Genomic DNA, 72,089 nt, shown 5'->3' with positions numbered 1-72,089 from the left:
TGAATTGCGGCGGTGGCAGCAGCAGCCTCAGTAACGGGTGGAGCAGCTCTGATGAGGGAGGTGATTAGAGCTTTTTACTGATGAGCCATGCTATTATAGATCTCACTACTGAGGATGACTTACAGTTTTGGTCTCCAGCGCTCATTTTGATCTCCAATTTCAGTCTGCCATAACACTGTATCAGTCATGGAGATGGGGGAAATCTGCCACGTTGAAAATGGCTGACTGAAAAAAAAAATATTGTAGCTGTTCAAATGTTTTACTGTAGTTGTTCTTGCATGATTATTTGAATATGGAGGTGCACACGTACATTTTCACTTTTGTTAGTGTAATGGATTACCCTACACACACACAGGTGTCACGAGGCACGTGCCCTTCCTAGATTTGTCCTGTTGTTTTAAAGCTCACATTACATCACATTTATTTATAAAAATATCTGTCAGCTGTATTTTGCAGAGGGGGCAAACTACCTAGACCAGGCAAAGAGCCCACGCCCCCATTCTCCCTAGTAAGTGTCACACCCTAGTCTGTTTCTCCTGTGTGCTTGTCTCCACCTCTCCACCCCCCTCCAGGTGTCGCCCAACTTCCCATTACCATCTGTGTATTTATACACGTGTTCTCTGTTTGTCTGTTGACAATTTGTTTTGTCAGGTCGTACCAGCGTTCTTTCCCACCCTCCTGTTTCTCTAGTTCTGTTTCCTAGTTCTTCCCAGTTCTGACCATTCTGCCTGCCCTGACCCGAGCCTGCCTGCCGTCCTGTACTTGCCTGACTCTGACCTGATCACGAACCTCTGCCTGCCCTCGACCTGCCCTTTGCCTGACCCATGTTTCTGATAAATCATCTGAGAACTGTGCCTCCCGTGTCTGCATCTGGGTCATATCCTGAGTCGTGATAGTAAGTGGTTCCTTCAAAAGGTGCATGGAGGAAAGAGATGCCTAGGCAGGACACAAGATACTCTAGTGTGTCCAGTACCGTTATATTAGCTGCCGATGATGGTGAAGGTATGCTTAGATAACCTATCCAGAAAAATATACATATGTCTTTTTGAGAATTAGGCATTATGATTATGGCTTCAGGTGTGTTTTTTTTATAACAAAGTGTGAGAGAAAGACAGAACATTGGGTGGAGAAGGAGAGAGGATAATGTGATTAATGTTAATGGAGTTCAGGTGGTCTGTCGGCCTACCCTGCTGGGATTTAATAACTATAGGGAGAATCTGTGAATTCATCTGAATATTTACAACTAATATTGGTGAACTATTATAGCTCACTATTTAACCCAATATAGTTTGAAGATGACCAGTACCGTATTAGTCCTCAGATATCTACACTACCGTTCAAAAGTTTGGGGTCACTTAGAAATGCCCTTGTTTTTGAAAGAAAGGCAATTTTTTTGTCCGTTAAAATAACAAAATTGATCAGAAATACAGTGTAGACATTGTTAATATTGTAAATGACTATTGTAGCTGGAAACGGCTAATTGTTAATGGAACATCTACATAGGCGTACAGAAGCCACATTGTCAGCAACCATCACTCCTGTGTTCTAATGGCACGTTGGGATTTTCCAAGTGTCATTTTAAAAGGATAATTGATCATTATAAAACCCTTTTTTAATTATGTTAACACAGCTGAGAACTGTAGTCCTGATTAAAGAAGCAATTAAACTGGCCTTCTTTAGACTAGTTGAGAATCTGGAGCATCACCATTTGTGGGTTCGATTACAGGCTCAAAATGTCAAGACTCAAAGAACGTTCTCCTGAAACTCGTCAGTCTATTCTTGTTTTGAGAAATGATGCTAGTCCATGTGAGAAATCTCGTACAAGGCTGTGTCCTATTCCCTTCACAGAACAGCGTAAACTGGCTCTAAACAGAATAGAAAGAGGAGTGGGAGGCCCTGGTGCACAACTGAACAAGAGGACAAGTACATTAGAGTGTCTAGTTTGAGAAATAGATGCCTCACAAGTCCTCAACTGGCAGCTTCATTAAATAGTACCCGCAAAACACCAGCCTCAACACCAACAGTGAAGACGCGACTCAGGGATGCTGGCCATCTAGGCAGAGAAGAAAAAAGGAAAACATTCTTAAAATTGTTAAAGCATCTACTCTTACACCCACTTCCTTTCACTTATTAATCACAACTAAACTAATAATTAATCAATAACATCCTCTGATCTGATAACAGGTAGCTTTTTACTTGCAAACGTGATATATCTAGAGTTAGACCTAGAGGAACTTACCTTGTAATTTACAGCACATCAGTAATGATATATGCGTGCTATAAAGAGTGAAGGGAGTCCACGGCAGTGTCCCTCAGCAGCGCTTTGCTGATGCCAGAGAGGATTAATCCTGGTGACGGTGTGTATGCCAGTTGAGGTAATGAGATGGTTATGCCTTGAGGCGGAGGATATGCCTGTGTGTCATTGCTGGTTAGGGGGGAAATACATTCAGCTGGGAATAGGAGAGGCGCATTAATTGACTCTAATATAAGTTCATCAGGACTAATTAGAGACTGGAGTACATGAGGAAAGAAGTTCATACATGTATTCATCAGAGTGATGGCAGCGTAGCCTAGTGGTTAGAGCGTTGGACTAGTAACCAGAAGGTTGCGAGTTCAAACCCCCGAGCTGACAAGGTACAAATCTGTCGGTCTGCCCCTGAACAGGCAGTTAACCCACTGTTCCCAGGCCGTCATTGAAAATAAGAATATGTTCTTAACTGACTTGCCTGGTTAAATAAAGGTAAAAAAATAAAAATGTGTAGACAAAACAACTCTCTGTAGAAAGACAACACTTGAGTTTCACTGTCTTGAATTGTGTTATGACCTAAAGCATCTTTTTAACTCTGTAAAGAATATCCCTTAAAGGTCTGTCGTGTAGACGTTGATGGGTCTGGTACATGGCTGGTGTTCTGCTGGGACCCTGTCTATCGAGAAAGGCACCATACAGTATAGACCTGTAGAGTAAAGTATATTCAGGATGTTCTTGGTCACTCAATGACAATGATTAAGAAGGCCATGAAACTAACCTCATCTCTCAGTGTGATTAATGTCCATGAAATGTAATTAAAGACTTTTAGTTAATTCCCCTGTCTTTGGTCGTTGGGACCTGTTTTTAATCATCTCTGGTGGATGGCTATGCATGTTGAAGGATATGGAGTCATCATAACTGAGATTATATATAGACCTGTTTCAATTAACTATTTATGTTTAGCAAAGCCTACGAGCCATGACCCAATGGCCCTCTGCTATTGTGATGGGGCTCCCATTGGCTGAGTTGTATCACGCAATTCAGCGAGTATGGGCACTGGATGTCAATTACCCGGAGTATTTGGCACTCAGGCGCTTCCCCCTGTTTTTGTCGGGCAATCTTGTGTTGGTCAGAACTGACAATGGTATCAGCGATGGCATGCATGAACAGGTAGGGAGCAGAGGGGGCTGATGACTTGAAAAATGTAGGAGGATGTGAGACCCACGGTATAGGCGCTGAACGCACAGAGATGTCAAAGTGTGTTTCAAAAATCGTCAAATAGTAATTACTTTAACCTAAACCATTTAATAAAGACATGTCTAGTACAATATTATGGGGAATGGGAGTGAGAGGGCTACACAGCAGTGACTGAATGAGGGTATGAGGCATGAGTTGAGGTGTTCAAAGGCTTGACTTCAGTGCAGGACAGGATTTGTCTGGGAAGACAAAAAACAATAACACACTACGCAGTTTGACCAAAGAGCTAAGAATGAGTTAGTCCAAGCAAGGAGAAAAATCATTTATGTGTAGTAATGTAATTGTGTTTGTGTATGTGATTGACTCTACATAGAGTAAAGGGAGAACATTGAAAGGGGTACTCACAGTGCTAACAGAGGAAACATTCAATGTGCCAGTGGATGAGTGGGCACATGAGACGTGGCTTCAGTTCATGTCAGGACGGAGTTGACAATGGTAGTGGAATGGAGTGCTCATCACCTCTTAATCAGGGAGCAGGGGGGGACTTAGCTGGAAATACAAATATCAGATACTTTCCATTGCAGCTGCGCCACCATAGGTTTGGACAAGTTTCTTTGTGAAGTTAAACACAGAGTTGGCATCTCGCCCACTATACACATCAAAATATCCCAAGAAACATTTGTGAATAACGCCCTGACCATCCACATACCTGATGATAGCAGACTGGTGACACCATAGGTCCCAGAGTGGGGGACAATATTTACCCCCTGGGATTTGGAGTCTTTCCTGACATGTTAACCTAACCAGGAAAACTCCGGACCCTATAAGGTATGACAGTGATTAATCAGTTATACTTCTCCTTAATGCAGCCGCTGTGTAAGATTTCAAAAAAGCTTTACGGAAAAAGCACACCGTGCAATAATCTAAGTACAGTGCTCAGGCACCAAAACAAGCCATACAGATACCCGCCATGTTGAGGAGTCAATAGAAGTCAGAAATAGCATTATAAATATTCACTTACCTTTGATGATCTTCATCGGAATGCACTCCCAGGAATCCCAGTTCCACAATAAATGTTTGTTTTGTTCAATAAAGTCCATTTATGTCCAAATACCTCCCTTTTGTTCACGCGTTTAGTTCACACATCCAAATTCACGAGGCGCAGGCACTTAGTCCAGACGAAAAGTCAAAAAGTTATATTACAGTTCGTAGAAACATGTCAAACGATGTATAGAATCAATCTTTAGGATGTTTTTAACATAAATCTTCAATAATGTTTCAACCGAACAATTCCTTTGTCTTTAGAAATGAAAAGGAATGCAGCTCGCTCTCACGGCCGCACGCATGATTTAGCTCATGGCATTCTGCCAGACCTCTTAGTCAAACAGCTCTTATTCGCTCCCCCTTCACAGTAGAAGCCTGTAACAAGATTCTAAAGACTGTTGACATCTAGTGGAAGCCTTAGGTAGTGCAATCGAAACAAATTTACACTGAAAACCTGCAAACCTCAGATTTCCTACTTCCTGGTTGGATTTTTTTCTCAGGTTCTTGCCTGCCATATGAGTTCTGTTATACTCGCATTCAAACAGTTTTAGAAACTTCAGAGTGTTTTCTATCCAAATATACTACTGATATGCAGATCTTAGCTTCTCGGCCTGAGTAGCAGGCAGTTTACTCTGGGCACCTTATTCATCCAAGCTACTCAATACTGCCCCCATCCATAAGAAGATAAGGACTATGATGGGACCAGTTTTTCCTCATCAGGTCACATAGTTTTAAAACACTGAACAAAAAATCCTGGCCCTGGAGATGATAACCCTGTCAAACTGCAGCAACCTTAAACTTGTTCATATTAAAATACACTGCTCAAAAAAATAAAGGGAACACTAAAATAACACATCCTAGATCTGAATGAATGAAATATTCTTATTATTAAATACTTATTAAATATTTTCTCTTTACATAGTTGAATGTGCTGACAACAAAATCACACAAAAAGTATCAATGGAAATCAAATTTATCAACCCATGGAGGTCTGGATTTGGAGTCACACTCAAAATTAAAGTGGAAAATCACACCACAGGCTGATCCAACTTTGCTGTAATGTCCTTAAAACAAGTCAAAATGAGGCTCAGTAGTGTGTGTGGCCTCCACGTGCCTGTATGACCTCCCTACAACGCCTGGGCATGCTCCTGATGAGGTGGCGGATGTTCTCCTGAGGGATCTCCTCCCAGACCTGGACTAAAGCATCCGCCAACTCCTGGACAGTCTGTGGTGCAACGTGGCGTTGGTGGATGGAGCGAGACATGATGATGTGCATATATATTATATATATATTATTATATATATTATGTCCCAGATGTGCTCAATTGGATTCAGGTCTGGGGAACGGGCGGGCCAGTCCATAGCATCAATGCCTTCCTCTTGCAGGAACTGCTGACACACTCCAGCCACATGAAGTCTAGCATTGTCTTGCATTAGGAGGAACCCAGGGCCAACCGCAGCAGCAGATGGTCTCACACGGGGTCTGAGGATCTCATCTCGTTACCTAATGACAGTCAGGCTACCTCTGGCGAGCACATGGAGGGCTGTGCGGCCCCCCAAAGAAATGCCACCCCACAGCATGACTGACCCACCTCCAAAAGGGTCATGCCGGAGGATGTTGCAGGCAGCAGAACTTTCTCCACGGCGTCTCCAGACTGTCACGTCTGTCACATGTGCTCAGTGTGAACCTGCTTTCATCTGTGAAGAGCACAGGGCGAATTTGCCAATCTTGGTGTTCTCTGGCAAATGCCAAACATCCTGCATGGTGTTGGGCTGTAAGCACATCCCCCACCTGTGGACGTCAGGCCCTGAGCCACTTGTGTGGTGTTGTAGACTCCGTCTCATGCTACCACTGGAGTGAAAGCACCGCCAGCATTCAAAAGTGACCAAAACATCAGCCAGGAAGCATAGGAACTGAGAAGTGGTCTGTGGTCACCACCTGCAGAAGCACTCCTTTATTGGGGGTGTCTTGCTAATTACCTATAATTTCCACCTGTTGTCTATTCCATTTGCACAACAGCATGTGACATTTATTGTCAATCAGTGTTGCTTCCTAAGTGGACAGTTTGATTTCACAGAAGTGTGATTGACTTGGAGTTACATTGTGTTGTTTCAGTGTTCCCTTTATTTTTTTGAGCAGTGTATATTTAGACTAGATTAGGAGGGGGGTTTCCTCTACTCAGACACAGAGACAACAACTGATAGACAATATAACTCACAGGGTTGAGCTTGCTTTATGCATTTTTGCATTTTACAGTTCTATGCAATTGTATGCCTTAACTCACATCACTATTATGTTGATTGATTAATTCCAGTTAATAATGTTGGATTTAAAACGTATAGGCAGACTAGCCAGCCCAATTTTGAATATAAACCAAATTTGATGACATTCACATTTTCTCCTGACACAAAAATTGACTATAAATTCATAACGTTACCAATTATTTCACCCTGACCAAATGGACAGCGCATATAGGCTCTATGCATCTTCTCTTATTAGTAGCCTTATCAGACTTTAAAATGGTCTAGTTTTCATCTCATACAGCATGTCAGATCTCTAATGTTTAGATGTAGCCTTGGCTGCTGCCACATTTATATCATGAGTTTTTGCTTGTGTCTGTCCTGAGTGTGTTTCATCTTTGCTAAATAAATACCGTGGGAAAGTGGAAAGCCTACTTGAGAGCACATGAAAAAATTTGCTGTGTCAACCTCTCTCTTTAGTCTAACTTTTAATGGATGATGCGATGGAAGCTATCAAATCATTCAGAATTGATTTCAACATCCCAGAAAACACAGTCGAAAGTTCGATATGTTGAGCAAGTAAGCATTGTTACACGCAATTACCTCTGCAAGCTCATTGTAGTTTCCCTTGATGGCAGAACTTTCCCTCTCATAGTGTCCTCTAGAAGCAAATTCTTGCATACCCAAAAACACAGTGCTGTTGATAAGCCGCTTGAGAACATCCCTGTTTCTTCTAACTTTCTCGTTGTGTCACACAGTGTGAATACGCAGACCGTTGTCATGATCGATGCAGCTTTTTCCCAGAAGCTTGAATCTGATGTGGGCATGTATATGTTGCCTGCTCAATGTTCTTCAGGTCACTGTACCCCACTTTCACCCAAGGCTCATACTTTCCAAAAATCAGACAAGGGCAGCAATACAGGCAGCTTGATGAAAGGCTCCTTGTTAAACATCTATACTTTTGCAGTTGGTATTACACCCTCACCTTTTCGTCCTTCTTCATGAAACTGTTCTCAGGCAGAGGTCGACCCTCACTTTTAATTCGCACCATGCATCACCAGAGAATGAAAGTGCTTCTTCAACAAAAAGTCCACATGATTTTCAGCAGCGTCGCCCATTCTGCGGAGAAAACTGCATACACACAACTTTATTTTTGTGTCCAGTTATTGCAATTAATTTAAATTTGCCTTGCTAACTTCAGTAGCACTTGCGCTGGTAGCGAGCTAGCTTATGAGGTTAGCAAGGCAAATTTAAATTAATTGCAATAACTGGACACAAAAATAAAGTACCAAAACAAAAAAAAAACTATTTATAATATACTTCCTCCTGCTCCTGTAAATTGAAAAAAATGAATTTTAATTGAAAAATATTTTTAAAAATGCTCAACTTATCACTTTTCACTCTTATTCTCTATCTAATGTCACAAAGCTTCTCAACACATAGAACACACACAATGCTCTGTGGAACAATCCCAATACAACTCACTGGGTTCATTCTCTGATCCTAATTCTATGATTGGATAGACAGCATGTCAGTTCAGATTGCAAAAGTTTTGATTGGTTGGAGGATGTCCTCTGGAAGTGAACATAATTACCATGTGTGTCTATGAAAGGGGGTGAGGCCAAGCCTCCTAGGTTTTGTATTGAAGTCAATGTAGCCAGAGAAGGACGAAAGCTAGCTGTTCTCTGGCTACACAATGGTGCTTCCCCAGACAGTGCTGATGAATTTCCTGTAGACCTTCATTGCAAAACAATGTATTTTAATCAATGATTTGGTGACATATTAATATATTTAATACAGGGGCCAATCTGATGGCTAGACATTTACCTCTGAACGTTATGTCTACAGTTCAGTCTACAAGTTCGCACTCCACGAGAGTCCTGTATGTGTATAAGTACCAAGAGTTTGGAGGGTCATCTATGCTGACATTAAATTGTTTTAAGAAGTTAATTCCTGTCACGCCCTGACCTTAGATCCTTTTTATTCTCTATGTTTGGTTAGGTCAGGGTGTGACTCGGCTGGGAAAGTCTATATTTTCGGCCGTGTGTGGTTACCAATCAGAGGCAGCTGTCTATCGTTGTCTATGTTTGAGGATCACATATACGTTGTAATTTTCCTTTTGGGTTTTGTGGGATCTTGTTTTCTCTTTAGTGTCAGTACCTGACAGAACTGTGCGCTTTCGATTTTCGCGTTTGTTATTTTTGTTTGAGTGTTTTAAAAAAAATAAGTATCATGAACACTTTCCACGCAGCACTTTGGTCCACTCTTCCTTCTACCAACGAGAGCCGTTACAATTCCATGGATCAGGAGTAGGAGCCCTTTAGGTATCAAAAATATATACAGTTGAAGTCGGAAGTTAACATAAACTTAAGTTATAGTTATTAAAACTCGTTTTTCAACCACTCCACAAATTTCTTGTTAACAGACTACAGTTTTTTTTTTCACCTTTATTTAACCAGGTAGGCTAGTTGAGAACAAGTTCTCATTTGCAACTGCGACCTGGCCAAGATAAAGCATAGCAGTGTGAACAGACAACACAGAGTTACACATGGAGTAAACAATTAGCAAGTCAATAACACAGTAGAAAAAATGGGCTTTCTATATACAATGTGTGCAAAAGGCATGAGGAGGTAGGCGAATAATACAATTTTGCAGATTAACACTGGAGTGATAAATGATCAGATGGGCATGTACAGGTAGAGATATTGGTGTGCAAAAGAGCAGAAAAGTAAATAAATAAAAACAGTATAAAAACAGTATGGGAATGAGGTAGGTGAAAATGGGTGAGCTATTTACCTATAGACTATGTACAGCTGCAGCGATCGGTTAGCTGCTCGGATAGCTGATGTTTGAAGTTGGTGAGGGAGATAAAAGTCTCCAACTTCAGCGATTTTTTTGCAATTCGTTCCAGTCACAGGCAGCAGAGTACTGGAACGAAAGGCGGCCAAATGAGGTGTTGGCTTTAGGGATGATCAGTGAGATACACCTGCTGGAGCGCGTGCTACGGATGGGTGTTGCCATCGTGACCAGTGAACTGAGATAAGGCGGAGCTTTACCTAGCATGGACTTGTAGATGACCTGGAGCCAGTGGGTCTGGCGACGAATATGTAGTGAGGGCCAGCCGACTAGAGCATACAAGTCGCAGTGGTGGGTGGTATAAGGTGCTTTAGTGACAAAACGGATGGCACTGTGATAGACTGCATCCAGTTTGCTGAGTAGAGTGTTGGAAGCCATTTTGTAGATGACATCGCCGAAGTCGAGGATCGGTAGGATAGTCAGTTTTACTAGGGTAAGCTTGGCAGCGTGAGTGAAGGAGGCTTTGTTGCGGAATAGAAAGCCGACTCTTGATTTGATTTTTGATTGGAGATGTTTGATGTGAGTCTGGAAGGAGAGTTTGCAGTCTAGCCAGACACCTAGGTACTTATAGATGTCCACATATTCAAGGTCGGAACCATCCAGGGTGGTGATGCTAGTCGGGCATGCGGGTGCAGGCAGCGATCGGTTGAAAAGCATGCATTTGGTTTTACTCGCGTTTAAGAGCAGTTGGAGGCCACGGAAGGAGTGCTGTATGGCATTGAAACTCGTTTGGAGGTTTGATAGCACAGTGTCCAATGACGGGCCGAAAGTATATAGAATGGTGTCGTCTGCGTAGAGGTGGATCAGGGAATCGCCCGCAGCAAGAGCAACATCATTGATATATACAGAGAAAAGAGTCGGCCCGAGAATTGAACCCTGTGGCACCCCCATAGAGACTGCCAGAGGACCGGACAGCATGCCCTCCGATTTGACACACTGAACTCTGTCTGCAAAGTAATTGGTGAACCAGGCAAGGCAGTCATCCGAAAAACCGAGGCTGTTGAGTCTGCCGATAAGAATATGGTGATTGACAGAGTCGAAAGCCTTGGCGAGGTCGATGAAGACGGCTGCACAGTACTGTCTTTTATCGATGGCGGTTATGATATCATTTAGTACCTTGAGTGTGGCTGAGGTGCACCCGTGACCGGCTCGGAAACCAGATTGCACAGCGGAGAAGGTACGGTGGGATTCGAGATGGTCAGTGACCTGTTTGTTGACTTGGCTTTCGAAGACCTTAGATAGGCAGGGCAGGATGGATATAGGTCTATAGCAGTTTGGGTCCAGGGTGTCTCCCCCTTTGAAGAGGGGGATGACTGCGGCAGCTTTCAATCCTTGGGGATCTCAGACGATATGAAAGAGAGGTTGAACAGGCTGGTAATAGGGGTTGCGACAATGGCGGCAGATAGTTTCAGAAATAGCGGGTCCAGATTGTCAAGCCCAGCTGATTTGTACGGGTCCAGGTTTTGCAGCTCTTTCAGAACATCTGCTATCTGGATTTGGGTAAAGGAGAACCTGGAGAGGCTTGGGTGAGGAACTATGGGGGGCGGAGCTGTTGGCCGAGGTTGGAGTAGCCAGGCGGAAGGCATGGCCAGCCGTTGAGAAGTGCTTATTGAAGTTTTCGATAATCATGGATTTATCGGTGGAGACCGTGTTTCCTAGCCTCAGTGCAGTGGGCAGCTGGGAGGAGGTGCTCTTGTTCTCCATGGACTTCACAGTGTCCCAGAACTTTTTGGAGTTGGAGCTACAGGATGCAAACTTCTGCCTGAAGAAGCTGGCCTTAGCTTTCCTGACTGACTGCGTGTATTGGTTCCTGACTTCCCTGAACCGTTGCATATCACGGGGGCTATTCGATGCTATTGCAGTCCGCCACAGGATGTTTTTGTGCTGGTCGAGGGCAGTCAGGTCTGGAGTGAACCAAGGGCTGTATCTGTTCTTGGTTCTGCATTTTTTGAACGGAGCATGCTTATCTAAAATGGTGATGAAGTTACTTTTAAAGAATGACCAGGCATCCTCAACTGACGGGATGAGGTCAATGTCCTTCCAGGATACACGGGCCAGGTCGATTAGAAAGGCCTGCTCACAGAAGTGTTTTAGGGGAGCGTTTGACAGTGATGAGGGTGGTCGTTTGACTGCGGCTCCGTGGCGGATACAGGCGATGAGGCAGTGATCGCTGAGATCCTGGTTGAAGACAGCGGAGGTATATTTGGAGGGCCAGTTGGTCAGGATGACGTCTATGAGGGTGCCCTTGTTTACAGAGTTAGGGTTGTACCTGGTGGGTTCCTTGATGATTTGAGTGAGATTGAGGGCATCTAGCTTAGATTGTAGGACTGCCGGGGTGTTAAGCATATCCCAGTTTAGGTCACCTAACAGAACAAACTCTGAAGCTAGATGGGGGCGATCAATTCACAAATGGTGTCCAGGGCACAGCTGGGAGCTGACGGGGTCGGTAGCAGGCGGCAACAGTGAGAGACTTGTTTCTGGAGAGAGTAATTTTCAAAATTAGTAGTTCGAACTGTTTGGGTATGGACCTGGAAAGTATGACATTACTTTGCAGGCTATCTCTGCAGTAGACTGCGACTCCGCCCCCTTTGGCAGTTCTATCTTGACGGAAGATCTTATAGTTGGGTATGGAAATCTCTGAATTTTTGGTGGCCTTCCTGAGCCAGGATTCAGACACGGCAAGGATATCAGGTTTAGCAGAGTGTGCTAAAGCAGTGAGTAAAACAAACTTAGGGAGGAGGCTTCTGATGTTGACATGCATAAAACCAAGACTTTTCGATCACAGAAGTCAACAAATGAGGGTACCTGGGGACATGCAGGGCCTGGGTTTACCTCCACATCACCCGCGGAACAGAGAAGGAGTAGTATGAGGGTGCGGCTAAAGGCTATCAAAACTGGTCGCCTAGAGCGTTGGGGGCAGAGGATAAGAGGAGCAGGTTTCTGGGCATGGTAGAATATATTCAGGGCATAATGCGCAGACAGGGGTATGGTGGGGTGCGGGTACAGCGGAGGTAAGCCCAGGCACTGGGTGATGATGAGAGAGGTTGTATCTCTGGGCATGCTGGTTGTAATGGGTGAGGTCACCGCATGTGTGGGGGTGGGACAAAGGAGGTAACAGGGGTATGCAGAGTGGATCTAGGGGCTCCATTGTGAACTAAAACAATGATAACTAACCTGAACAACAGTATACAAGGCATATTGACATTTGGGAGAGACATACAGCGAGGCATACAGTAATCACAGGTGTTGAATTGGGGAAGCTAGCTAAAAACAGTAGGCGAGGCTAATCAGCTAGCACAACAAACAGCAGGTAAAATGGCGTTGACTAGGCAACTGGGTAAGTCGTTTAGGACATCTACTTTGTGCATGACCCAAATCATTTTTCCAAAAATTGTTCACATACAGATTATTTCAATTATAATTCACTGTGTCTATATTCCACTATGTCAGAAGTTTACATACACTAAGTTGATTGTGCCTTTAAACAGCTCGGAAAATTGAAGAAAATTGTGTCATGGCTTTAGAGGCTTATCATTTGAGTCAATTGGAAGTGTACCTGTGGGAATTTCAAGGCCATCATGGGAAAATCAAAATAAATCAGCCAAACCTGAAAGGCCGATCAGCAAGGAAGAAGCCACTGCTCTAAAAATGCCTTAACAAAGCCAGACTACAGTTTGCTACTGCACATGGGGACATAGATCGTAATTTTGGAGAAATGGTCTGATTAAACAAAAATAGAACTGTTTGGCATAATGACCATCGTAAGGTTTGGAGGAAAAAGGGGGAGGCTTGCAAAGCAGAAGAACACCATCCCAACTGTGAAGAACTGGGGTGGCAGCATCATGTTGTTGGGGTGCTTTGCGGCAGGAGGGGCTGGTGCACTTCACAACATAGATGTCATCATGTGGTAGGGAAATTATGTGGAAATATTGAAGCAACATCTCAAGACATCAGTCAGGAAGTTAAAGCTTGGTCGCAAATGGGTATTCCAAATGGACAATGACCCCAAGCATACTTCCAAAGTTGTGGCAAAATGGATTAAGGACAACAATGTCAAGGTATTGGAGTGGCCATCACAAAGCCCTGACCTCTATCCTATAGACAATTTGTGGGCAGATCTGAAAAAGCATTTGCGAGGAAGGAGGCCTACAAACCTGACTTAGTTACACCAGCTCTGTCAGGAAGAATGGGCAACAATTCACCCAACTTATTGCCGGGAGCTTGTTGAAGGCTACCCGAAATGTTTGACTCAAGTTAAACAACTTAAAGGCAATGCTAGAAAATACTAATTGAGTGTATGTAAACTTCTGACCCACTGGGAATGTGATGAAAGAAATAAAAGCTGAAATAAATAGTTCTCTAATATTATTCTGACATTTCACATTCTTATGATCCTAACTGACCTGTGACCTGACCTAATTTTTACTCTGATTAAATGTCAGGAAGTTTAAATGTATTTGGCTAAGGTGTATGTAAACTTCCGACTTCAACTGTACACTGCCGTCCAAAAGATTGGGGTCACTAAGAAATGTGCTTGAAGGAAAAGCAAATTTTTGTCCATTAAAATAACATTAAATTGATCAGAAATACAGTGTAGAAAATAACATCAAATTGATCAGAAATACAGTGTAGACATTGTTAATGTTGTAAATTACTATTGTAGCTGGAAACGGCTGTTTTTTTTAATGGAACATCTGCATAGGCGTACAGAAGCCCATCAGCAAACATCACTCTTGTGTTCGAATGGCACGTTGTGTTAGCTTATCCAAGTTTATCATTTTAAAAGGCTACTTGATCATTAGAAAACCCTTTCGCAATTATGTTAGCACAGCTGAAAACTGTTTTCCTGACTAAAGAAGCAATTAAACTGGCCTTCTTTAGACTCGTTGAGAATCTGGAGCATCACCATTTGTGGGATTGTTTTCAGGCTGAAATTGGCCAGAAACAAAGACCTTTCTTCTGTAACTCGTCAGTCTATTCTTGTTCTGAGAAATGAAGACTTTTCCATGCAAGAAATTGCCAAGAAACTGAAGATCTTGTACAGGGCTGTGTCCTACTCCCTTCACAGAACAGCGCAAACCGGCTCTAACCAGAACAGAAAGAGGAGTGGGAAGCCCCGGTGCACAACTGAGCAAGAGGACAAGTACATTAGTTGTCTAGGTTGAGAAACAGACGTCTCACAAGTCCTCAACTGGCAGCTTCATTAAATAGTACCCACAAAACACCAGTCTCAACGTCAACAGTGAAGAGGCAACTCCGGGATGCTAGCCTTCTAGGCCGAGTTCCTCTGTCCAGTGTCTGTGTTTTTTTGCCCATCTTATTCCTGTCTTTTTATTTGCAACCTTGCCTAGAAGGCCAGCATCCCGGAGTCACTTTTGCGGGTCTGACAAACAGTGCTCTAGCTCTGCCACTTTCCACTGCGGATATGGTGGATTGAGACGCAGCCCAAGCAAAAAACCCTGTTATTTCTAGGTTTTTAGGTGCATTTTGTAAACTCATAACTATTAAGGTTAGACATACGGCTAGCAGTGTGCTTAATGTTAGGGTTAAGGTTAGGTTTTAGTTTAAAATCAGATTTTATGACTGATGAGCTGCCTCCAGAACATGAGTCATCCCAATAAATGCCCACCTTCGCACAAAACTGCCTCAGGTACTTTGTTTAATGAGGACATTTTGCATTATAATCAACCATTAATCCATATCATTACAATATTTCTCTCAAATGAACTTGAAATAGCATTGGTCATGTAATGTGGATGATTATCATAAGAGAGAACACAACATGTTATGATTCAAACGCATTTCATCATTTTGATTTGGATGCTGATCTTTATGTGATATTGCAATGACAGATGAAATTAGATTTTAACTTGACTTCTAGTGATAAACATAGCATAGACTGATTATCTTTCAAATGTTTTCCATCTCCAAAGCAATAAAGGTTTTTAATGGGTGGGTACACAATGTCGCTTGCTTGCCAGAGTAATTGATTGATTCCATTCATTTTCAGAGATGGTGGTTTCTCAGTGTGTTGCATGTCTCTGAACTCAATCTCTGTCAATACACTCCCCTAAATATTTATTTGGAAAGTGAAGATAAAAGTTTTAATTTATCTCTATAGTCCAGCATTATGGATTTGAGATGAAAGGCTTTAGATGAGGAGAGAGTACAGAATGTCAACTTTTATTAAACAATTTTTTAATACATATTTGTTTTATCATTTAAAAGTGCACTTTATGTCTCCCACATTTTGAAGACTTATAGTGCATTTAGTCAAAAGTGTAGTATTTGGTCCTATAGCACACAATGAATACATCAAGCTTGTGACTCTACATAATTGATGAATGCATTTGCCATTTGTTTTGGTGGGGTTTCGGATGATGTTGTATCCAATATAAATGAATGGTAAATAATCTATTGTGTCATTTTGGAGTCCCTTTTATTGTAAATAAGAATATTTTATGTTTCTGAATATTTCTACATTAACCTTTTACTGCAGTGGGATAAATCAGGGTCATACAGTGTTTCTTGGTAGTCTTAAACAAATCCACTTTGAAACAAAGTAGACACACACATGGTTATGAGCTTTAAAAAAAGAAAACACCTGTATCTGTATTCATTCCCATATTACACTTTATACACGTCACAAAATAATCTAAGGGGTTTTAAACAGCATGTTCCAAAAGATCTTCCACTTAGTAATGATAACTACTGTGCAGGGAAAGATGTGATTTGTATGGCATAGTTCTGCAGTTTGATGATTGGGTAAATTACACTTTAGACACAAAACTGGATTTAGAGACAAAGTATTAAAGATGCACTCTGAAACTTTTGTATCACTTTAGTAAGTCGTTTTGAAAGTGGTGCTCACTAGCCAAACGTAATCCCCTTTTTTTGTGTACTATGTAATCCAATTGTGTACTGTCATCCATTTCATATGATATGTTACGAATCAGATTTGTGCAATATGTTACGAATTTGGTGTGCTTAAGATCCCGGAGTGCATCTTTAAGATATAGTGTAGATTACAAAAGAGATGTAATTGAATTATGATTCATAAATGCCTCCGCTTTCTACAGAGTTTAAATGGGTTATGTAGCCACAGCTAAAAGCAATTAGCTGTGAAAAGTGTGAAATACAAGGTCCATCCCCATCCAAGGTCTCTAATCACCACACACTTCTCTGAGTGTGTTAGTCAGGATGAATTATTCTCTGGTTTATCTTAGCTGTCAAACCATTGCAATTGCCATTGAGTTCATTCAGCATTGTGTTGCTATTTGACAAAAAGGTCAATCTTGTATAAGCCTGGTTTATATCTGGTGCTAACAAGCATCCTTTTTCCTGATTGCATTCACATCCTGATTGTGCCCACATTTGTAGACAGGTGTAGTAGACCAAAAGACACATTGTGATCTAATTGTGATTGATCTTCCTGACCACCTCTGGAGGTAGACAGGCACGCAATTGTGTCTGGACATCTGACATATATAGACGGATCTGGACAGTGGAAACATTTAAATCATCATTATCCCACCTTCTAAAATCATTGACAGGGGGCACCATTGACTTATGACATCAATATGCTGTCTTAAAAAAAATATTATTTTGAAAGAATATCTGTCAAATAATTTTAATAAAAGGATGGACCAGAAAATCTGGTCACAAAATGGACACAGTGGATGAGTAAGAGACAGTTTAATATCATGTGTAGAAGCATATCTGAAAATGAGGGGCACAATCCGAATGTGGACAAGATCAAGACCAAAGATGCTTGTTAGCGCCATGTATAAACTAGATTAAAGACACCGGACTAATTGAAGTGAAATTGGTCAGATAATAGCTTTTAAAACATTTCATCCATTTAATGAGATTATTATTTACTATAGAAAGGGACGTAGCATCTTACTTCTGGTCTCTCTCTATCTCTAATTCCTTCCCACTCAGAGTCGTCCTGCATGCAGCCATGAATTTGAAAGACTAAAGAAATATTATCACTGCTAATGAAATAATGCTTAGCCCACTCAAATGCTCAGATGGCCCCTCAGGGCACAACGTTTCAAATCACTCTGGAAGATGACAATTAAAAGCCAAACTATACTATCATGTTATGATGGAAATTATAATTCACAGTGCAGAGGTCCTATACCGAATACAAATGAACTTTTGAACCATTTTGTCTCAAGTCACTTACACAATAATAGCCAACTAACGAGTTAGTGATGTCGTTACAGTTTCTCACATGACAGTCCTTGATATTAAGAAATACATTACAGTCAGTGCTTGAAGTGCTCTTTTAATGTCAATGGCTGAATTAAGAACAGAATAGGACAATGATATGACTCATTCTATTAAAGGGTAGAATCTTGACAAGAGATCTAAAGTAGCTGCTTCTTCGTTAATACTGGAGCTCTGTGTGATATGTCAAAGGCCTACTGAACGTGTTCTCTAAAGATGACAATACATAAAATAGCCATTATGGCGTAACAGGTTATTTCCTTGACCCCATAACTTAGCATGGACTACCACAGTCACCTCTGTCTTGTTTGTCAACAATTGGCTGTCGAATGATGATTGATTATTTCACCCCTTTGAATTGGTGATCACTCTAGCTGATTGACCATGCTTGTCAATCAATGCCCCTCAACTCAATTGACGGTTATTATGAATTAAACTTTTATGGCTGTCTACTTTATTTACTTTACCCAAATCAGTCTTTCTACATCCATATTCTCACACTCTCCTGTGAATGTGACCAGCAGCAGCTCTAATTTCCCCCAGTAGAGCGGTGCGGTGGATGATGTCCCTGCCTTACTAATGAGGTGGTTCTGCTCATTCTGAACACGGTTAGGCCTCAGAGGGAACCGTGCGTTTCATGCACCTAGAGACTTTTTAGGTGATTTTTTACTAGAAAGAGCCAATTAGCAGAGAGCAAACTGGAAATATTATAGACTAGATGACAAGGCGAGGGCAAAGGTAGCCAACAGTGGGCCGGACTGTTAGTGCAACTGATGGCTCCATCAGTCAAGCACAGATCTCAGTCCCAGTATGATTTAAACCATCACCATGACTGACTGCCACACCAGCCCCACAACAAGAAGTGGGTCATGTGATGGATAAATGTGTGTCTGGGTGGTTGGTGATGAGCCTCATGTCTGGCCTCTACTGAAAAAAATAGTTACTGCTGCTACTGTGCTGCATTGTTACGTTGTTAACATTTCAGGTTGTGGCAATTAGGTCACGATAATAAAAAAAAGTCAGCAGAGAGATTTGAGATTGAAATCAGATGAGGTTTCTGTGTCCAATTGATTGCATTGACACAAAACTAGAAAGAGCCTGATAATCCACTCCTTCTTGACCTTGATTAACATCCATAGTCTAACCCAACATAGTTCTCCCTACCAACTAAGCTAACATATGGAATTATTTTTTTATTATTATACCGTGGATTATTTAGCTATTGATTTTGAATTTTAGGACCTCTTTAGGTATAAAAACAATATATATTGAATTTGGCCTTTACTGCTATAGCCTATAGGAACATTGAATAGACATTCATAAATCGTAAAAACACAGTCAAAAAAGAAATCATGAGGAATAAGGTTTTGAAGCGTCTGGCCTATATCTAGGAGATATAAGAACACTGGAAATATTAACGTTTTTTTGGACAGATATTTAACCCCTTATTTTTATTGGCACAACTACCGGTGATGGCCAAACCGTTCCTACACTTCCTATACTATAGATGTTTTTGTGAGAAGACCTGAATTTTCAGGATGTCTCATGGTCTGACAAACACTGCCTTAGCTCGGCCACCTTCCACTGCAGATGTGGAAGGCTGACATAGGAAGAAAACTGATATCTCCGGCTTATACTGACAGATTTTGATAGGGATGTTATATTATGTTCAATAGATTGATGCACAGGTGCACAGGAATTGATTCATGTTATCTAGAGTGCTGAGAATACATTATAGTTACAGTCAACCTCCCCTACATAATATAATCTAAATAAATATGAGTAAATAGGTATGCAGTGAAAGACAACAGAGAAACCAGGCCAGTGGCCAAGCCTGGAGATGTGGCAGCCTGGGCCGGGATGACAGTTTATTGCAGATTAGAGCTCGTCTTGCACATTCTGGGCTACTTCCTCCTGTTCCAGCTCTAACCTCACACAACTTATTCATTTTTATTTATCCTCTGGCACTTATTACAGGTTTTCCTTTCCCGCTCTAACACAAAAACACTGTCTGCTTGGGAGCAATTATTGCTGGATTGTTGTTCGCCTCTTTTCTCCGCCTCTGGTGTATGCATACATAAAGGTCAGGGAAGGCGTTTATGGTCTTGTTCCTCCATTACTCATCGTAAGTGTGCTGTTTGACAATGGTGTCCCTCAAGGCCCCAGGGAACACATTTTTCCTCAGAAGAGAAGAGATGCATGGATGCAAACCTGCCTTTTAACTCACCGCAGAGCAATACGCTGACTGCAGAACAAATGGTTCCATTGCATCCAGACCATTGGTGGTGGTGCTAGCCTCTAACATGCTATCATGTGTGGGCATCAATGTCATTTTTAACGGATGTATTTTTTGGGAAAGGAAGGTAAGTGGCAACTAGCTGTTGTTTATCGCTGAGTTAAAAAATGAAAAATGTCTGGCCTACAGAGATGCTGTGGTGCAATCTGACTCATTCAACAGCCTCCACACCACCAGGATAATGAAGATGTTTTTCAACCTGTCTGTTGAAACTTGAAGTTGTTTATGAAAAGTATATATGAACATTCATGACCTCCATTGTCTTTGCACTGATGACAGCATCGTGTATTGATTGTGCCAAGGGATTAATTAATGTGGCATTATATGGTACACTGTAGGAGAAGTATACATATTGTATTACAGAAGATGTACGTTTATAATTGCAACAACACAGAATACGTGCTTGATATAATTAGTCACAAATACGATGTCCAATGAGTGGTGATGCCCAAATAATTACATGTCCCTATTATAAGCAATCAAATCACATACTCACTCACTGTAATGGTAAGCTGCAGATTTTACATGCTGCATTGCATTATTAATTTATAACATCATGAATCAAAACAGTGTTTCTCTCCCGTCTCTACCCTGTTGAGTCATATCTAGATACAGAGAGATAAAACAACACTAATAATAGGGTATCCAAAGTTTTCAAAAAGCCTGAGTCCTCTCAATCGCGTCAGCGCATTGCAATGACTTCCTTTGAAAATGGTCTGTGTGGCATCGATATGAGTCAAAAACAGTTTTAGACTACAAAGTGTAAATAAGATAATTTCGGTCATGAAGTCAGTCTCCACTTAAACGGAGTTAGGAACATCCATGAGTCACAACCTGTAAATGAAGGTTGGGTTTTGATTTGACAATGTCCATTTGCCCACTAACATGGGGTGAACAGCTGCAGTGATTGCTCTCTAGCCAATAGCATAGACACTGCGACAGACCTGCTCATAAAGCTCCAACTGTTAATAACATCTATTTTTTTTACTTGAGAAATACTGCACCAAATACCTTAGTTAGATGTGAAATTGCGCAACTAAAACATCCTCCGAAAAAACTTGAAAATTAATTACAGATTTCTCGAGTTATCTTAGATTCATTCTGGAAATGTTGAGGAAGTGAAATTGTCTTTGTTTCTACATTGTCTCATAGGGGTATAAGAATGTTTTGAAGATAAATACACAACTCGGAAGACAAAAGGACTAGAATTAATGGTCAATAGAGAATTTTCAATTGAAATAGTTGGTTTTCAGGTCAACAGCTGTTAAGAATCTGTGGAATGTCAGTCCTGAACTCAGAGCTACGTGTGCCATGTTTTCATTGGTCTGTACGTTGAGTCTGGAGCAGGATACTTGTTATTTGGCCATTGGCCCAGTTGTACTGCAAGGACTTCTGATTGGTCAACCCCAGGCTAGGGTGGGGGGTTATAATTTGGGGGGGTTATAAGATTTGTCCTTTCAAATAAATCTATTTTCTCCCCATGATTTGCTTTGGCGTCTGTGTTATTGAAGAATAACATAAACTGCTAACAGGGGACAAACATAATTAAGGGATGGATAAAAATGTACAAAACGGTTACCAGTAGGAAAATGGGGGACGGTCAAAAAGAGGGTTTTCGTTTGTTTTTACATGTACATTCTACACAAATTGTACAAACATTTCACTTTCCTTTTTTTTTTTACAGTAGTTTCATAAGGAATAAAGTAATTTGATAAACATTACATCTAGATACATAGTACTTATACATTAGAATCGTGTTTTCAGTCATACTTATTATAGAACCTCAGCTACTCTCAGTCCATCCTAGCCATCTCTGTTAACCGCCCTTTTATGACTGTGCTGTGATGTTTGACATAAATTATGAACCTGTTTAATTGCATGGTATCTACAGATTGTAAGTTCAAGATAAATAGTTGTACTAAAAGTATTCATATATTGTTGATTGATTGACCCTGGTTTTCCAAATCTACCAACAGTGATGTTTGTAGGGTCATTTTTTATTATATATGTTGTGATTTTTCAGCCATTCTTGAACCTGTGACAAAAAACAACCTACATACAGTAGGAGCAGTACCAACATATGTGATCTAATGATTCTGTGTCTCTTCATAAAAAAATGCCCCATATACATAACATTCTGTTAGTGGCAAGAATTGTGTCAAAACATTTAAATAGAAATTCTCAAAGTTTTGAATCAAGCGTTGTTTTGCGTGTCAGGGTCATGTCATTTGTAACTAACTAAATGTCAATATTTCTTAGTGTTTTAAAATTAGTTGCTTACAAGCCTATACAGTGCATTCGGAAAGTATTCTGACCCTTTTACTTTTTCCACATTTTGTTACGTTACAGCCTAATTCTAAAATATATATTTTTTAAATCATTGTCAATCTACCCCAGCAACGTTTGCAAATTTATACAAAATAAAAAACTGAAATATGACATTTAGAGATGAAGTCGGAAGTTTACATACACCTCAGCCAACTACATTTCAACTCAGTTTTTCACGATTCCTGACATTTAATCCTAATACAAATTCCCTGTCCTAGGTCAGTTAGGATCACCACTTTATTTTAAGAATGTGAAATGTGAGAATAATAGTAGAGAGTTGTAACGGCGTTCTTCCTCCTCTTCTGAGGAGGAGTCGCGAGAAGGATCGGAGGACCAATGCTCAGCTTGGTATGTGTCCATAAAGCTATTTACATTTTTGGATGAAAAACGTTCCCGTTTTAAACAAGATATTTTGTCACGATAAGATGCCCGACTATATAATTGACAGCTTTGGAAAGAAGACACTCTGACATTTCCAAAACTACTAAGATTTTGTCTGTGAGTGCCACAGAACTGATGTTACAGGCGAAACCCAGATAAAAACCCAACCAGGAAGTGCCACATTTTTTGAAACCGCCTCATGCCAATGTCTCCTTATATGGCTGTGACTGAGCTACGAATGAGCTTACGTTTTCCACGTATTCCCCAAGGTGTCTACAGCATTGTGACGTCTTTTTAGGCATTTCCATTGAAGAATGGCTGTAAGGGACCATATATAGCATGTGGTCACATGGTGTCTCCCGCAGAAAATCTTGCGTAAAATACTGAGGTAGCCATTTTTCCAATCGCTTCTTATGAGAAACCAATTGCCTCGACGGATATATTATCGAATATATATGTTAAAAACACCTTGAGGATGGATCCTAAACAACGTTTGCCCTGTTTCTGTTGATATTATTGGGCAAATTTTGAAAAGGTTTGGCGTTATAGTTGTAGCATTTTCTGGTCGATTTCTCAGCCATGCATGATGAAGAAACGGGAGCTATTTCGCCGACAAAAATAATATTTTTGGAAAAAAGGAACATTTGCTATCTAACTGGGAGTCTCCTGAGTGAAAGCATCTGAAGTTCTTCAAAGGTAAATTATTTAATTTGGTTGCTTTTCTTATTTTCGTGAAAATGTTGCCTGCTGCCAGCAGAGCCTAGCATAGCATTATGCCATGATAAACTTACACAAATGCTTGTCTAGCGTTAGATGTAACGCATGTTTTGAAAATCTGAGATGACAGTGTTGTTAACAAAAGGCTAAGCTTGTGTTTGAATATATTTATTTTATTTCATTTGCGATTTTCATGAATAGGAAAAGTTATGTCCGCTGCGTTATGCTAATGCATTTGAGGCTATTATTACGCTCCCGGATACGGGATTTCTCGTCGCAAGAGGTTTTAAAGACATAAACTGAACACTACAAAACAATAAACGTGAAACAAACAAAACCAAAACTGTACCCACAACTCAAAAGTGAAACACAGGCTACTTAAGTATGATTCTCAATCAGAGACAACTAATGACACTTGCCTCTGATTGAGAACCATACTAGGCTGAACTCAAAACCCCAATATAGAAAAACACACATAGATTGCCCACCCCAACTCATGCCCTGACCATACTAAATAAAGACAAAACAAAGGAAATAAAGGTCAGAACGTGACAAGAGTGATTCATTTCCTCTTTTATTTGTTTCGTTACATTCCCAGTGGATCAGAAGTTTCCATACACTCAATTTGTATTTGCTAGCATTGCCTTTAAGTAGTTTAACTTGCGTCAAATGTTTCGGGTAGCCTTCCACAAGCTTCCCACAGTAATTTGGGTGAATTTTGGCCCATTCCTCCTGACAGAGCTGGTGTAACTGAGTCAGGTTTGTAGGCCTCCTTGCTTGCACATGCTTTTTCAGTTCTGCCCACAAATTTTCTCTACGGACAATTCCTTCGACCTCAATGCTTGGTTTTTGCTCTGACATGCACGGTCAACTGTGCGACCTTATATAGACAGGTGTGTGCCTTTCCAAATCATGTCCAATCAATTGAATGTATTACAGATGGATTTCAGTCAAGTTGTAGAAAGGATGATCAATGGAAACAGGATGCACCTGAGCTCAATTTCGAGTCTCAAAGCAAAGGGTCTGAATACTTATGTAAATACTTGTGTATTTTGAAATACCTGATTTCGTTTTTGTTATTAATAAGGGGTATTGTGTGTATATCGATGCAGATTTTTTTTCAATCAATCTTAGAATAACGCTGTAATGCAACAAGATTTGGAAAAAGGCAAAGGGTCCTAATACTTTCCGAATGCTCTGTATATTGATGTGTGCCTGATGCCGCCCCTCATCTCTGATTTTGCACTTTACACCCAATATCACGTGCGTCTATGGGCTAGTTAGTGTGGTCTCAGTCAAATGATCCATAGCCAATAGGCTATAGGCTACAAAGAGCATGCTCGTAGAAGCACAGGGCAAAGTTATTTTTCTAAGATAGCTGCTGGGATGGTGTATATACAACTACTATAGGCTGCATTACACTGCAATGGATCCGAGCAGGCAAAATTAATTTCAACTTCTTTAAATTAATTAGACTAGCAACAATAGGGCTTCGTGTTGGAGCCTATTTCTTCCTATTTAAGAAATCTGTTTGACAGATTAAATTAGGCTATAGGTTGCTATATACATAGATTTTTCAGTCAGTTCATCCACCCACCATGCACTCTTTAACAACCCTTCTCTGACACTGAGGTAGGTTATTTAAATTCAAACCAAGTCTTCTATTGAGGGGCTATGAAAGGTTATGCCATAGGCCTACCTTTTATTTAAGAAAATGGCAAAAAGCATAGGCCTACGCCTTGTTAGCTAAAGCTTCAGAAGAAAATAAAACAGAACCAATTATATCGAGTGAACTACAAGAGCGCTTTGGCCCGCAATGCTTTATGCTAGAGACAAGCTGTAAAATACCCGGGAAAGACATGACTCAGAAGCATATGGGAATATCATTGTTTCTTTTCTTTGACATTCAGAGGCTGAGCTCCTACCTTCTATAGCCGAGGAGACCAAAAAAATGTACTTTGCTTGGAATGTAATTTCTGTCACTATCAATTGATTAAGCTATTGACTTTCTGTACAAAACAAGATGTTTGCATCCAGACAGGGAAACACATGTGACCTTCTCTCATTGGGTAAAAAAAAGCCAAGGAAGAAGAGTAGCCAGCAGTTAAAATGTACATTTTTCTGCGTCGGTAGGCCTACTCTGTCTGGGGTGGAAAAGAAGGCCTAACTTTCGAAAGTAACATTCTCAGATTTCTAATGACGTCTCTGTAAGGTTCTGTATTTATTTTCTTAGTCAACCTTGTGTTCATGAACATAGCCCTATTTCTTTGTGTTCTTGAACGTAGCCCTGTCTTTCATTTTTGTTCATTGACTTAACCTGTGTTTGTTACTCACCTGGTCTCATCAGCTTATTTAGCCTTTTATTTAGCCTTTCCCAGGTCGTTTGTAAGAACCACTTATAGCCTTCAGTCCTATTTATCATTCACCTGCCTGTTTGCCTACCTGTGTATGACCGTTGCCTGCCTGTGACCACGATTCCTGCCATCTTTGAAGGTGAAAAAAAACCCTGCCGTGCTCTGCGTGTGAATCTACACCTGTTTCTCCCTGAGTATTCATTAGTCTCAGATTTAATTATTTGTGAACAAGACACACTGATTTGGCATTGGAGAAATATGATAAGATGAACAGATAGGCATACCGCTCTGTCCATTCTTAGACTGTAATTTCAGTAATTTGTGAGGTATTAAAAAATACGTATAATTGTGTAGATTTGCATGATATTTTTTATTTATGATTCTTTTTTTATGATATTATGATAGATCCACGCAATGCTTTCACTAAAAAGGAGATGTTTCCACTCCTACTCATGTCCACGGTGGTCTGCAAACCCACAACCTTTTGGAGTGCAGCTAAAATTCCTGCGTTGCCATTTAAGACTTCAAGGAAGAAGAACATTTTCTAAAACAGCATTTCTAACATGCTGACCACACTGCTCGCATTGAAAAATAAATGTACAGGTAGCCTAGTGGATAGAGTGTTGGTCTAGTAACCGGCAAGCTTGCAGGATTGAATGCCTGAGCTGACAAGGTAAAAATCTGTTGTTCTGCCCCTGAACAAGGCAGTTAACCCACTGTTCCTAGGGGTTTTCATTGAAAATAAGAATTTGTTCTTAACTGACTTGCCTAGTTAAAAAAAGGTTAAATAAATAAATATGCATGTTATTCAATCATTTCATCCAAACATGTGTCTGCGTAGGCAGGGAAAATAACAACTCAGTGTTTATGCCAGGGCAAGACAGCTAGCTAAATGGCCATGAATGTTTGATGTGTTTCAACCTGACACAAATGAATATTGTTGGCTCAGAGTTCGTTTTGAGATTTCTGATTGCGTCTGGACAAAATCATCATGTGTGCAATGACGCACACGGACGCACACGCCCGGTATACCTCTATTGGGGTGCCAGGACAGAAAAGAGCTTGGACTGGGTTGAGCGGGAGGGTAGCTCCCGAGCTGCAATACCAGCTTAGTATACACTGAATATGTTAATGTGTTGAGGCAGCCTGGCAGGTCTATCAGCCTTGAAAACAAGGCACTAGAAAATCTGATAATTGGTCATCAGTGTCTTATCTGAATTATGTTTACGGTTTACAATCCCTTACTTTAATCTCATAACAAGGCACCTATTGAGTTGTATTATTGCTGCTGTATTTCACCAGTGTGACTCCCTCATGTGCACTGAATACATTTAATTAAACCACTGAAAACCCTCCCACTTGCTGGCCAACAGACCCATGGAGTTGGCATTCAATAGCAGTTTTTAATTGTTAACAAAAAGAATTGGGCTCCCAAGTGGCACAGCGGTCTAAGGCACTGCATCTCAGTGTTAGAGGTATCAAATCTGACTCTGGTTTGATTTCAGGCTGTGTCACAACCGTCTGTGATTGGGAGTCCCATAGGACAGCACACAATTAGCCCATCGTCGTTGGTTTAGAGTTTGGCCGGGGTATGCCGTCATTGTAAACAAGAATTTGTTCTTAACTGACTTGCCTAGTAAAATAAAAAAAATTGTGTGAGTTTTGACTGACAGACGTTCTGAACTTGACCACTGTGCCCAACAAGAAGTTGTCCCCATCCCACCTGCTAATTGGGCAACATTTGCACATTTTGGGATGTCTGAGTGAGGGAAATGCTTTAAATTACAAGGACTCAATGTATTTTAAAAGATGAGACATTGGGGATTATAAATAAATACCATTTTGATGTCATACAAGCAAGCCAAACACCCGTGAGCCCAAATGTGCACTTCACAATTCCATATCATAAAACTCATATAATATACAGTGGCAATGTTTATGATCACTATGCTTGTTGTACAGTTACAAGATGACATGCCGTTATACCCTGGGTTTTCCTGAGCAGAATCAGCCTGTTTGTTGTATTGTGCAGAACATTTGAATGAACTCATGACTCCATTCAATGCGCACCAAAATTATGATCTGCTTCTCTGAATTGCCTTGTGAAAGCCTACCACTGCAAGATTATATTTTCTAATTTAGCTAGTCATGTTGGCAATAAAACAAGCAGGGATGTAGGGTGTTGTTCCTAGCAAAACAACAACAAGTATGCTTGCTCTAGTTCCTCACCTTATAGTTGAAGACTCTTTGAGTCATAAAAGTGCATTGAAATTACTTAGGAACTGTGCACATCTTGGAGAGGTGAGTGGCCACTTGGAAACACCAATTCAAATAAAATGTATGAATAAAGCCCTTTTTACATCAGCAGATGTCACAAAGTGCTTTTACAGAAACGCAGCCTAAAACCCCAACAGCAAGCAATGCAGATGTAGAAGCACAGTGGCTAGGAACAACTCCATAGAATGCAGGAACCTAGGAAGAAACCTAGAGAGGAACCAGGCTCTGAGGGGTGACCAGTCCTCTTCTGGCTGTGCCTGGTGGAGGTAAGAGTACATGGCCATTAAGGCCAGATCGTTCTTCAAGATGTTCAAATGTTCATTGATGACCAGCAGGGTCAAATAATAATCACAGTGGTGAACAGGTCAGGGTTCCATAGCTGCATGCAGAACAGCCGCATGCAGAACAGCAATAGAGAGAGAGACACGGGGGGGGGGGGACACTGTGGCCCCCAGACAGGGCCAACCACGCAGTTAGACCTTTCACTCAAACCCTTGTAATTTGTTTGTCTTAGGGTGTACAAACTCCAAATTTTCAAATAATATTCTTATAATTTTACTGACTATTTTCAGATTTTGTTATCCACAAATGCGAAAAGTGTAGTAAATGTAAAATGCACAGAACATTAAAAGTGTAATGATTGGATTTATTCTTGTATCAGGTGAATTGTTGACTGTGTCTGAATATCCACACTCGCATGCTACATACTTAAACTGCATGGGATGTACTCATCAACCCATACTATTTAGCACGTACTGTTCAGTAAAAAGTATACACTATGCCACTGCCACAACGTACTACTTTTTATGCGTTCACGACAACTGGGAAGTTGGAAACAAAACAAGCTCAGACTGGGAAAATTAGTGATGTGAGTGATCTTCAGGTTGAAGAAGTCAGAACTCTAGGATGATGCCTGAGTTTCCGACTTCCAAGTTCCGTAATTTCGAGTTGGATGACTGTTCAAGAGAAAAATCCCAGTCAAAGCACATTTTTTTCCAAGTTCCTGTTGTCTTGAACGCAGTTCATCAGTTGTGGTTTTGCAAGTTGTGGTTTCGCAAATGAACCAGGGGGATCGAACGTAGCCCCACCCAGTGACATTTCACTATAGTGTTGTTATTTTGGGCTAACGTTAGCTAGATAAGTAGCTAGCATTTGGACGGACTTATTTGGAGTGAACTTGAGTTAACCGAAGGATTAAACATGTATCAATTGAAGAGTCACCTGAAGCTTGCAATGAATGGTAGATGCAGTAGAGGAATGCAGTGCTGAGGCAGATGGCTCATAATGAGGACAACTGGCTAGCTACAACTCTGTGTGGTGAGCTTTCTGGCACCCAGAGCTGCTGAGGCATCACTCAAGTAGGTGCCATATATTGTGAAGGAGAACTCCAGTGACTACACGGCTTAGGCTGATTCCCAGAGCAGCTAGCCCTCTACAAGATCGTCACCAGACTCCATCTTCACCAACCATCTCTCTGACCACCTTCCTCTGATCAAGTCATGAACTGTCCTTCTCCATCTTTGGAGGATTCAAAGACTTGGCCTCTATTGGTTGACCTGGCCAACTATAGCTAGGCTACTCATGACAATGTATTGCTTGTTTTTTTCTTTTAATGTCCTTTGAGATAGTTATGAAAAGAGCTATATACATTTAATGTATTATTATTATTAATAGAGTGTCAGTCCCCGAGCGCCTCTTTCATCACTGCATATCAGTTCCAGGATACGGCTGTGGCCTCCCCCTCATGCCACTCCCAGGATGTGGCTGTGGCTTCCCCTCCCTCTGTGGTGACTCCGGTGGAGGGAGCTTTAAACTCCTGAAAAATATGGAAAAGGACACTTTCAGCAGCAAACATACTACATGTAAAGCCCTGTAAAAAGTATAATGGCAATTGCAGTACATTTGTCTGGAATACTTGCACCTTTCTAACATGTATATCGGCATTTTTACGTGAATGTGCCGGTGAAAGCATAGGAAATAGATGGAAAAGTGTTATTGCTCTCAGAGAAAAGGGGTACTTTGTTATAGCACAGCTATAAATGTCAAGATAACATGCAGTGCTGTACCGTGTATTTATTTATCATGTTTCTCCCACTTCTTTTTCACCCATGCAGGTAACAGCTGCCTCTCCAGCTCACACTCCTTTACATAGATCATGAAAACGCATAAGATGAAGCACGACATTAACCAAAACATGAGCAAAGTAGAGTTGTTGTGCCACATAATTTATCAAATTGGAGTGCCAAGGTGAAAAAGTAGTGAATGTATCTTACCATTACTTTCACCATAACAGGTTATCCTTTTACTGCAGTGGGCTGAATCAGGGTCACACAATCTACTTTGGAAAACAAGTATACACTTCACACACATGGTTATGGACTTAAAAAAGACGACACCTGTACCATGTCAGACATAGAGACATTTATTACATTTTTTGTTTACATCCCAATATTACACTTTATATACATCACAGAAGACTGAAATGAGGCAACTGGAAGGCAATTTTGTCATTTGACTGCTAGACCCATTCAGGCTGTAAACGTTCAGGTTGATCTGGTACTGCATAACATGAACGTTACAATCAGAATCAGCTCAACACAGATGAACCACCGTGACAAATCAGGAGAACTAAAAGAAAAGAGTGCCTGAACCAGCACCGCTGTGGAAAATAGGAATGTGTTACTGATGTGAGCTATAGCTTGTAGCAGCGCATAATGCAGTGTCAAGAGCGCTAACTATGTCCACATGACTACTCAACCTATTTTGTGCGACATTTCGCCTGCCTTGTTTCCACTGAATTAAATGCCTGGTATTGTCATCAGACCCTACAACAGTTTGAACACAAGCCCTGATTACAACAAATAGATAGATAGCTAACTAAGCTAATGTCAAATATGAAGTTGTTGCGCAACAGCAAACAAGTAATCCTGTAGCTAACGTTACAGTTCAAACAGTCATATTTGACATTAGCTTAGTTAGCTAGCTAGCTATTCTACTAAAACATGTACCTAGCTAAAGGCACGGCAGGCTGCAGATCTGTTTTCGGAGATGTATCTTTATGATGTAACATTTGTGATAATTTTAAGGAGAACAGCACTGCAGAATCTTTGCTCCCAAGTGGTTTTGTTTACTTGAAGAAATCTAGTTATCAAAACACACAGCCCCCCTCTTCCAATGCATTGTGGCTGTGAATTCCCCAACGTTTTGGGAAATTCACAGCCACAATGCATTGGAAGAGGGGGGACTGTGTGTTTTGATAACTAGATAGTTATAGTTAAAGTGACTATTAGATGAAAAACTATTAGATGAAAAACCAAAATGAGTGTAACATATTGGCATTTAATCAAATCAAAGTTTATTTGTCACGTGCGCTGAATACAACAGTGAAATGCTTACTTACAGGCTCTAAACAATAGTGCAAAAAAGGTATTAGGTGAACAATAGGTAGATAAAGAAATGAAACAGTAAAAAGACAGGCTATATAAAGTAGCGAGGCTACATACAGACATCGGTTCGTCAGGCTGATTGAGGTAGTATGTACATGTAGATATGGTTAAAGTGGCTATGCATATATGATGAACAGAGAGTAGCAGTAGTGTAAAAGAGGGGTTGGCGGGTGGGACACAATGCAGATAGCCCGGTTAGCCACTGTGCAGGAGCACTGGTTGGTCGGCCCAATTGAGATAGTATATACATGAATGTATAGTTAAAGTGACTATGCATTTATGATAAACAAAGTGTAGCAGCAGTGTAAAAAGAGGGGTTGGGAGGGCACACAATGCAAATATTCCTGGTAGCCATTTGATTACCCGTTCAGGATTCTTATAGCTTGGGGGTAACAACTGTTGAGAAGCCTTTTTTCCTAGACTTGGCACTCCGGTACCGCTTGCCATGCGGTAGTAGAGAGAACAGTCTATGACTGGGGTGGCTGGGGCCTTACTCTGACACTGCCTGGTGTAGAGGTCCTGGATTGCAGGCAGCTTATCCCCAGTGATGTACTGGGCCGTACGCACTACCCTCTGTAGTGCCTTGTGATCAGAGGCCAAGCAGTTGCCGTACCAGGCAGTGAGGCAACCGTTCAGGATGCTCTCGATGTTGCACCTGTATAACCTTTTGAGGATCTCAGGACCCATGCCAAATCTTTTTAGTTTCCTGAGGGGGAATAGGCTTTGTTGTGCCCTCTTCACGACTGTCTTGGTGTGTTTGGACCATTCTAGTTTGTTGTTGATGTGGACACCAAGGAACTTGAAGCTCTCAACCTGCTCCACTACAGCCCCGTCGATGAGAATGGGGGCGTGCTCGGTCCTCCTTTTTCTGTAGTCCACAATAATCGCCTTAGTCTTGGTTACGTTGAGGGATAGGTTGTTATTCTGGCACCACCCGGCCAGGTCTCTGACTTCCTCCCTAAAGGCTGTCTCGTCATTGTCGGTGATCAGGCCTACCACTGTTGTGTCGTTTGCAAACTTAATGGTGGTGTTGGAGTTGTGTTTGGCCATGCAGTCGTGGGTGAACAGGGAGTACAGGAAGGGACTGAGCACGCACCCCTGGGGAGCTCCAGTGTTGAGGATCAGCGTGTAAAATGTATTGCTACCTACCCTCACCACCTTGGGGCAGCCGGTCAGGAAGTCCACGATCCAGTTGTAGAGGGAGGTGTTTAGTCCCAGGATCCTTAGCTTAGTGATGAGCTTTGAGGATACTATGGTGTTGAACGCTGAGCTGTAGTCAATGAATAGCATTCTCATGTAAGTGTTCCTTTTGTCCAGGTAGGGAAGGGCAGTGTGGATTGCAATAGATATTGCATCATCTGTGGATCTGTTTGGGCGGAATGCAAATTGGAGTGGGTCTAGGGTTTCTGGGATAATGGTGTTGATGTGAGCCATTACCAACCTTTCAAAGCACTTCATGACTACAGAAGCATACTAGATTTGAAGAAATTCACATACTATAAAACGTTATATTTTCACATACTGAAAATGTGTGATGCCTGATTGCGATGCTTCCCCCTATTAGTTGATTTCAGTAGCGAATCCCCATATCTAATTGATCAGTAGTTGTCAAAGCCGAGTATGATATCCTGTCATTTAAAGTATACTAGACTTTCGAAATGTCACATATTATAAAACAAAAATATTTCACATACTGAAACATCCTACTATTTAGGTGTCCTCACCTTTGGTCTAATAATTTTCCCATAATCTCCAAACTGTTCTCTTTGAATTGCTACCATGGTTATGCATATGCTTTCCATATTTCTTCTGTAAGAATCATTTAAATTTAACCCTATCCTTATAGGCAATTTCCCATGTGTAAGTGGGTAAATATGGTAGAATATAGTGAGAACGGGCTCTGAATATTAGTGTTCAATGAAAGAAAGGCATCAAGGTATGAATAACCGTCTCCGTTTGATAAATTGAAAAACCTTGTGGATTATTTAGGAAAGTATTTATGAACCTAATTCCTTTAAAAAAAATACCCACAAAATACTGTAGTGAATAAAAAATGCAGTGGATTCTCCACTTAGAGCGGACCCAATTCATTACTATTTCAATTCCTCCTCAGCAAAACAAATAAACAGTGTTTGAGATATTATTCAATTAATTGCTGTTGTGCAGGGCAGGCTTGGCTGCTGTCACAGTGGTAATGTGTTTTTTACAGTGTAAATTAAGAAAGTACCGTATCATAATTCTAATGCTCAGCTGGGCAAAGAGCATGTTGTACTCACAGCAATCTTATATTTTGACACTAGTACTTTTCAGAATGTTTGTTTTGCATTGTATGGGCAATTTCATAGTTTAAAGAGCCACTGAACATGGCAACTGTTTCTCATCAGAAAAATTTGATTTCAATTTCGGAGGTGCGTTTCCTGAGGGAGTGAACGTTATTTATGTTAAGGGTTACATTGGAGAAAGTCAGACCTCTTTGAAATGAAAATGGATGGCCTTACCTTCAGCAAAATATATTTGACCTAATGCCACGCCCTGACCTTAGAGAGCCGTTTTATTTCTCTATTTGGTTAGGTCAGGGTGTGATGTGGGGTGGGCATTCTATTTTTTGTATTTTTCTTTATTTCTATGTTTTGGACGGGCATGGTTCTCAATCAGGGACAGCTGTCTATTGTTGTCTCTAATTGGGAATCATACTTATGTAACGGATGTGAAACGGCTAGCTTAGTTAGCGGTGCGCGCTAAATAGCGTTTCAATCGGTGACGTCACTTGCTCTGAGACCTTGAAGTAGTAGTTCCCCTTGCTCTACAAGGGCCGCGACTTTTGTGGAGCGATGGGTAATGATGCCTCGATTGTGACTGTTTTTGATGTGTGTAGAGGGTCCCTGGTTCGCGCCCAGGTATGGGCGAGGGGACGGTCTAAAATTATACTGTTACACTTAGGTAGCCATTTTTTCCTCCTTTCAGTGTGGGTAAATTATCTTTGTTAATGGCACTATAGCCCTGTAAGCTTTACGGTTGTTTTTTGTTTGCTGATTTGTTGGCGACATTTTAAATAAAAAGAGAAATGTACGCTCAACACGCTGCACCCTCCCTGAAAGCCAGATTTTAGCCAAAATAATAATGAAACTACGTAGATAGCAGAGAACATGTCTAACATTTACCCTCAATTCCTGAACAGAGCAGAGCCTTAGATTTGCAGTTTTAGAAACTGTTCTTCGTCCTGTAAGCATTATACGGCAATGCAGGAATTTTGACAGCACACAGGGCTGAGGGCCAGAAGGGTTCGCAGACCACTGTGGACAAGAGTAGGGGTGGAAATATCTCCTTTATAGTAAAAGCCTAAATCTAACATCATATTTGCAGGTCCGGGAAAAAATGTCCTTTTATAAAAATGTCATGCAATTCTAAATCATTATACATGTTTTGATACCACACAAATTACTGAAATTACAGGCAAAAAAATGGACAGAGAGATAGGCCTACGTGTTCATCTTAACTTCTTATGGTATAGGGGTCGGTTGCGTCCCACTTGGGCAAAAAACAGGGAAAATGCAGCGCGGCAAATTCAAAATAATTACATAAAACTTTCATTAAATCACACATGTAAGATACTCAAGTAAAAAGCTACACTCATTGTGAATCCAACCAACATGTCAGATTTTAAAAAGGCTTTCCGGCGAAACCATAAGAAGCTATTGTCTGATGATAGCACAACAGTAAACAAAGAAAACATGCATTACCTTTGACAAGCTTCTTTTGTTAGCACTCCAATATGTCCCATAAACATCACAATTGGTCCTTTTGTTCGATTAATTCCGTCCATATATATCCAAATGTCAATTTATAAAGCGCGTTTGATCCAGAAAAAAACAGCTTTCAAAATGCGCAACGTCACTACAAAATATTTCAAAAGTTGCATATAAACTTTGCCAAAATATTTCAAACTACTTTTGTAATACAACTTTAGGTATTTTTAAACGTTAATAATCGATCAAACTGAAAACCAGTTCCTAAGAAATATTGTTTGCCAACGAGAACTAAAAAAAACTATTCTGAACGGTTAGTCCTCTGGGTTTTGCCTGCTACATAAGTTCTGTTATACTCACAGACATGATTCAAACAGTTTTAGAAACCTCAGAGTGTTTTCTATCCAAATCTACTAATAATATGCTGTCTGGGTTTAAACATATTCTATTGTACAACAAGTGAATAGCTTAACCTCTTGCTTACTTAGCAAGCAAGCTAACTACATGTCTTAATCAACTGATAGTGACATAATTAGACTACTTCCCAAGCAAAGTCAATTTGTTGTCTCCTCGGCTATAAAAGATTGTATCTCAGCCTCTAAATGACAAAGAAACAAAAGAAAGATATTCACGTATGCATCATGTCTTTCCCGTTTTTTTTTACAGCTTGTTTCTAGTACAGTGGCTTGCAAAAGTATTCCCCCCTGACATTTTTCCTATTTTGTTTCCTTACAACCTGGAATTAAAATAGATTTTTGGGGGGTTTGATTCATTTGATGTACACAACATGCCTACCACTTTGAAGATGAAAAATGTTTTTTTTTTTTTTGCGAAATAAACAAATAAGACAAAAAACAGAAAACTTGAGCGTGCATTACTATTCACCCCCCCAAAGTCATGACTTTGTAGAGCCACCTTTTGCAGCAATTACAGCTGCACGTCTCTTGGGGTATGTCTCAAAAGCTTGGCACATCTGGCCACTGGGATTTTTTACCATTCTTCAAGGCAAAACTTCCCCAGCTCCTTCAAGTTGGATGGGTTCCGATGGTGGACAGCAATATTTAAGTCATACCACATATTCTCAATTGGATTGAGGTCTGGGCTTTGACTAGGCCATTCCAAGACATTTAAATGTTTCCCCTTAAACCACTCGGGTGTTGCTTTAGCAGTATGCTTAGGGTCATTGTCCTGCTGGAAGGTGAACCTCCGTTCCATTCTCAAATCTCTGGAAGACTGAAACAGGTTTCCCTCAAGAATTTCCCTGTATTTCGCGCCATCCATCATTCCTTCAATGCTGACTAGTTTCTCAGTGCATGCCGATGAAAAACATACCCACAACATGATGCTGCCACCACCATGTTTCACTGTGTGGATGGTGTTCTCAGGTGATGAGAGGTGTTGGGTTTGCCCCAGACATAGTGTTTTCCTTGATGGCCAAAAAGCTCAATTTTAGTCTCATCTGACCAGAGTACCTTCTTGGGGAGTCTCTCACATGCCTTTTTACGAAAGCAATGGCTTTTTTTCTGGCCACTCTTCCGTAAAGCCTAGCTCTGTGGAGTGTACAGTTTAAAAGTCATCCTATGTACAGATACTCCTGCAGCTCCTTCAGAGTTATCTTTGGTCTCTTTGTTGCTTCTCTGATTAATGGCCTCCTTGCGTGGTCTGTGAGTTTGTGTGGACGGCCCTCTCTTGGCAGGTTTGTTGTGGTGCCATATTCTTTCCATTTTTTAATAATGGATTTAATGGTGCTCCATGGGATGTTTAAAGTTTCAGACATTTTTTTTAGAACCCAACCCTGGGTTGCAGTTCTCCACACTTTTGTCCCTGACCTGTTGGAGATCTCCTTGGTCTTCATGGTGCAGCTTGCTTGGTGTTTCCCCTTGCTTAGTGGTTTTGCAGACTCTGGGGCCTTTCAGAACAGGTGTACTGAGATACTGAGATCATGTGACACTTTGATTTCACCCAAGTGAACTTTATTTAACCAATTATGTGACTTCTGAAGGTAATTGGCTGCACCAGATCTTATTTAGGGGCTTCATAGCAAAGGGGGTGAATACAAATTGCAAGCATCAGTTTTCTGTTTTTTATTATTAGAGTTTTGTGAAACAAGTCCTTTTTTTAATTTCACTTCACCAATTTGAACTATTTTCCGTATGTCCATTACATGAAATCCAAAGAAAAATCCACTTAAATTACAGGTTGTAATGCAACAAAATAAGAAATATTCCAAGGGGGATAAATAGTTTTGGAAGGCACTGTATAAAGCATTGTGGACCAAAGCGTTGTTTCAGATCACTTTATATAATCAGATGCATTTTATTTTCTTTAAAATCTTTAGCTAACAAGGCACAGGCCTGTGCTCTTTGACATTTTCTTTAATAAAAAGGTAGGCCTATGCCATACCCCCTCATTTTGAGTCTTGGTTTTATCATAACAGCCCTTCACTGACACGGAGGTAAGCTATTTAAAGAGTGTAAAGTCTAATTCAAATGAAGAAGTTGAAATTAATTATGCCTACTCGAATGTGACTACTTTCAGCACCGTGAGCTGTCCATATCCAATTGTATATGCCGCGGCTGCTGCTTCAAGTTTCAATACCACAACATAGGTTAATCGAATCTGGCTTATTGTGAGGTCAATTAACTCTGATAAATACATCACGGGCAAGAAACATTTAATTTTTTAGAAAATCAATTATAGTAGTAGCAAGTTATGAAATTTGACCTTCGGTCCTCATTCTCATCTTCCCCTTCTCCTTCTCAAACTAAACAGAACATAGCCTATAGGCTAGTCCACACATAAGTGCGTTTTTTGGACTAGGCCTAATCAACAGCAACAAAAAAAATCAGAAGAAGCCTACAGAGTACAGACGTTTTCGATCAGCAAGAACAGAGCAGGCCAGAGTTCAGGGTTGGAATGTCCATCGTAGTGTGTAACGCAGCCTAGTTGTATTTACACCATCCCAGCATCTATCTTAGAATAATATCTTTGTCCTGTACTTCTCAGAGCATGCAATTCATAGCCTATAGCCTATAGGCTATGGTTCATTTGATTAAGACCACACTAAATAGCCTATAGGCACACTTGATTTTGGGCACCAAGCAGAGAATGAGAGGCAGCATTGGGCACACATCGATATATAACCTAATAAGCTGCTAATTGTAAAACACTGATAAATATTGACATTTCATCAATTACAAATGACAGAACTCTCCCCCGATCCTTGACTAAAATGTAAATGTAATAAACAAGCTGAGCAATCAGCTGTCAAGTTGTCACGTCATTAGGTTTCGTGGTTGTTGTTGTTGTTTGTTTTTCCCCATGAGATGCTTCACTGAGTAAAGTTTAGGAGAGGTCAGATCGGTGAAGGAGAGAGGATAAGGGCAGAAGTCAGTGAGCATATTTCTGGAATGAAACACAGCCCAGTTCTGCCATGGATGGATGGCAGAGACAGTGTGTCCAGGTGATGAGGTGGGCTAAGCTAGCAGATACTGTCTGTATGCCATCCACATGGCAGTGTTTCAGAAATGAATGCCTCAAGGTGAGAAATGAAAGGACACAAATTCAATTCCAGGTAGCATGAAAAAACACCCCCCTCATAATTGACTCTGATTGGTTTGAAGTTGTGAACATGCCCAGGCAATGTTTCCTTTGGGATTGTATCACTGTGTTGGACATGAGGGCAGGGGAACCCAGGAGAACTTCTGACAACAGAGTACCTCATCGCCTAGGAGCACCTATTCTATATATATTAAGATACTACTCATTCATGGCCTCTGACCAACAGAAACATGTTATTGTTGTGTGGAAACCTTTCTATTTGTATTGCAAAAATGGTAAGCAAAGGCAGTAGACAGGCATCAATTGTAACACAGCTTGTAGCTAGTGTATTTTAATTTGCCATCCTCAAATTCAGTCTAATTTTCCTCATTGTATTTTCAAGTTGCTTGTCAAATTTTGGGTTGTTTAAAGATCACTGCATTAGCCCTTTGATTAAGACAAACAGTCAAACAAACACTCTGGCTCCCTCTAGGGGCCTCCTGTAAACATGTGAATGCTAAGAGTGCCATGAATGCTTGTAGTCCTATTCAGATAACTGAATTCTCAGAGTGCAATCTACAGCTGCTGGGACGATTAGCTTCCCAGCCAGAGAAATCTTAGGCCATCATGACGCCGGCAGAAACACACTGTCAAAGGCCACCGTCAGATTGAGGCTTGGGTAATTGTATCTGCTGTGAAGTTAATGACTTTTAAGGTGTGTGGGTTTCTTCTTTTTGTGTTTTTCTAATGACTTTTAAGGTGAAATGGCCCTCATTGTTCTTTACTCTGCCAGAGATATGTAAATGATCTTGTCCCACACACTAATTGGTGAGTGACATTGTGCCATCTTTGTGGCTAAACAATGTCCCCTGAGGATCTTTTAAGGAGAATGTGATGCCTTTGTGATGTTTTGATGTCGTAAATGAAGCAGAATGCTGAATGCTAATTGTTTGTAACAGCAGCAGTGACAATCATCGCAACGAGCATTAATGGTCTCGCAGAACTTCCTAAGTTTAGTTTCTCTTCTCATATGTTAATCTGTAGCTCAACATTAGAATGATGTTGCTCTCTCTCTCTGCACAGTATGCTGCCATAATATTCACTGACACTACTTCTTTCTCCTTTTGTCAACAGCTCTTTTTTCTCTTGAAATGAGTTCCATATTTTCGTTCTAAGAATGTACTTGTCATCCCATGTGCTTGCCTGAGCAGATGAGTGGGCCTGATTCAACCTGGAACCCACACTGAACCAATATCCGATATGCTCCCTTCTCCCCCGTCACCACACTGACGACTCTGTGAGGCAAATGTGCTTTCGCCCACCTGCGACGGGGAGACAAAGGTTAGTTGCAACTTATTTTATTACGGGCACCATTTTAGCAATTATGTTGCGTTCGAGAGTGAGGTCATCATTGCCAGTGTCTGTGAAAATGTCATCTGTCATTAGGATATACCCCGTGAAATGAGACACTCTGCTTTAGCTTGACTGTTTCCTTCGGGGAGTCTCTGGGATCATTCAAGTTGACTGGGTCTGTAGGAATAGAGTAAAGTGTTTGTGCTGAGAAATTATTTGGCAGGGGCTGGATGTGCTGGAGATGCTATGCCTGATTTTCCACTTCAAATAGAATGTGTGAGAAACATGTCACCCACAGCTCTTTGCTGTGGAAGGAACCAGATTATTTTGTAAACAATAGATTTGAAAATCCATCGGGGTTCAAATCCATTATATTACCACACAATTGTTATGGGTTATGGATTAGTTCTATAGGGAGTTGCCCGTACGGCCAGTAAGGAACTCAACGCTGTAAAATAGGAAAAAGAGCAGTTGAGATTTACCTTGAGATGGAGTCCATGCGCCTATCTTTGAATCTGGTCAAGTGTTTAATACTTGGCGATGAGGAAAAAGCAATATTTTCACAACAACAAAAGTAATCTGTGTGATGACGAGGGGTTACATCTCCTTCTGACCAGCAAACATAGACAAGACATTACGGAGGTGAAGTCACAATTTAGACGGCTAGCTAGTGAGTTTGAGGGAAGTAAATAGTTTAGCTGTGCCAGATGCTCACACTGTTGAGTAGTGCAGAGAGAAAACAGAACGTGAAGAAATCACTGAATGTTTTTCTTGTTAGACAGAAGTACAGTGCTAAATGAGTCCTGTATGTTTACGAGACTGAACAAAAATATAAACACATGCAACAATTTCAAAGATGTTACTGAGTTACAATTCATATAAGGAAATTATGCAATTCAAATAAATTAATTAGGTCCTAATCTGTGGATTTCACATGACTGGGAATAAAGATATGCATCTGTTGGTCACAGATACCTTAAAAATAATGTAGGGACCAGGATCAGAGAACCAGTCAGTATCTGGTGGGACCACCATTTGCCTCAAGCATCGTAACACATCTCCTTCACATAGAGTTGATCAGGCTGTTGATTGTGGCCTGTGGAATTTTGTTCCACTCCTCTTCAATGGGGGTGCAAAGTTGATGTATATTGGCGGGAACTGGAACATGCTGAATGTACACGTCGAACCAGAGCATCCCAAACATGCTCAATGGGTGCCATGTCTGATGAGTACGCAGGCCATGGAAGAACAGGACAATGTTCAGCTTCCCGGAATTGTGTACAGATCCTTGCGACATGGTGATCTGAAGGTTTCAGAGAGGTTTCCAATGCCTCGCAGAACAGGGCACCAATTGGTCAAATTAATTTTAAAAGCTGACATTGAGTATCCCTTTGAGCATGGTGAAGTTATTAATTACGCTTTGGATGGTGTACCAATACACCCAGTCACTACAAAGATACAGGCGTCCTTTCTAACTCAGTTGCCGGAGAGGAAGGAAACCACTCAGGGATTTCACCTGATGCCAACGGTGTTTAATTGCTTGGATAGGAGAAACATGAAGATGGATAAGCAACATTGTAGTTACTCCACAATACTAACCTAAATGACAGAGTGAAAACAAGGAAGCCTGTACAGAATAAAAATATTCTAAAACATGCGTCCTGTTTGTAACAAGGCACTAAAGAAATTAACTTGTGTCCTGAATACAAAGTGTTATGTTTGGTGCAAATCCAATACAACACATTACTGAGTACCACTCCCCATATTTTCAAGCATAGTGGTGGCTGCATCATGTTACGGGTATGCTTGTAATCGTTAAGAACTGGGGTGTTTTTCAGGATAAAAAATATATGGAATGGAGCTAAGCACAGGCAAAATCCTAGAGGAAAACCTGGTCCAATCTGCTTTCCACCAGACACTGGGAGATTAATTCACCTCTCAATAGGAAAATAATCTAAAACAGATGGCCAACTTATTGCATAGATTGTAATGAACACATATTGTGTGTAAAATACTTTTTTGAAGGTTGTACTGATTATGCTGTGCTAATTCTGTGGTGCCAGTGTTTGTTGACATCTTACAATGCTTTCAGGTTGTCACATAAAAATGTTAAAACAAGGGATGGTTCACTCAAGACAACTGGGAATTCAGAAAAATACGAGGTCAAATCATCACGTCAGTGGATCATGAGATTCTGTTAACTTCTTGCGACTCCAACCCGTATCCGGGAGCGTAATCATAGCCTCAAGCTCATTACCATAACGCAACGTTTCCTATTCATGAAAATCGCAAATGAAATGAAATAAATATATTGAAACACAAGCTTAGCCTTTTCTTAACAACACTGTCATCTCAGATTTTCAAAATATGCTTTTCAACCAAAGCTACACAAGCATTTGTGTAAGAGTATTGATAGCCTAGCCTAGCATTCAGCAGGCAACATTTTCACAAAAACAAGAAAAGCATTCAAATAACATAATTTACCTTTGAAGAACTTCGGATGTTTTCAATGACGAGACTCTCAGTTAGATAGCAAATGTTCATTTTGTCCAAAAAGATTATTTGTGTAGGAGAAATAGCTCCGTTTTGTTCATCACATTTGGCTATGAAAAAAAACTGAAAATGCAGTCATTACAACGCCAAACTGTTTTCCAAATTAGATCCAAAATATCGACAGAAACATGGCAAACGTTGTTTAGAATCAATCCTCAAGGTGTTTTTCACAATTCTATTTGATGAAAAATCATTTGTGGCAGTTGGTTTCTCATCAGAGGCAAACGGAAAAATACTGCAGCTGGAGATTACACAATAATTGCGACGGAGGACACCAAGCGACCACCTGGTGGATGTAGTCTCTTATGGTCAATCTTCCAATGATATGCCTACAAATACATCACAATGCTGCAGACACCTTGGGGAAAACGTGGAAAATGTAAGATGACTCCTAGCTCCTACCAGGTGGCGTGGCGAATCTGTCTCCTCACCACGCGCTCTCACCACTGGTGTCCCCCAGGGCTCTGTTCTAGGCCCTCTTCTATTCTCGCTATACACCAAGTCACTTGGCTCTGTCATAACCTCACATGGTCTCTCCTATCATTGCTATGCAGACGACACACAATTAATCTTCTCCTTTCCCCCTTCTGATGACCAGGTGGCGAATCGCATCTCTGCATGTCTGGCAGACATATCAGTGTGGATGACGGATCACCACCTCAAGCTGAACCTCGGCAAGACGGAGCTGCTCTTCCTCCCGGGGAAGGACTGCCCGTTCCATGACCTCGCCATCACGGTTGACAACTCCATTGTGTCCTCCTCCCAGAGCGCTAACAACCTTGGCGTGATCCTGGACAACACCCTGTCGTTCTCAACTAACATCAAGGGGGTGGCCCGTTCCTGTAGGTTCATGCTCTACAACATCCGCAGAGTACGACCCTGCCTCACACAGGAAGCGGCGCAGGTCCTAATCCAGGCACTTGTCATCTCCCGTCTGGATTACTGCAACTCGCTGTTGGCTGGGCTCCCTGCCTGTGCCATTAAACCCCTACAACTCATCCAGAACGCCGCAGCCCGTCTGGTGTTCAACCTTCCCAAGTTCTCTCACGTCACCCCGCTCCTCCGCTCTCTCCACTGGCTTCCAGTTGAAGCTCGCATCCGCTACAAGACCATGGTGCTTGCCTACGGAGCTGTGAGGGGAACGGCACCTCAGTACCTCCAGGCTCTGATCAGGCCCTACACCCAAACAAGGGCACTGCGTTCATCCACCTCTGGCCTGCTCGCCTCCCTACCACTGAGGAAGTACAGTTCCCGCTCAGCCCAGTCAAAACTGTTCGCTGCTCTGGCCCCCCAATGGTGGAACAAACTCCCTCACGACGCCAGGACAGCGGAGTCAATCACCACCTTCCGGAGACACCTGAAACCCCACCTCTTTAAGGAATACCTAGGATAGGATAAAGTAAACCTTCTCACCCACCCCCTTAAAAGATTTAGATGCACTATTGTAAAGTGGCTGTTCCACTGGATGTCATAAGGTGAATGCACCAATTTGTAAGTCGCTCTGGATAAGAGCGTCTGCTAAATGACTTAAATGTAATGTAAATGTAAATGTAGCTCTTCCACAGCCACATAAGGAGTCATTGCCATGAGGCGGTTTCTAAAAATGCAGTTCTTCCTGTTTTTTTCTGTAACATCAGTTCTGTGTCTTTGCAGTTTTGGAAACGTCAAGAGTGTTTTCTTTCCAAAGATGTTAATTATATGCATAGTCGAGCATCTTTTTGTGACAAAATATCTTGTTTAAAACGGGAACGTTTTTCATCCAAAAATTAAAATAGCGCCCCCTAGTTATAAAAGGTTAATCAAACTAAGAGTCATAGTTTAGCTCTTATTTGCAAGGAAGAAAACAGATGGTGGATGGGACCCTGTCTAAACCCAAAATCTTGAACTGCAGAGCACCCCAAGGGAGTGTGCTGGGTTTCTTTCTATTGTATATAAATGATCTAAAATCTGCCTGTACATGTTAACTTTTCTCTCTCTTTGTGGTTTCCCACAAAGACAAAAATGTGGTTGAGAAAGCACTCAGTCCATCTTATTCGGGTAAAAAGTGAAACTGAGGAAATCCCCTGATTTTAAGGTGGTAGTAGGTGACATAGTAGTCACAGCAAAAGACTGTCAATTATCGTGAATGTGTGCTAGATAACCATCTGACAGGGGAGAGCATGGCACAAAACTTTACTTTCAAAGTGAACCATTATGTTCAAATTAGGTTTCTGGTAAGAACCTCCAAATATCTGGATAAGAATGCAATGGGGGTATTGGCAGGGGCTCTACTTTAGGGCCACTTCGACGATGTCAGTTCTTCCTGGTACAATACTGCCCCCAAGATAATACAACATTTATTTCATAATCTCAGAAGAAATTTGTCAGGATTATTCTTAAACTTCCAGCACATATGCGTCAACACTATTCCCACTTTGAAGGCCTTAGGTGTCTCAAAGTGGAGGAGCGTCTCTAAATTGTTTTGTACGTAAAATTGTCCACAGAATGTTCCCCAGGTACCTATAGTATGTAACTACTTTAACTTTTCAACTGCAGGCGTTCCGCTAGCGGAACCCTTCGACAACATTCCACTGAAAAGGCATTAACAAGTCCAATACAGCAAATGAAAGATAAACATCTTGTTCATCTACCCATTGTGTCCGATTTCAAAAATGCTTTACAGCTAAAGCACAACATATGATTATGTTAGGTCATAGCCAAGTCAAAAAACACACAGGCATTTTTCCAGCCCAAAAAAAAGCTGAAATATAGATCAAATTAATCACTAACCTTTGATTATCTTCATCATATGCCACTCATAGGACATCATGTTACACAATACATGTATGTTTTGTTTGATAATGCGAATATTTATACCCAAAAATCACAGTTTACATTGACGCGTTACGTGCAATAATGTTTTGATTCCAAAACATCCGGTGATTTTGCAGAAATACTCATAAAACATACAACTGTTATTCACAGAATTAAAGATAGACTTCTCCTTAATGCAACCGCTGTGTCAGATTTCAAAAAAACTTTACGGAAAAAGCATAATCTGAGAACGTCGCTCAGAGCCCAATCCAGCTAAAGAAATATCCGCCATTTTGGAGTCAACAGAAGTTAGAAATAATATTATAAATATTCACTTACCTTTGATGATCTTCATCAGAATGCACTCCCAGGAATCCCAGTTCGACAATAAATGACTGATTTGTTCCATAAAGTTCCATAAAGTCCATCATTTATGTCCAAATAGCAACTTGTTGTTAGCGTGTTCAGCACAGTAATCCATCTTCATGAGGCTCGAGCACTTCTTCCAGACAAAAACTCGAAAAGTTCCGTTACAGGTCGTAGAAACAAGTCAAACGATCTATGGAATCAATCTTTAGGATGTTTATTGCATAGAACATCATTAATGTTCCAACTGGAGAATTCCTATATCTGAAGAAAAGCACTGGAACGAGAGCCAACCACTGACTCAAACAGGTCTCATGAGCCCCCCCTTTATAGTAGAATCCTCATTCAAGTTTCTAAAGATGGTTGACATCTAGTGGAAGCCGTAGGCAGTGCAACTTGACTCCATAGACACTGTGCATTCGGTAGGACAAGCTTTGAAAAACTACTAACCTCAGATATCCCACTTCCTGCTTGGATTTTTCTCAGGTTTTCGCCAGGCAATTGTTCAGTTCTGTTATACTCAAAAAATAATTCTAAGAGTTTTATAAACTTCAGAGTGTTTTCTATCCAATACTAAAAATAATATGCATATATTAGCATCTGGGATAGAGTAGGAGGCAGTTCACTCTGGGCACGCTATTCATCCAAAAGTGAAAATGCTGCCCCCTATCCCAATAAGGTTAACTTCATACGGGATAACCATAACTATTACACTAGCAGGAGTGAAACTGATGTTGTTCCTTTTAGATTTAAAGGAAGGAAAGGAAAGAAACTTTTTTATGTTCATCTGGCATTCTTTGAAAGAATCTTCTGAAGAAGTTAAAATGTATACCCTCTATAGTGTCACGATGGTCGAAATAACATTCGGACCAAAGCACAGTGTGAAATAGGTTCGACAGTTTTTATTGAAGTGAACCACACAAAAACAATAAAGAATACACGAAACGTGATGTTCTGGAGTGCTCACAGGCAACTACACATAAACAAGATCCCACATAGGAAGGCTCCTGCCCTGGAGCTGGAGGTCCTGGACTGTGGACCGTCGCAGGAGGTTTCGGACTGTGGACCGTCGTAGGAGGTTCCGGACTGTGGACCGCCGTAGGAGGTTCCGGACTGTGGGCCGTTGTAGAAGGTTCCGGACTGTGGACCGCCGTAGGAGGTTCCGGACTGTGGACCGTCGTAGGAGGTTCCGGACTGTGGACCGTCGTAGGAGGTTCCGGACTGTGGACCGTCGTAGGAGGTTCCGGACTGTGGACCGTCGTAGGAGGTTCCGGACTGTGGACCGTCGTAGGAGGTTCCGGACTGTGGACCGTCGTAGGAGGTTCCGGACTGTGGACCGTCGTAGGAGGTTCCGGACTGTGGACCGTCGTAGGAGGTTCCGGACTGTGGACCGTCGTAGGAGGTTCCGGACTGTGGACCGTCGTAGGAGGTTCCGGACTGTGGACCGTCGTAGGAGGTTCCGGACTGTGGACCGTCGTAGGAGGTTCCGGACTGTGGACCGTCGTAGGAGGTTCCGGACTGTGGACCGTCGTAGGAGGTTCCGGACTGTGGACCGTCGTAGGAGGTTCCGGACTGTGGACCGTCGTAGGAGGTTCCGGACTGTGGACCGTCGTAGGAGGTTCCGGACTGTGAACCGTCGTAGGAAGCTCTGGACTGTGAACCGTCGTAGGAAGCTCTGGACTGTGAACCGTCGTAGGAAGCTCTGGACTGTGAACCGTCGTAGGAAGCTCTGGACTGTGAACCGTCGTAGGAAGCTCTGGGGACTGGCTCTAGGAAGGACTGGGGACTGGTGACACGCACTTCGGGGCGAGTGGAAGGAGCTGGCACGGGACGTACTGGGCTGTGGAGCGTACTGGAGACCTGGTGCGTGGAGCCGGCACAGATTTTTCCAGACTGATAGCACGCTCCTCAGGACCAGTACGGAGAGCTGACTCAGGTGGCATCAGACTGATAACACGCTCCTTAGGGTGAATGTCGTTCCTCAGACACCAACACAACAACTCTCTCATTTCTCTCTCTAATTTCTCCATCAACTCACTGACGGACTCTGACTCTCTCCATTTACTCTTCTCCAATTTCTTCTTCTCCCAGATTGGCTCTGGTTCACTCCTCGGCTCCGCCGACCACCCCGTGTGCCGCCCCCCCAATTTTTGTTTTTAGAGCTGTCATTTGGGCTCTCTTTGTGGCCGCAAACTCTGGCGTTGTCGCTGTTCTTCCTTCTCTCCTTGCGTCTGCTTTCAAGGAAGGCTTTTGTCTCCTGCCATAATTTCCTCCCAAGTCCAGGATATTTTCTCCTCCTTGATCTCCTCCCAAGCCCAGGATACCTTCTCCTCCTGGGCACGCTGCTTATTCCTGGTATGGTGGGATTTTCTGTCACGATTCGAACCAAAGCGCAGCGTGATAATGGTTCGACATAATTTATTGAAGTGAACCTCACAAATGCAATAAAGAATACACGAAACGTGACGTTCTGGAGTGTCACAGGCAACTACACATAAATAAGATCCCACAAAACACAGTGGAGAAATGGCTGCCTATATATGATCCCCAATCAGAGACAACAATAAACAGCTGCCTCTGATTGGGAACCACACCAGGCCAACATAGAAACAAAACAACCTAGATTACCCAACCTAGTCACACCCCGACCTAACCAAAATAGAGAATAAAAAGGCTCTATATGGTCAGGGCGTGACACATAGCCACAGTATCAGTCAAAGGGTTGGACACACCGACTCATTCAAGGGTTTTTCTTTATTTTTACTATTTTCTACATAATATTTTACTATTTCCAACAAAAGTAGTGAAGACATCAAAACTATGAAACACATATGGAATCATGTAGTATCCCCAAAAAAGTGAAAAACAAATCGAAATATATTTGAGATTTTAGATTCTTCAAAGTAGCCACCCTTTGCACTCTCATCATTCTCTCAACCAGCTTCACCTGGAAAGCTTTTCCAACAGTCTTGAAGGAGTTCCCACATTAGCTGAGCACTTGTTGGCTGCTTTTCCTTCACTCTGCATTCCAGCTCATCCCAAACCATCCCAATTGGTTTGATTTCAGGTAATTGTGGAGGCCAAGTCATCTGATGCAGCAAATCATCACTCTCTTTCTTGGTCAAATAGCCCTTACACAGCCTGGAGGTGTCTTGTGTCATTTCGTGTTGAAAAACAAATGAAAGTACCACGAAACACAAACCAGATAGGATGGCGTATCGCTGCAGAATTTTGTGGTAGCCATGCTGGTTAAGTGTGCATTGACTTCTAAATAAATCACCAACAGTGTCACCAGCAAAGCACGCCCACAACATCACAACTTCTCCTCTATGCTTCAAGGTGGGAACCACACATGTGGAGATCATCCGTTCACCTACTCCGTGACTCACAAAGACACGACGGTTGGAACCAAAAAACTAAAATTTGGACTCAAGGACAGATTTCCACTGGTCTAATGCCCATTGCTCATGTTTTTTGACCCATGCAAGTCTCTTCTTATTATTGGTGTCCTTTAGTAGTGGTTTCTTTTCAGGAATTCGACCATGAAGTCCTGATTCTAGCCGTCTCCTCTGAAAAGTTGATGTTCAAATGTGTCTGTTACTTGAACTCTGTGAAGCATTTATTTGGGCTCCAATCTGAGGTGCAGTTAATTTCTGAGGCTGGTAACTCTAATGAACTTATCCTCTGCAGCAGAGGTAACTCTGGGTCTTCCTTTCCTGTGTAGGTCCTCATGAGAGCCAGTTTCATCATAGAGCTTGATGAAAAAAAATCCCTCCTGAGATGTGGTCCTTCTGTAGCGCAGTTGGTAGAGCATGGCGCTTGTAACGCCAGGATAGTGGGTTCGATTCCCGGGACCACCCATACGTAGAATGTATGCACACATGACTGTAAGTCGCTTTGGATAAAAGCGTCTGCTAAATGGCTTATAAATAAATATAAATAAATATGTGTGCAAACCTGGTGGCCAACTACAAGAAACATCTGACCTCTGATTTTTTTTGCCACCAAGTACTAAGTCATGTTTTGCATAGGGGTCAAATACTTATTTCTCTAATTAAAATGCAAATAATTTTATAACATTTTTTAAATGTTTTTTCTGGATTTTTTTTATTGTTATTCTGTCTCTCACTGCTCAAATAAACCTGCCATTAAAATTAGACTGATAATTTCTTTGTCCGTGGGCAAATGTACAAAATCAGCAGGGGATCAAATACGTTTATCCCTCACTGTAACTGAATGCCTTCAACTGAAATGTGTCTTCTGCATTTAACCCAACCCCACTGACTCAGAGAGGTGTGGCGGGGCTGCCTTAATCAACATCCACGTTTTTGGCACCCGGGGAACAGTGGGTTAACTGCCTTGCTCAGGGGCAGAACTACAGATGTTTACCTTTTCAGGTCGGGGATTCTATCTAGCAACCTTTACAGTTACTGGGCGAACACTCTAACCACTAGGCTACCTGCCGCCAATATCTCAAAGGTGTTGCTGCACTCCCACTTCCCTCTTCCCTTTTTTTTATGCTTTTTTGCGTTATCCTTGATGATTTTCATAAATTGTATGTGGAGGCGTCACCGGCTGGAGTGCCGTTATGTACTTTAAAAAATGGTCTAATAAATTAAATCGATCAATCGTCAGGTCGGTGCTCTAGAAAGATGCCCGAGTTTGAATTCCGAGTTGGATGACTATTCAAAACTATTTTCGAGTCAGAGCTAATTTTTTCCCAGGTTCTGAGTGTGGGACACAACCAAAACAAAGAGCAAATGAATCCAAAAAGTGTCACGCGGACGAGGTGAACCCAAGAGCAGACTCAGACGAGGAGACTGGGATAAGGTAACCAAGGTTTTATTGAAAAACGGTGAAGATATGGTGCAGGCCAGGGGAAGCTCAGGTGGGTTGCAGGGAGCCAGGTGCTGAGACTGAGATTGAGGCTGGAGCGAGGGGAGTTGGAGCTGGGTAAGCAGATCCAGAGAGGGATCCAAGGAAGCAGTAGTGTTGGATGTCCAGGACAGGGTAGCAGGACTGACGAGACGTGGGACTGGAGACAGGGACCAGAGTGGATAGAACTGTAGTAGAGAGGAAAACAGCATCAGGCAAGGGAAAATAGGCACAACACAAAAACAGGATCTATGCAGGCACAAGCGGCTAAAACCACAGACGGACTGAGCAGAGATTACGATCTGGCGGCATGGCTGAGTATTTGTAGAAGTCTTGATTATGTAACAGGTTGCAGCTGGTGGGGATCTGCTCTGCCTCCAGCACACCCGTCTCCTCCCACACAATCACGCACACACAGATAAAGAGGGAGAGAGCGCTAGGGGAGTGGCGGCAGGTTAGGGAGACACAGGATGAGCAGGAGAGGGTGTGGCAGGCCCAGATATAACAAAAAGTTTGTAGAGTCACAAGCTTCATGTAATCATTGCCTGTTTGGAATATGGGAATAAATACTAAACTTTTTACAACTTTAATGAACATTTCAGTGAATTTGTCTCAATACATTTGGTCACCTAAAATGTCTGCACTATAAACCAAAAGTGCTGTAATTTCTAAAGGGTTTCCCCAGTATGGATGAAAATACCCTCAAATTATAGCTGACTTTCACTTTAACCTCAGTTGTTATATCATTTCAAATCCAAAGTGCTGGTGTACAGCGCCAAAACAACAAAAACATTTTTTTAAGTCCCAATAATTACTGTGGGCACTGTCATTATTTACAGATCAATGTACTTCTGCCCAATTCCTGTATTATTGCCAGAACTGGTTAGTTCCTCCCTTTTGACTCTGACTAGTTAAAAAAGGTATTCCTCCCCGCCTGTTTTATGTTTTTTTGGGCTCCGTTAAGTATGTTCGGATAATGGATGGAGGGATGTGGTAGCCTGAGTTATGGGTAACCTGCCTCACCCAATGTGATACGGAATCGCTATTATTTTCAATTTTAGAACACATTCAAGAATCTCTAGAAGCTAACCAGCTAATTAGCTACAAGTTATTTAGTCATTGTTAGCCACTGCTAGCGGCTTTTACCTTCTGCACAGATACCAGCCCTGTTTTTAGCCTGGATAATACTCGCCTGTCTACCAATATCGCTTGTCTACCAATATCGGACTGTATCCCTAGTATCTCCACAACAACGCCGGATTCCTGCCGTAATCCCTGGACCACTACTTCTGATCTTCACAGCTTGCAGCTAGCTAGCTCACAGCTTGCAGTTAGCTAGCTCACAGCTTGCAGTTAGCTAGCTCACAGCTTTCACTCACCGTGGCACCTAGTACCGAAGCTATTCCCTAAGGCCCACCTCCCGGCCTACTCAGCTGTTCACGCGAAACCCACTCATACACGGCTAGAGCCCAAAACTCCACCGGATCCTTGCTGTAAACTCTGGACCTTGGCACCGGATCACTGCTGCTACCGATTGGATAACTGCCACGAAGCTAGCTCCAGTTAGCCGTGAGCCAGGCACATCTCCCGGCTAGCAAACTAAATTCCACAATACCTCTTTCGCCATCTGGCTTGGATTCTCTGTCGACACGGCGTCCTGCCGCACCACCACGACTGGTCTGCCGACGAATAGTCCATCCGCTGTGCCTTCATCCGGCCTCCGTCGGAGCAGACGTTACTAACTTTAAACGCCATGTCGCTAGCGTAGTGGGGCTCCCCTGTTCAATCTACTGCTGCCCCCTGGACACTATGATCACTTGGATACATAGCTGATGCCTACTGGACTGTCCATTAATCACGGTTCTCCATTCTGTTTATTTTTTTATCTGTCGGCCCCAGCCGCGAACTCAGGCTCTGTGTGTAGTTAATCCGACCCTCTCTGCCTAGTCATCGCCATTTTACCTGCTGTTACCTGTTGTTTACCTGTTTACCTGTTGTTGTGTTAGCTGATTAGCTGTTGTTGTCTCACCTGTTGTTTTAGCCAGCTCTCCCATTCAACACCTGTGATTACTTTATGCCTCGCTGTATGTCTCTCTCAAATGTCAATATGCCGTGTACACGGTTGTTCAGGTTAGTTCTCACTGTTTTAGTTTACAATGGACCCCCTAGTTCCACTCTTCATACCTCTGATACCTCCTTGGTCCCACCTCCCACACATGCGGTGACCTCACCCATTACAACCAGCATGTCCAGAGATACAACCTCTCTTATCATCACCCAGTGCCTGGGCTTACCTCCGCTGTACCCGCACGCCACCATACCCCTGTCTGCGCATTATGCCCTGAATATATTCTACCACGCCCAGAAATCTGCTCCTTTTTATTTTTTTTATTTCACCTTTATTTAACCAGGTAGGCTAGTTAAGAACAAGTTCTCATTTGCAACTGTGACCTGGCCAAGATAAAGCATAGCAGTATTCTTTGTCCCCAATGCTCTCGGCGACCAGTTTTGATAGACTTTAGCCGCACCCTCATTCTACTCCTCCTCTGTTACACGGGTGATGCGGATGTAAACCCAGGCCCTGCATGTCCCAGGCAACCTCATTTGTTGACTTCGTTGACCGAAAAAACCTTGGTTTCATGCAAGTCAACATCCGAAGCATTCTCTTTAAGTTTGTTTTACTCACTACTTTAGAACACTCTCCCAACCCTGATGTCCTTGCTGTGTCTGAAATCCTGGTTTAGGAAGGCCACCAACAATTCTGAGATTTCCGTACTCAGGTATAACATTTTCCACCAACATAGAACTTCCAAAGGGGGAGGAGTTGCAGTCTACTGCAGAGATAGCCTGCAAAGTAATGTCATACTTTCCAGGTCCATACCCAGACAGTTCAAACTTCTAATTTTTAAAATGAATCTCTCCAGAAATAAGTCTCTCACTGTTGCTACCTGGTACCAACCCCCCTCAGCTCCCAGCTGTGCCCTGGACACCATTTGTGAATTGATCGCCCCCCATCTAGCTTCAGAGTTTGTTCTGTTAGGTGACCTGAACTGGGATATGCTTAACACCCCGGCAGTCCTACAATCTAAGCTACATGCCCTCAATCTCACACAAATCATCAAGGAACCCATCAGGTACAACCCTAAATCTGTAAGCAAGGGCACCCTCATAGACGTTATCCTGACCAACTGGCCCTTCAAATACACCTCCGCTGTCTTCAATCAGGATCTCAGCGATCACTGCCTCATTGCCTGTATCCGCTACAGGTCCGCAGTCAAACGACCACCCCTAATCATTGTCAAACGCTCCCTAAAACACTTCTGCGAGCAAGCCTTTGTCATCGACCTGGCCCGTGTATCCTAGAAGGATATTGACCTCATCCTGTCAGTTGAGGATGCCTGGTCATTCTTTAAAAGTAACTTCCTCACCATCTTAGATAAACATGCTCCGTTCAAATACAGAACTAAGAACAGATATAGCCCCTGGTTCACTCCAGACCTGACTGCCCTCGACCAGCACAAAAACATTCTGTGGCGGACTGCAATAGCATCGAATAGTCCCCGTGATATGCAACTGTTCAGGGAAGTCATGAACCAATACACGCAGTCAGTCAGGAAAGCAAAGGCCAGCTTTTTCAAGCAGAAATGTGCATCCTGTTGCTCTAACTCCAAAACGTTCTGGGACACTGTAAAGTCCATGGAGAACAAGAGCACCTCCTCCCAGCTGCCCACTGCACTGAGGCTAGGTAACACGGTCACCACTGATAAATCCATGATAATCGAAAACTTCAACAAGCATTTCTCAATGGCTGGCCATGCCTTCCTCCTGGCTACTCCAACCTCGGCAACAGGTCACTGACCATCTCGAATCCCACCGTACCTTCTCCGCTGTGCAATCTGGTTTCTGAGCCGGTCACGGGTGCACCTCAGCCACGCTAAAGGTACTAAACCATATCATAACTGCCATCGATAAAAGACAGTACTGTGCAGCCGTCTTCATCGACCTGGCCAAGGCTTTCGACTCTGTCAATCACCATATTCTTATCGGCAGATTCAGTAGCCTCGGTTTTTCTAATGACTGCCTTGCCTGGTTCTCCAACTACTTTGCAGACAGAGTTCAGTGTGTCAAATCGGAGGGCATGTTGTCCGGTCCACTGGCAGTCTCCATGGGGGTGCCACAGGGTGCAATTCTCGGGCCGACTCTTTTCTCTCTATATATCAATGATGTTGCTCTTGCTGCGGGCGATTCCTGATCCACCTCTACGCACACAACACCATTCTGTATACTTCTGGCCCTTCCTTGGATGCTGTGCTAGCTATCCTCCAAACGAGCTTCAATGCCATACAACACTCCTTCCATGGCCTCCAACTGCTCTTAAACGCTAGTAAAACCAAATGCATGCTTTTCAACCATTCGCTGCCTGTACCCGCACGCCCGACTAGCATCACCACCCTGGATGCTTCCGACCTAGAATATGTGGTACCTAGGTGTCTGGCTAGACTGTAAACTCTCCTTCCAGACTCATGTCAAACATCTCCAATCCAAAATCAAATCTAGAATCGGCTTTCTATTTCGCAACAAAGCCTCCTTCACTCACGCCGCCAAACTTACCCTAGTAAAACTGACTATCCTACCGATCCTCGACTTCGGCGATGTCATCTACAAAATGGCTTCCAATACTCTACTCAGTAAACTGGATGCAGTTTATCACAGTGCCATCTGCTTTGTTACTAAAGCACCTTATACCACCCACCACTGCGACCTGTATGCTCTAGTCGGCTGGCCCTCGCTACATATTAATCGCCAGACCCACTGGCTCCAGGTCATCTACAAGACCATGCCAGGTAAAGCTCCGCCTTATCTCAGTTCACTGGTCACGATGGCAACACCCACCCACGTACGTGCTCCAGCAGGTGTATCTCACTGATCATCCCTAAAGCCAACACCTCATTCGGCCGCCTTTCCTTCCAGTTCTCTGCTGCCTGTGACTGGAACGAATTGCAAAAATCGTTGAAGTTGGAGACTTATCTCCCTCACCAACTTTAAACATATGCTATCTGAGCAGCTAACTGATCGCTGCAGCTCTACATAGTCCATCGGTAAATAGCCCACCCAATTTACCTACCTCATACCCATACTGTTTTTATTTATTTACTTTTCTGCTCTTTTGCAAACCAGTATCTCTACCTGCACATGACCATCTGATAATTTATCACTCCAGTGTTAATCTGCTAAATTGTAATTATTCGCCTACCTCCTCATGCCTTTTGTGCACAATGTATATAGACTCTTTTTTTATATGTATAAAAAAATTGTTCTACTGTGTTGTTGACTTGTTTATTGTTTACTCCATGTGTAACTCTGTGTTGCTGTCTGTTCACACTGCTATGCTTTATCTTGGCCAGGTCGCAGTTGTAAATGAGAACTTGTTCTCAACTCGCCTACCTGGTTAAATAAAGGTGAAAAAATACATTAAAATGGGTTAGTTCTATAGGGAGTTGCCCATGCGGCCTTAAGGGACTCAAGACTGTAAAACAGGAAATGAAGCAGTTCAATTTACCATGAGATGGAGTCCATGTGCCTGTCTTTGAGTCTGGTCAAGTTTATAATAAATTGATCAAAGTTGATGCTTATTTACTGTAACTATATACTGATTATCCAAACAAGTTACCTGTGCTTCAGAGATGCATTCAATGCAAATGTCCCCATTAAAAGAACACGAGAAAGACTAGATATATAATATACATGTACTTAAACCCTCTTAGTCACCCTTGTCGTGACTCACTGCTAAACACGTAGATATTAACTCCGTTTACAAGCCCTCTAGACTTCCACAGCTCATTACACAAGTGATGTTCTCCCAAAGTTCTGCTTAAAGGTTATGTAGCATAAACGTAACCACATGTTACATGTATTTGCATTAGTATACATATTGAAAATCCCAATGCAAAGTTACACCTCACTTCTCTACATAAAACCGATCAGAATTCCGAAGCCATGTCTGAACATGTTTTTCTAGGGTGTAATGTAATATGGAGTGCCTGGCAAGCCAGCCTATTCCCTATGATGTAAACTCCAAAGGAAATAACTTAAAATTAAACTAAATCATTTGCAATCATGACTACTGGTTTCAATTATATTTGAAGTCAACTTACAAGTAAATATTTTATGAATGTATTGTTATAAATCAACTTGCAAGGTTGATAGCCAACTAGCCTGCTAATGTTAGCACTACCAGCTTGCTAATGTCACATTAGCACTGAATGAGTCAGCCAGTTACTATCAACACCTAGATTACAGCTGAATTAAAGAATATATAACGCCATCTAACCAAATATCAAAGAATGTCAACTACTGTATATGCAGTAATCTTAACCAGCAAGCCAACCAGCCAGCAACAAAAATAAAATAATAATAATAATCCAGCCAACCAGCTAACGTTAGCTATTTAGCCAACTAACGTAAGCTATTAGCCTAGCCAGCCTAGCCAACCAGCTCGGCTATGGTCGGCATGCTAGAGCACAACATAACCGTAGATCAAAAGAGCAGAGACTTACAGATTGACGGCTGGGGCCCATCCGATGGTAAGAGTCAGGGAAAATCCAATAGCTATAGTGAGAAAAATCCAAAATAGATCTCCAGATTTCAGTCAGCTAGCACGCTAGCACTAAGCCAAGGTGGGAAATGTTACAAAACTCTGTAGCCTACTTCACAGAGAACATGCCGAAAAGTTGACAAAAAAACAAGGAGAATAGACAAGGTACCACCATTCGAGCTTTAGTTTTGAGCCCATTGCAAGAAGGCACCAGAGAATGCAGTGCTAACAGGTTCCCACTAGATAACACAGCCACAAAGTTCATGAACTGCATAAGGTGTGGCGAACGTTACCCAGTTTGAGCTAGCTACCGAGCTAGAATATAAACTCGGTATCACAGAGTAGATCCTCCATATGACGTTGAGAAATAGTGCATTGTGGGTAGTTCCGAAAATAAATTAATAATAAATATGTAAAAACACCAAAACATAACTATGTTTCTAGTTAAAGGTAACCAGATCGTTACTACAATGAAGTTACTAAGTCTTTGACCACACTGTGTTGTTTTGTTTTGGTGAATAAAAACCTGCACTTTCTACCCTTTAAAGATACAGTACATTGATTTAAGAATCAAAAAACTACTCTAGTTCCGAGAAGGCTGCTAACAACATACACACTGTTTCCTAGCCAGTAAAAACACCAAGCCACATGGATGGATGCTCAGCACTTTGATGTAAACCTCCATTGCACACCCACCACCCGTAACAGCCTGGCTGAAGTCATGGGCTTGCCTGTATGTTAGAACTCGGGTGTCTGAGTGTTATATGATTAGTGCCATCTCGGCACCTCCAAGCCAAGGTCCTGCCAAGGTCACTTGGCCTGAGTCACGGTTGTCGACTCCCCCCCAACCCCAACCAGATGGTCCCTCCTCTCCACACATTACCTTCCACCGATGCCACTCTGAAGGTGAGAACATTGGAAGTGACATTCAGATGCTGAGTGCCTCAGCTGTCGATGAGGTACTTGTGAAATGCAACGACAGCCATTAATACAGAGAATAGTGAAGAATATTAACATGCCACTTCAGTTACTACCTGCCTGAAGTACACAGGCTTTTAGATGCCCCCTCCTTGCTCCATTTCATTCCTCCAATGCCGGAGTGGAAGCAGATTGATCCATGCTTGATTGATGACGCCTGCAAGTCAGTGTGAGGAACGATCTTTGGCCTGGTGCTGAGTTATGTCCTGTGTAGAGGAAATTAAAGGCTAATTGCAGTGCATTATCATTAGCTGTTAAAAGAACAGAATATTAGTGGTCCAGAGAAGCAGGCCTATTAGCAAGACTCTGAATAGTGCTTTCCAATGAAGATCTTCATCATGTCTAACAATCATAAATTAATCGAATTCCAAATAATAAGATATACACTCACAGCCATACCAGTTGGGATTATGTTCAATACTCCATACAGTATGTATGCCCAATGTCAATTCTGAGGTAACAGTTATAATGCCATTAATAATGACACTGTTATCCCTTTCGGGTTCAACTTCTTCTCAATACAAAAGCTTTAAACGTTGAAATAGAGTTTTTCCATTTAAATAATTATAGAAAGTTCTTGCAACCAATAGAATGTTATGTTTATGGGGGATACAACCATCCCAGCTCTGCAGATTTTGCTACAAAGAGACATAATCATTAGATTACTTGTTTTGGTTCTGCCCATGTGTAGCTTGTTTCTGGTCACATGTTCAGGAATGGCTGAAGAACTGCATCATTTACCTGGAGCTAACTCTGCAAATAGCTCTGCTGGGTGACTTGAAATGCCACAGTCAATTGATCAATACAATTATAATAATCTTAGTCAAATGTTCATATTTAATTTACAATCTGTAGAAACTATGAGTGAGAAGAGAAAGGTTCAGAACTTTTGTGAAACATTACAACAGAGTTGAAAAATGTATAGCAATTAGAAATCAAAACTGGATGGATTTTTAGAGATAGATGGGAGGAGTTGAGGGTAGCTGAAGGGTGGGAATAAAAACAAATGTTAAAAAATATAACTAATGTAAAATGTACCATGTCCGTAAATTGTGTATAGTGATTATAATTTATAATTATAATTAAGCCTAAGTATTGTTGTTCATTAATTTACTCCAATTAGGGGAGAGGTGCTAGGGTTAGGGGAAAATAATAAAGAAGAAAAACATATATTTTTCAATATGTAATAAATATATGGGGGATTGGAAATGATGCAGACAATTACATTGATAGAACCCACACGCTACCAACCCCCTTAAAAAAAAGTTTTGAAAAAGTGCTTTAAAAACAAAAGTTATCATAAACCTAGCGTGATGTTCTTACAGAGTTGGTTTATTAACTGTACTCTGGAACTGAGAGTGTTGTGATAGAACAGCTTATTAATTGCATTGAGCAGATGTAAATAAGAAGAGTAAATCAATGTAATATAGCCTACACAATCATAAATCCATTATTTATTTTAGGCAGGTCTATAGAAACATTATGATATGAAGAAAATATAGCCTATTTTAGAAGAACAGAATAGCATATTCTGAGTCTTCCTTAAGTTAGGCTATGCCATATGGCTGTGGCCTACACTAGTTAATTTCACAGGCAATAGTAAGAACAATACAATTGAACATAGCTGAATAAACTAGAAAGGATATTTTTCCCAAACGATTTCTGAGGTAATGTGCACGTGGCAATACCGTGTTGAGCAGTTAACAAAGAAACAGTTCCTCCTATATGCTCAATTATTTACTCAACTTTAGTTGTGATACAACATTAGGCTTTGTGTTTAGGTTTCTAATACCAGGTTCTAAGGCTGCATGGTGCAACTCTAATGATGATTATTTTTTGTTGTTGCATTTTCATCAGTCTCAAGCACTTGAGAAGCACTTGATAATATTGTCATCCATCAGACTATTCTAATGTAATATATGTATGGAATTATTTTTTATTTAGAATGGCCCAACAAAAAACAAAATAATATACGTGCTTAATGTTAAGAATATTGCAATAAATATAGTAGCACGAGAAAGCTGGGATCCTCTTTTAATATTTTAAATAGTGGCCAGTCAAAACTGTTTTCACACACATTGACTAGGCTTTGTAGGTTATAGGCTCTCCAATTATGTTCCAGGGGTATTGGGCCTAAAGGCTACATTTGGAGTTATTTGGCCACTTTAGCTGTGATACAAACCTTATCAAAACATATAGGCCTAGTGGTTCGGCTACTGTACATGATGTATGCGACTATGATTTGAAAAAGTGACCGAAAAATGCAAGCGCTGTTGGTTGCCTAAGACTGCACAGGCTGGGCATTATTCATAAGTGATAATATTCTCACCCATCAGACTATTCTCAATTTAATCTTGTCTTAACATAGAGTAAAAATATATATTCTTGAAATTAGTTTTGATTTAGAGTGGGACATTATCATGTCGGAACAGGGGTGGTGTAACAAAAGACGTAATCCGTATGCACTTGAAGAGCAAATGGGGGACGCTTTTCCCACAGTTCCTTTTCATGCTAGCCAGGTAGGTGACTCCAGTTGTAAAGCAAAGCAATGTACGATGCATATTCATGCCATGAGGCTGACAGCCCACGGTACCTGAGGGGAGAACGGCTCATAATAATGGCCGGAACGGAGCAAATGGAATGGCATCAAACACCTGGAAACCATATGTTTGGTGTATTTGATACCGTTCCACTGATTCTGCTTCAGTCATAACCACAAGCCTGTTCTCCCGAATTAAGGTGCCACCAACGTCCTGTGACTCCCATTGTTAGTGGCGAAGAGACACGTATCTTGTCAGTAGCCTATATCTATAATATTTGGTATTAGGAAAGTTGATAAATACATATAGTAGCCTAGCCTACAGGAAGCTGATGGGATCTTCCTTTTTTTTAAATAGGCCATCTCACGCAATTGCTTAGCATTGCCTATAGAAATGAAGGATCACTCATTTATTTTCAGCTATGAGGAGCTGGCCATCACTGCACAACAGGTGATCCTATTATGGTCAAACTCTCATGAAGTATTTTATTTGATTTTTGATTGCATTTGCATCAATGTCAGATTGATTAGAGGGACAATAGAGCCCTGAGCATCGGCCATTAGCAACTGTCCGGTCGCAAGTTTGGTAGGCTACTAATGACCACCAGCGGCATGAGAGTGTAATTTTGGAGAAGTCTAGTTACCGGGACTCAACTGTCACGTGAAATTTGACTGCGGTAATGACTCGTGACTGCTGGTGTGGCCTCTTACACTGAGCTTGTTCCAGTTGGCATTATGGGTGACAGGAAGAGTGATATGAGCTAGTGTGACAGGACCCGCTGATTATAGGAATTAATATGAGTAAGGATTGTGTTGGGATTGTTTACCTTTGCAAATCAATACAGTAAATTGTGTGTACATTAGGTGAAAGTCTACAAAATTAGCACATCTGTGTATCTCAATGTCCAGATCTGTTCTGGAATAGAGAAGAGGAGAGGAGGAGTCTTTAGACTACTGCACCTAAAGATAGAATCTGAGCCTGTCTGAAATCTACAGAAATCTACAGTACAGACAAAGGCTCGCCCCTGTGTTCACCCCGTGCAGTGACCACAGTCCCCCTCCTCTCCTCTGGCCAGGGGAAGGAAGTCGAAATGCGTCTCTCGAAAGTTACCTAATTACGGTTGAATTATCCACCCATTCAACAGTCGGTCTGTTTTGTTAAGCATGAACAGAGGGTTAAAGCAGCTAATTGAGTGAAAGGCTTACCATTTAAATAAATGGACAATGCACTATTCTGGGTACAGTACAAGAACAAATGGTGTAGCCATGGACAGAAAAGGGTTTTTAATATATGGAGATACAATGGCTTACGTCCTGTTACTATATAATTGTCAGATTACATTGAGACCACTTTTAGTTTCTGGATGGGGACTAGAGAAAGGAAAACCTGGTTGAGCGCTGCTCTCTGCGTACCTGTGGCACTTTGTGAGAGAGACTTGCCTGCAGTTGAAGATAAAATGACTGGAGGTGACAAATTCATAACGGCTTTGGGTTCTTACAATTCAGAGGGATTGCCAGGTTGGCCCCGAAAAGTCAGACATTGAAGGAACGTTTTTTTTTTCCTTTCGCATGAAAGATAGATACTCCAGTCAGACTGCTTTGTGAGTATATTGTAAGGGTGATTAGGAAAAAATATCAGGCTTACAAGGTTATGTGATGAGCCCTAAACAGAATGAACCTTCTCAGCACCTTGTAGATCACACAAATACTTGCATGCATGAATAGTGAACACCAAGTACAACTCCAAAAAGTAGAGAAACATTCAGGATTTTGTTTATGAACCTTACAATACTACACTGGTACAGTATTACAACATTTGTAAAATAAAAAGACAATTATTATGTGTGTGGGAGAAGGTATTTGCATATTCTAAGAATTCATACTCAACCTTTTTTTATCTCTACCTATGAGCACCTGGTTAATCATAAAGTGCTGTAAAAAAATTGATTTTACGGTTTGTTTGATATTTTCACACTATGTCTACATAACACTCTGAAATTGAGAAAATTATGATAATGCCCTTGTGTAAGAGCTGTTTGAAAAAATGCATGGGATTTCAGCCTGTTCTATTGGACCAATTATCGTTGATCTTTTTTTTGCATATTCATCTGATAATTGCTTTATGTACCCTCCTACCCTAGAATGAGAGAGAGGGTTCTTCTGTCAAAAAACACATCCTTCCCTAGGCTACTAGCTAGCTAGCTAACATTACCATGTGGATCTTTTAATAATGACACGTCTTTGGATCACTCATATTTTCATCACGGACAACAGGCAAAGTGAAGCTTTTAATAATGTGTTTCCCTGAATTCACCTGGTGCCATCAACGACACAGTGCTCATGATGCTGTTGGAGGTGGCTGCTGCAAATACCAAGCTAGTGTTTATAGGTCGCAGAAATGCTCTAGCCTGGCCCCAGATCTGTTTATGCTGTCTTGCTAACTCCTAATGTATGATAGTTGTCATGCCATTTTACCATAGGTGTTGGCTATACTTAGGAGTTGGTTAAATTGTTTACTTTGTGGTCAGGAAAGATGGAAAGGAGAAAATGATGTGGTTTGCTTGTGTGGCGCCTGAATGAAAGGGCAAGCATTTGTGTATGATGGTATGGTTACGATAGTGATGTAAGCCCTAACTTGCACTTTTTTTCAAGTTTGAATGAGATAATGTATTCCCCTAACCTTATTATTTCAACAAAATGATTATATATCTGCATGTCTTTCCTTATTATAGAAAGACTCAATGATTTCTGTAATTTGTTTTGGTGCAGATATGTGTTTAACTTCTTGGTGACAGGGGTGCAGTATTGAGTAGCTTGGATGAATAAGGTGCCCAGAGTAAACTACCTGCTACTCTGTCCCAGATGCTAATATATACATATTATTATTAGTATTGGATAGAAAACACTCTGGAGTTTCTAAAACTGTTTAAATTATGTCTGTGAGTATAACATAACTCATATGGCAGGCGAAAAGCTGAGAAAAATCCAACCAGGAAGTGGGAAATCTGAGGTTTGTAGTTTTTCAACTTTTTGTCATTACAATATACAGTGTATATGGGGTCATATTGCACTTCCTAAGACGTCCACTAGATGTCAACAGTCTTCAGTACGTTGTTTCAGGCTTCTACTGTGAAGGGAGGCTGAATGAGAGGGGATTGAGCCAGGTGACTGGCAGAGTGCCACAGACTCGTGACGCATGGTCACGAGAGAGTTAGCTCTCGTTCCATTGCTTTTCTACAGACATAGGAATTATCTGGTTGGAACATTGAACATTTATGATAAAAACATCCTAATTATTGATTCTATACTTAGTTTGACAAGTTTCTACGGGCTGTAACGGAACTTTTTTAACTTTTCATCCGACGTTCAGCTGGACCTGCACGTGCGTTTGGATTTGTTTAACAAACGCCCTAACAAAAGAAGCTATTTGGACATAAATGATGAACTTTATCGAACAAATCAAATATTTATTGTGGAACTGGGATTCCTGGGAGTGCATTCTGATGAAGATCATCAAAGGTAAGTGAATATTTATAATGCTATGTCTGACTAATGTTGACTACACAATATGGCGGATATCTTTTTGGCTGCTTTGTTGTCTGGAATGCTGTACACAGATTATTGCATGGTGTGCTTTTTCGTAAAGTTTTTTAAAAATCTGACACAGCGGTTGCATTAAGGAGAAGTATATCTCTAATTCCATGTATAACACGTGTATTGAAATCAACATTATGATGAGTATTTCTGTGAATTGATGTGGCTCTCTGCAAAATCACTGCATGTTTTAGAACTACTGAACGTAACGCACCAATGTAAAATTCGATTTTTTGAATCAAATATGCACTTTATCGAACAGAACATACATGTATTGTGTAACATGAAGTCCTATGAGTGTCATCTGATGAAGATTATCAAAGGTTAGTGATTCATTTTATCAAAATAAATGTGTGACTCCTCTATTTGGCTGGAAAAATGGCTGTATTTTTCTGTGAGTTGGTGGTGACCTAACATAATTGTTTGTGGTGCTTTCGCTGTAAATCCTTTTTGAAATCAGACACTGTGGCTGGATTAACAATCATTTTATCTTAAAAATGGTATACAATAGTTGTCTGCTTGAGGGATTTTAATTATGAGATTTTTGTTGTTTTGAATTTGGCGCCCTGCACTTTCACTGGCTGTTGGCGAGGTGGGACGCTACCGTCCCACATATCCCAGAGAGGTTTTAAAGAACATTTGGTGTTCGCAAAAAGGCATGTGGGAGACTCTCCAAACATATAGAAGAAGGTCCTCTGGTCAGATGAGACAAATATGTTGCTTTTTGGCCAACAAATGAAACCCAACACATCTCATCACCCGAGAACACAATCCACACAGTGAAGCATGGTGGTGGCGGCATCATGCTGTGGGGATGTTTTTCACCGGCAGGGACTGGGAAACTGGTCAGATTTGAAGGAATGATGGATGGCGCCAAATACAAGGAAATTCTTGAGTGAAACCTGTTTCAGTCTTCCATAGATTTGAGAATGGGACGGAGGTTCACATTCCAGCATGACAATGACTCTAAGCATACTGCTAAAGCAACACTCAAGTAGTTTAAGGGGAAACATTTAAATGTATTGAATGGCCTAATCAAAGCCCAGACCAATCCAATTTAGAATCTGTGGTATGACTTAAAGATTGCTGTACACCAGCGGAACCCATCCAACTTGAAGGTACATGGTACTTTTCTAACATTTAAAAAATGTATTTTCTGTGATCAGACACTTTCTTATCCAGATTAAGCAATGGCTTTTTTTATGGCCACTCTTCCATAAAGCCTAGCTCTGTGGAGTGTGCGGCTTAAAAATCTAAATGAAAATGATTCATATCTAAAAGATAAGATTCAACGGGATAGTGCCCTTAGATCATGGGAAAGGTCCGCACTTGACCATTGCACTTGAATCATTCCCATGATGAATGGCTAGGCCCGCTACACTATGAAGCCACACACTACTGCAGATACTTTGATATTACGGTCAGCAATTGATATGAGGAAAACAATGTGTGGGGAGTCAAAGGCACAGAAACTCACATCAATATCTTTGTCAGATAACACGGTTAAATGAAGAATTTATGCTCTGACTGAACAACTCAAAAACTCTCCAGCTTAAGCTCTCCACCAAAGGGATGTTAGCTGTGAAGGCCGATATGCCCATGCCTTGACTTTTGTTTGCTATATATGTCAGGGGATGCTATTCACGAGGACATATTGTTCTGTATCATGATTACCAAACATGAAACAGCATAGGGGATGTTCAGTGTGCTGCGTAGCTATTTTGTTGAAAAACTGATTTTATATGGGATTGAATGGTGGGCTTTTGCACAGATGGGGCTCCATCTATGATGGGATGCTGGGCAGGTCTCTGCATTCTATTTATGAATGTGTCTCCCTCTACCATATGGACTCATTGTATGATACACCGAGAGCAAATGGCAGCAAAAGAGCTGAGGACACAACTCAGAGATACAGTGCCTTCCTGAAAATATTCAGACCTTTTGACTTTTTCCACAATTTGTTACGTTAAATAAATTAAACAAAATTAAATAATCACGTTAAAAAATTCATCAGCAATCTACACACAACACCCAAAAGTGAAAACATGTTTTTTGAAATGTTTGCTAATTTAAAGTCTCTAGTACAGCCAATATTAAAAACAGTCAAATTTATTCGTGAATTCAATCGCTTTAGCCAACATGTTGCGGTTTATTAATTGTTTAATTATACAAGGCTCCCTTTGTTATTTTGTTTTATAACTAAACTGCTTGACTGTATTTAAAGATATGGACGACTTGTATGCTTTATGTTGGCCTATAATGCCAATAAGTAAGTTACGCTAGAACAGCTACAGTAAACAGGACTCTTAGGCCTACAGCACAATATCAATACATTAACTTAGCTTCTCAGAGATGCTCTATGGTGGTCAAACTAGCATTAACTAGCTTTAATGGCAACAATGCCTGACAGTTAAATAACGTGACATAGAATTCTGCGACACCCCGCAAGATGTGATGCAGTATGACTCAACTTTGAAAGGAATAACCACTGTACTTTGGCTGATGGTACTTCGCAAACCAATCGCAGAATGTGACGACAGAACTGAAGCAAATCATAGAATCTGGCCAGATTGATATCAATGTTTTTAATTTGGTAACATCTCATAGTGATAATCATAAAAGACTGAATCCAACTTAGTCTACGAAGGCCATTAGCATCACTGAGATAGAACTGTACCATAGCATGAGAGAAAGACAGACCTCTATTCTGCCTTGCTGTACATCTTTCTTCAATTGTTTTTCTTTCTTTTCTAGTGCCCACTCCTGAAGAGAGTTTTCGTTAGACTCCATTGAACCACAAGGCAGACCAGTCCATTATATTACCCTCCAGCAGTCTCTAATGGTCACATTGTTGGACCATACACTAATATTATACAGTCTGCTACTGTACATTAGTTTGTAACACTATTCGCTACATTAGGCAGACTCTGACATTAACAAAGGGGCAGAAGTCTACAACATCCCATATTACAGTACACTCCAATAGACCCCCCCATGTACTGCATTTTCAAATGTGTTGACGGATTACAGGTGGATATCCTTGATCTAGATAAAAAATGAAGTTTTTATGTCGTATCAAGTATGGTATGACTGTCAGAAACAAATAATGTGTTGTAAAGTATAGACATATACTCATAGGACTAGATGGTTTGAAATAATAATGTTAATTAGCTACTTATCAAGGCCTTTAAAAATAGGATGTCAAAGCATTAGACAACTAGCTAGAAATCGTAGCTAGGTAAGACCTGAATGTTTCTCTGGTTGATACCGTAAACTTGCTAGCTAACTAGGTCAAAGCAATGCATAGCCAGATATGAGTATTTCTGGCATAGTCATAAATACCTAGCAAGCTAAAGAACTGGGTAGGTATCTAACGGCATAACTTTTAGAACCTAAATGTGTTCGCGGACAGGAAAAAATATTATTGGTAACATCAGCCAACAGGATAGTGTGTTTGCTCCGGGAACTAGCTACTTATCAATGTTCAAATGTTACCTAACCTAGCAAACTATCTAGCTAATGTAGCTAGCTAAGTGGCTAGCTAGTACCTATTTTCAAAGTAGACACAAACAAAACAATTAATAATTTGCAGAAAAAGGCACAAGTTAACGTTAACCAAAGTCCTGTTTTGGCTGTTTAAACTAATGTTAGCTAGCACTCTAACTTTGACTAGTAAGCAAAAATTTGCAAGCTATCAATGTCACTGCCCAGGAACAGTTTCAAGAAACAAAGCAACAACTTTTACATCACAAAATTCCCTACATTAACATAATAGCTATATAGCTATTTCAGTCTGGACATTCATCACAGTACAATAATCCATTCTCTGACGATGATGTCCCTATGCAAAAGGTCTCCTTGTCGTCTCTTTCTTCTATGATTTTAATTGCGTTAGCAAACAAACTTTAAAGGTGCTTGCTGCCACCTACTGTACTGGAATGTGTAGTCAATCACACTGTAAAGACTAAATTAATAAAGAAACACACATTAACAAAAACTAACCCCTTCTACTTCATCCTGTACTACTTTAGGTGCCTTTTGCCAAACTCCAAGAGGGCTGTCATGTGCATTTTACCGAGTTGTGGCTTCCGTCTGGACACTACCATAAAAGCCTGATTGGTGGATTGCTGCAGAGAAGGTTGTCCTTCTGGAAGGTTCTAACATCTCCACAGAAGAACTCTGGAGCTCTGTCAGAGTGACCATCGGGTTCATGGTCACCTCCCTTACCAAGGCCCGTCTCCCCCGATTGCTCAGTTTGGCAAGGCGGCCAGCTCTCGGAAGAGTGTTGGTGGGTCCAAACTTCTTCTATTCAGGAATGATGGAGGCCACTGTGTTCCTTCAATGCTGCAGGACTCTTCCCCAGTACTCTGCCTCGACACTAAGATGTCTCAGAGCTCTAAGGACAATTCCTTCGACCTCATTACTTGAATTATACTCTAACATGCACTGTCAACTGTGGGACCTTATATATCCTTATATAGGTGTGTGCCTTTCCAAGCCATTTCTAATCAATTTAATTTACCACAGATGGACTCCAATCAAGTTGTAGAAACATCAAGGATGGTCAATGGAAACAGGATGTACCTGAGCTTAATTCTGAGTCTTATAGCAAAGGGTCTGAATACTTATGTAAATAAGGTATTTCTGTTTTTTACTTTAAAACATTTTTTTTTGGAACAGACTACATGGGATTGATTATCATAATTGTATTAACGAAAGCATAAACATGTTGATGAACAAATACTTTATATGCATCTATATCCTTGTTACAGGGTCCAGTTACAGCTTCTTTTGACAAAGTAGAAAAAAAGTGTATTTTTCGTGAGAAATTGCTTTGTCTAACATTTTGCGGTTGCATGAGGCTTGGTGATCACAGAATCAGCAGGATATTAAGCAAATACTCATATAGGCAACAGAAGCACGAACATGATACGACTGAGTGACTCACTCATTCCTGGCTTTCGTTCAAAACAAGTTATATTATTTAAACAGAATCTGGTGTTCTCTAATGTGTGGATAGGTCATTTTAAATGGTTTTAACACGGTTTCCCATGCTTGTTCAATGAACCATAAACAATTAATGAACATGCACCTGTGGAATGGACACTAACAGTTTACAGACAGTAGGCAATAAAGATCACAGTTATGAAAATGTAGGACACTAAAGAATCTGAAAAATACCTAAATAAAGATGCCCAGGGTCCCTGCTCATTTCCCTGATGTGGCCAGGGAAATAAATTGCAATGTCCGTACTGTGAGACGCCTTACACGGAACCCAAACCGGCTGTGTGCGTGCACTATCGTCTATCGTGCATACATTTATTTTGTTCCCCTACACCAAACGCGATCACGACACGTAGGTTAAAATATCAAAACAAACTCTGAACCAATGACGTGAATTTGGGGACAGGTCGAAAAGCATTAAACATGTATGGCAAATTAGCTAGTTAGCTTGCACTTTCTAGCTAATTTGTCTTATTTAGCTAGCTTGCTGTTGCTAGCTAATTTTTCCTAGGATATAAACATTGAGTTGTTATTTTACCTGAAATGCACAAGGTCTTTTACTCCAACACTTAATCCACACATAAAATGGTCAACCGAATCATTTCTAGTCAGCTCTTCTACTTCCAGGTTTTCTCATCTTTGAACTTATATTGTGATTAGCATCTACACGTTTACCACGACAACCGGCAAAACATTTAATCTTTCAATAACCCACGTGGGTATAACCAATGAGGAGATGGCACGTGGGTACTTGCTTCTATAAACCAATGAGGAGATGGGAGAGGCAGGACTTTCAGCGCGATCTGCGTCAGGAATAGAAAGGACTTCTATTTTAGCCCTTGGCATCGCAGACGCTCGTTGGCGCGCACGAGCAGTGTAGGTGCAATAATTGAATTACATGGATTTCTACATTTATTTTGCGACGCTCGCGCACACGACGTGTTCCGCCTGTCAGCATGTAAGACAGCGCTACAGGGAGACAGCACGGACAGCTGATGGTCCTCGCAGTGGCAGACCACATGTAACAACACCTGCACAGGATCGGTACATCCGAACATCCCACCAGCGGGGCAGGTACAGGATGGCAACAACAACTTCCCGAGTTACACCAGGAACATGCAATCCCTCCATCAGTGCTCAGACTGTCTGCAATAGGCTGAGAGTTGCTGGACTGTGGACTTGTAGGTCTGTTGTAAGGCAAATCACCAGACATCACCGGCAAAAATGTCGCCTATGGGCACAAACCCACCATCGCTGGACCAGACAGGACTGGCAAAAAGTGCTCTTCACTGACGAGTCGTGGTTTTATCTCACCAGGGGTGATGGTCGGATATGCATTTATCGTCGAAGGAATGAGCGTTACACCGAGGCCTGTACTCTGGAGCGGGATCGATTTGGAGTTGGAGGGTCCGTCATGGTCTGGGGTGGTGTGTCACAGCATCATTGGACTGAATTTGTTGTCATTGCAGGCAATCTCAGCGCTGTGCGTTACAAGGAAGACATCCTCCTCCCTCATGTGGTACCCTTCCTGCAGGCTCATCCTGACATGACCCTCCAGCATGAAAATGCCACCAGCCAGACTGCTCGTTCTGTGCATGATTTCCTGCAAGACAGGAATGTCAGTGTTCTGTCATGGCCAGCAAAGAGCCCGGATCCCAATACCATTGAGCATGTCCTGGGACCTGTTGGATCAAAAAAGTGGTGTAACCTCTTACAGCAAGAACTGTCAAATCTGGTGCAGTACTTAATGCAGCTGGTGGCCACTCCAGATACTGACTGTTAATTTTGATTTTGACCCCCTCCCCCCTTTGTTCAGGGACACATTATTCCATTTATGTTAGTCACATGTCTGTGGAACTTGTTCAGTTTATGTCTCAGTTGTTGAATCTTGTTGTGTTTATAAAAATATTTACACATGTTAAGTTTGCTGAAAATAAACGCAGTTGACAGTGAGAGGACGTTTCCTGAATTCTTTACATGAATTGATTTGCAAAATGAATAGTAAATATAGTCAAGACGCTGACAAGGTTATAAATAATCATTTTTAATTGAAATAATAATTGTGTGCTTCAAACATTGCTTTCGTCAAAGAATCCTCCATTTGCAGCAATTACAGCCCTTTGGCATTCTAGTTGTCAATTTGTTCAGGTAATCTGAAGAGACTTCACCCCATGCTTCATGAAGCACCCCCCACAAGTGTAATTGGATTGATGGGCACTTCTTACGTACCATACGGTCAAGATGCTCCCATAACAGCTCAACAAGATTGAGATCTGGTTACTGTGCTGGCTACTCAATTTTAAACAGAATACCAGCCGACTGCTTCTTCCTTAAATAGTTATTGCATAGTTTGAAGCTGTTCTTCAGGTCGTTGTCTTGTTGTAGGAGGACATTTGCTCTAATTAATCTCAGTCCACAGGGTATGGCATGGCGTTGCAAAATAGAGTAATAGCCTTCCTTCTTCAAGATCCATTTTACCCTGTACAAATCTCCAACTTTACAACCACCAAAGCACACCCAGACCATCACATTG

The 72,089-nt window shown here is 41.4% G+C and overlaps 1 long non-coding RNA gene across 1 annotated transcript; it reads left to right on the top strand.

Annotated features, from left to right (window-relative positions):
* The first annotated feature begins 39,480 nt into the window (after nt 1-39,480).
* On the top strand, nt 39,481-69,159 carry LOC127912006 (uncharacterized). Its single transcript, XR_008080059.1, has 3 exons — nt 39,481-39,621; nt 40,118-40,247; nt 68,584-69,159. It is a non-coding gene; the product is annotated as an uncharacterized LOC127912006 (long non-coding RNA).
* Nucleotides 69,160-72,089: the final 2,930 nt, after the last annotated feature.

This window comes from Oncorhynchus keta, chromosome 26 (assembly GCF_023373465.1).
Source record: "Oncorhynchus keta strain PuntledgeMale-10-30-2019 chromosome 26, Oket_V2, whole genome shotgun sequence".
In the NCBI taxonomy this organism is placed as follows: domain Eukaryota; kingdom Metazoa; phylum Chordata; class Actinopteri; order Salmoniformes; family Salmonidae; genus Oncorhynchus; species Oncorhynchus keta.
This window is presented reverse-complemented; position numbering and strand designations above follow the sequence as displayed.